The sequence below is a fragment of the Miscanthus floridulus genome, chromosome 6 (assembly GCF_019320115.1).
Source record: "Miscanthus floridulus cultivar M001 chromosome 6, ASM1932011v1, whole genome shotgun sequence".
Lineage (NCBI taxonomy): Eukaryota > Viridiplantae > Streptophyta > Magnoliopsida > Poales > Poaceae > Miscanthus > Miscanthus floridulus.
The window spans coordinates 79060692-79132780 of record NC_089585.1 but is presented as its reverse complement, the minus strand read 5'-3'; the positions used below and the strand labels follow the sequence as shown (position 1 = coordinate 79132780).

The 72089-nt window shown below is 46.4% G+C and overlaps 2 protein-coding genes across 3 annotated transcripts; one reads left to right on the top strand and one right to left on the bottom strand.

Annotated features, from left to right (window-relative positions):
- The first annotated feature begins 46735 nt into the window (after positions 1–46735).
- On the top strand, positions 46736–47401 carry LOC136460736 (pentatricopeptide repeat-containing protein At2g37320-like). Its single transcript, XM_066460321.1, has one exon. The coding sequence runs from the start codon at positions 46736–46738 to the stop codon at positions 47399–47401; it is 666 nt and encodes a 221-aa protein (XP_066316418.1).
- Positions 47402–48631: 1230 nt separating this feature from the next.
- LOC136456195 (single myb histone 1-like) lies at positions 48632–53780 on the bottom strand. 2 transcript variants are annotated; one of them, XM_066455976.1, is made up of 6 exons: positions 53250–53778; positions 52520–52749; positions 49872–49956; positions 49560–49643; positions 49134–49466; positions 48632–49057 (listed from the first exon to the last, which is right to left on the bottom strand). In XM_066455976.1, exons 1-6 carry the CDS (start codon positions 53397–53399, stop codon positions 49040–49042), a joined length of 900 nt encoding a protein of 299 aa, XP_066312073.1. In that variant the 5' UTR covers positions 53400–53778; the 3' UTR covers positions 48632–49039. The 2 variants fall into 2 exon arrangements, with proteins under 2 accessions (XP_066312073.1, XP_066312074.1); XM_066455977.1 differs by lacking the exon at positions 49560–49643 and having other exon boundaries at positions 53250–53780.
- Positions 53781–72089: the final 18309 nt, after the last annotated feature.

Genomic DNA, 72089 nt, shown 5'->3' with positions numbered 1-72089 from the left:
TGCCATGACTAGGAAGCAGGACCCCAGCAGTCCGATCTACTTCCAGTAAGGTTCCAGCTATGACCGGATGCGTCAGTTTGATCATGACCGGACATAGAACCCCAGCTGTCCGGTCATTTCTAGTAAGCCCCCACTCATGATCTGGACAGCGTCCAACCATGCCCGACCGAACTCACCCAGCAGTCCAGTCACTCACTGTCTCCTCCGTGCGCTGCCACATTAGCAGGACTAGGACGCACCTTGCCAGCATTTGGTCACAAAGTGACCCAGCAGTCCTATCGAAGACCTGACGCCAGCATCTTCACTGCTTCCTATGGTCCACTCTATGAAACCCTGTCTTTTCTGTACAAGGCACCGATGGCACCGTTGGACTAGTCCACACTCTATGGGTGGACACTCCGCTGGTGAAGTTTTTTACCCTTGCTCAAATGTGTTAACCACCTAAGTGTACCACCTTGAGCACTTGTGTGTTAGCATATTTTCACAAACATTTTCAAGGGTGTTAGCACTCCACTAGATCCTAAATGCATATGCAATGAGTTAGAGCATCTAGTGACACTTTGATAACCGCATTTCGATATGAGTTTCACCCCTCTTAATAGTACGACTATCAAACCTAAATATGATCACACTACTAAGTGTCTTGATCACCGAAACAAAATGGCTCCTACCACTTATACCTTTGCCTTGAGCCTTTTGTTTTTCTCTTTCTTCTTTTGAAGTCCAAGCACTGATCATCACCAGTGGAATCACCATTATCATGTCATGATCTTCATTTGCTTCATCGCTTGGAGTAGTGCTACCTATCTCATAATCACTTTGATAAACTACGTTAGTACTTAGGGTTTCATCAATTCACCAAAACTAAACTAGAGCTTTCACTGACCCCTTGCCGTTGCTGGGGTCAGGCGTCACTTAGAGATACAAAAGGGGCACAGAGAATGTCTACCGAATAGACACTCTCTTACCAGCCCCTGAGTGAGGCCCGACCCCTTGCCATTGCTAGAGTCAGGCGTCAGTTAGAGATCATGATAGTGAAACTAATAAGAGAAAACATGCATAAATTTAGGGTGACCCATCTCTCGGTAGCGGCTCGAGCCATCCTGATCGACTCAGGTGACCCACTAGCATAGGACTTACCTTGATGGCTTAAGTGATGGGTTCAGAGATCTCTTACCGGATATGTCTGAGTGGAATCCAGGTCCGTTGTTCATGACGAAGTCGGCATAACCCACATGGGGCATCCTACTGCTCCTTACCCATCTCTCGGTAGTGGCCTGAGCCATACGACCGACTTGGGTGACCTACTGGCACAAGACTTTCATGCAGAGATAGAGGATAGATCATCCTCCCAAGAAATTAGTTAGATAGATAAGCCAGGCGGTGAACTTGTATTAAGTGGATAAGCTCTTAAATTTTGTTATGGCCAAACAAATTGTTAGCCCTTCTCCCCTTTTTGTATAAAAAATGTTAGTGCGTTTTGACCCTATCGGTGTAGAAAGTGACCAACATGTAAATATTTGTAGTTTTGTTGTACGTTGTGATCAGATGTGGCCTAGCACTCAATGACATAGGGTTTATACTAGGTTCAAGCAACGTGCCCTACAGTCCAGTTTGAGTCAGGTTTGTGACTTTATTCCTGAGCCTAGGTGCTCAAAGTTTGTTATGGGGTTACAAACAGAAGGGAGAAAGATGGGGGATACAAGAGGTCCGGTCGGACTCTGGTCTGAAGGGCAAAGAGTGATGAGAGCTCCGCTATGTGCTAAGTGTTCGAGCGTGTGCTCTGTGTAACTTTAGAGTGCCCAAAGCTACAAAGGATGAATCGATGTAAATGAACTGAGGGATCTCTATTGGGAGAGAGTGCATTCCCTTTTATAGATGAAGGGGATGGCCTTACAAGAGAGAGAGAGAGAGAGAGTTTATGTATGCTAAGTCTTGCTGCCCACTGCCATCGGGTATAAGATGATTGTAGGCGCCCATAACTACTATTTAATGTCAGATGCATGTGGGAGGTTGTGTTGTCCCCTTCTGGTAGGGAAGACATCAGGTGCATGTCATATTATTGATGCCTAGAGGTACGTAGAGGGGTTTTACCATGTTCACCCGATATGGTAAATGTCGGCGCCCGCAACACTACTGATTCCCTAGAGGCATGTGGGGGAGCCTTACCATGTTTGTCTGGTATGGGAGTTGATGGCGCCCACAACACTATAGAGAAAATGATGGTGCCCACAACATTGCTTGGGTTCTGATATGCCAAGAAGGTTGCAGGGTACTAGTCCTAGCGGGTGTACAGGGTATGGTCCTCAGTATTGTTGTTGACTTTGAGCAGTCCTGCTTTACTTGTTCCACCCATTTTCTAGGTCCTTACCGAGTGGGCATCCTCAATTAGTTGGTCCCAGTCGGCTCAGACTGTGCTAGTTGGAGAGAGGCTATAAGTAGGGGTTCAGTTGTATCCCCGGTCAGAGACGTGGGTCGGAAGTCAAAAGTGGTGTTTGGCTAGGCCTTCTAGTTGGAAAGGCAGGGCCAGGGCTGGAAGCGAGCGTTGTTCCTCTTTGGCCAAGCCTTCCGTTCTGAGAGGTGGGCCAGAGTTAGAAGCGAGCAGTTTGTTCCACCTTAGCGAGGCCTTCCGGTCAGAGATTGGATCACCCTTCTAGCCTGTCGTTTAGGTATTTTGGGCTGGCCTAGAAGTTGCACGTTGCTTGCAATGTTATCTACTGGGTTGAGCCTTTGATGGGAAGCCAGTCCATGAGGGACCCTAGGTTTATGAACCCGACAGGAGCCCCCAAGCCCCTAGGTGATTCAAGTAGAATTGTCTAGGGGATATTTGTCTTGACGACAGGTGTACGTGAGCGCACCTACGGGTGTTGCCCTTGAGCCCCGGGGTGATTCGGGTAGAATCGTCTAGGGGGGTTTTGTGTTGTCAGTGGGGGAAGTTTTGTTTTGTCAGCGGGTGCGCACGAGTGCACCCATGGGTGTAGCCCCCGAGCCCCTAGGTGATTCAGACAAAATTGCCTAGGGGTTTTGTCTATGGTCAGTTTAGGGATCGAGTGAGATAGAGCTCATAGATCCTGGCATTAGGCGTAGCTAAGGGATCAGGCAAGATGGACTCATGGACCCGTCATGCATAGCTGAGGTAGTTTTAGGGATCGAGCGAGATAGAGCTCGTGGATCCTAACGTTGGGCGCAGCCGAGGGATCGGGCGAGGTGGACTCATGGACCCATCATGCGTAGCCGAGGTAGTTTTAGGGATCGAGCGGGATGGAGCTCGTGCATCCTAGCATTGGGCGCAGCTGAGGGATCAGGTGAGGTGGACTCACAGACCCATCGTGTGTAGCCGAGGTAGTTTTTAGGGATCGAGAGGGATAGAGTTCGTGGATCCTAGCGTCAGGCGTAGTCGAGGGATCAAGGGAGGTGGACTTACGGACCCATCATGCGTAGCCAAGGCAGTTTTAGGGATCAAGCGAGATGGAGCTCGTAGATCCTGGCATTGGGTGCAGCCAAGGGATTGGGCGAGGTGGACTCATGGACCCATCGTGCATAGCCAAGGCAGTTTTAGGGATCAGGTGGGATGGAGCTCGTGGATCCTAGCTTCAGGCGCAGCTAAGGGATCGGGCGAGGTGGACTCATGGACCCATCATGCGTAGCTAAGGAAGTTTTAGGGATTAGGCAGGGCGGAGCTCATGGATCCTGGTGTCGGGCATAGCTGAGGGATCAGGAGAGGTGGACTCACAGGACCTATCATGCATAGCCAAGGTAGTTTTAGGTGTCTTGAGCCCCTGAGCCCTGTTGGGCTTGATAGGGGTTGATTGAGTTTTGTGCGTTACCCTGTCCATGATTTCTTACAACCAGAGGGGCTGAGCTAAATTTGCTTGCCTCGTTGGCTTAGGCTCGAGTGACGTGCTCAGTGAGCTCACTAACGGGTATGATCGAGTGAAATCTGGGTCCGTTATTCATGATGGGGTCGGCATAGCCCTCATGTGACATTCCACTACTCCTTAACCTACAACCCGATAGATGCCTAGATCATTCTGGAGACCGACCCAAGTGGCCCGCTGGCCTCCCCTCGATGGAGATTCTTTGGGTTTGGTAGAGGTTTAGGATCGAATGAGAAGGTTGAGATGACCCTATCTGCTTCAGGGTAGACTAGGGCGAGGGCTGCTCGAGGCTCATCAGTGTTTTCTCCCCTAGCTCTGTTTGATGCGAGGTGGCCTTGAGCCCTTCATGGGCTGGCCTTCGAACTCTGATCGGTCGTTGCTCATGTTGAATGAGGCAACTATCGCTTCATGATAGAACACAAAGCGTTGTGATGCATTTAACCACATATGTGATGCCTTGGATGTATGGAATGAATGCGTGTATAGATGTATGAATGATTATATAAAGAAATAGTGGTGGTTGGTAATGTTACCTTGATGACTCGAGTGACTGGGGTTTGAGGAGCTCCAATCAGAAATGTCCAACCAGGATTCGTGCTCATCATTCAGTGATGGAGTCAGCATGGCCCACATGGGGCATCCATCTGCTCCTTACCTATCTCTTGGTGTTTGCCTAAGCCATTCGATCGACTCAAGAAGCCCGATGTTCTCTCTTGGGCAGATATCCCATGGTTGGGCCTTTCCAAGTCCCACCTGAGAAGGTAGAGGGCCACCTACATGTGGTGGCGCTTTGGTACTTACACCTGGTGTGCGGTAGTGGTGGGCCATACCCTAGGCCATGTCCTTGTCTGACCAGGCACTGTTCCATCGGGCAGGGTGCGTCCCATCAGCTAGGGCACATCTCAGTCATTTCCCATCCGCATTGAATGGGGAAGAGAGAGGGTTTCTCGCCTGAATCCTTTTGCCTTTCCTCAACTGCTCTGCCTCTTCTTTAAATAGGGGAAGGGAGAAGGAAAGGGGAACTCATAGACCCATTCATGATTCCGGAGCGTGATGTCGAGTTGGAGGTCCCCCAATGTAGATGAGATGATGTTGGCCGCCTTTGTTGAGAAGGGGCTGGTTCCACCGAAGGAGGTGGCACACTAGAGGGTGCCGTACTGTCACCGACTTTGTCACCATCTACAATGCTTTCATTGGGATGGAGCCGCATGTGGACTCCTTCTAGCAAGTCTTTTCTGAGTGAGCCTTGTCAGAGAGGAAGACACTCAAGACTACGCTGGTGGGAGGTTTCGCCCTTACAGCTGCTTAGGTTGGCTAGTTCATAAACTTTGATGAGGTATCTTTCAGCCATGGTGGCCATACCTCGGTGGGCAGCGTCCCTGCCTAGGAGTTGCCTCAACTACATGAGAAGGTCAAGAGCTCCATGGTCTTCTACTGAGCATCTATGGGTGCGACGCCCTTGAGGTACCCGTTGCGTTCAGCAAAGTCAAGGGAGCAGAACCGGGCAGGGTCCCTGAGGTACCTGTTGTGCTCGTCAAAGTCAAGGGAGCAGAACTAGGTAGGGCCCTTGCGGTGGTGGTTATGTCCAGCGACATGTGCCGTGCCCTCTCCTTTGGCATCAGCTGATGTCGCCGAGGGGCCACAGTAGTATTTGGAGTAGAAGTAGTTAGCAGATGTAATCATTAAGTTCACGGGGTAGCCTCGATGTGAACAGTTTTTGTATCAATGAATACATCAGTTATATTTTGTGATAAAATCACTATCCGTTCCTTGTTTTTTTTTATCATAGCATAGCTTTGTTTTTATCCTTTCTTTTTCACACCTGCCCGTTTGTTCCATAGGCTGCAACTTTTAAGAACCTGGGCATGGCCCACGAGGCTTAGCTGCTCATAATCGTAGGTCATGGTGGGGTGCACTCGGTTAGGAGTAAGATCAAAGTCACATAGGGTAATCAAAGGAATGGAATGCACCTCTGACGAACTTTGTTTGTAGAGTTCATCACCAAGCGCGACAAAGGTCTTGGCGCATCGAGTGATTAGTCAGGCTTCAATCCTTTCGGTTGGGAGAACCTCCTCGAGGAGGTAGGCAAGTAGCGATGGTCGCTAGTCGGTTTGATCGAGTGCCAACACGGTGATGTTAGCGGGTGATGTTGTCATGAAGGCACTAGGGTCGGAGTCCCCGGGCGCTGGCTTGGCATCAGGGTGTGTCTAGATCAGACCTTCCAAGACATGGACAAATGGCTCGTGGAGATCGTTGATGAAGATCCCGTTTGGAGATGGTTCCCGCCTGGCGGCCTATTTTGTGAGAAAATTGGCGGCATCATTGTCCTTTCGAGGGACATGATGTAGCTTAATCCCCTAGAATTTGTCCTTTCAGCTACCATGAGGGGGCTTTTGTAGGAGGACTCCTTCATAACTTGGTCAATGACTAATTCTGAGTCACTGTGGATGTAGAGTCACTTAGTGCCGAGCTCAATGGTGATATGTAGCCCGTTGATGAGGGCCTCGTATTCCATAGCGTTGTTTGAGGCCAAGAAATGGAGGTGGATGGCATAGCGGAGCTTACTCCTATCTATGGAGATTAGAACCACTCTAGCCCCCAAGCTAAGCGCCATTATGGACCCATCGAAGTACAATTGTCCAGTACTCGTGGGTGACGTCTAGGATTGGTAGCTGCACCTGCATCCATTCAGCGACAAAATCCGTGAGAGTCTAAGATTTAATGGTGGTATGGGAGATATACCTGATGTCATGGCCCATGAGTTTGAGTGCCCACTTGGAAATCCATCTTGCAGCATCATGGTTGTGGACGATGTCCTTGAGCGGGTATGAAGTGATGATCCGCGACTTCGTGGTCGGTGAAGTAGTGTAGGAGCTTTTGGGTCACCATCAACATGGCGTGTAGGAGTTTCTACACCTAGAGGTACTAGACCTTGGGGTCAGTGAGTACCTACCCTGATGAAGTATACGGGCCGCTGGACCTTACGATGGTGTCCCGGCTCCTCCCTTTCGACAACTAGGGCAACGCTCACCACATGGTTGCTTGACACGACATAGAGGAGGAGGGGTTCTCCCCGTTCGAGAGCGATGATGATTGGGGCCGACATTCAGTGACACTTTGAGGCTCTCTAGAGCCTACTATGCTTCCTCAGTCCAGACAAAGGCGTCTATCTTTTTTAGGAGCTTGTAGAGTGGCATCCCCTATTCACCGAGCCGGGAGATGAACCAGCTTAGGGCAGCCAGACAGCCGGTGAGCCTTTGTACGCCCTCGACATTGTGTATAGGGCCCATGTTGGAGATGGCCATGATCTTTTTAGGGTTGGCCTCAATGCCATGCTTGGACATAATGTATCCAAGCAGCTTCCTCTTTGGAACCCCAAAAACACATTTCTTTGGATTCAATCTGATGTTGAACCTTTGAAGGTTCATGAATGTTGTGGCCAAGTTTGCGATCAAGTCGTAAGCTTGAGCCATTTTGACCACTATGTCATCAACATAGATGGCAATTGTTGGTTTCAGCCTGCTCGGCTTGATTAGGCTGATTGAGCGGGTCAATTTGGTCGGTGAAGCATTGTTGCATGCACCTTTGGTAGGTGACGCTAGCGTTCTTCAGGACAAAAGACATGGTTACAAGCAGTACGAACCATATGGGGTGATGAACGAGGTTGCGAGCTGATCGGACACTTTCATCACGATTTGGTGATAGCCTAAGTAGGCATCTAGAAAGGATAGGATCTCACAACCTGAGGTGGAGTCGACTATTTGGTCTATGCACGGTAAAGGAAACTAATCCTTTGGACACGCCTTGTTGAGGCCAATATAATCAAAGCACATTCTCCATTTCCCTGGTCTTCTTTTTAACAAGAACAGGATTGACAAGCTAGTCGGAGTGGAATACCTCTCTGATGAATCTAGCTAGCTAGGAGTTTAGCGATCTCTTCGCCTATGGCCCTGCGCCTCTTGTTGTCGAAGCGACGCAGGTGTTACTTGGTGGGCTTCAAGCCCGGGATGAGGCGCAGCAGTGTGCTCGGCGACCTCCCATGGTATGCCCAGCATGTTAGAAGGCTTCCATGCAAAGACATCACGATTGGCGTGTAGGAAGTCAATGAGCTCGCATTCCTATTTGGCTAGGAGCTAGGGTCCCAATCCGCACCATCTTGGTTGGGTCAGTGGGGTCAATCCCCACCGCCTTGGTTTCCTTGAGTGGGTGGAAGGCCATCGAGGAGGTTGGTTTGTTGTAGTCTGGGACTGCTAAGGTCGATGACTCCCTATGCTACTAGGAGCTCGGTCGAGTTGATGACCATGGTGGTGAGCTCGAAATGCTTGCGGTCGCACATGAAGGTGTGCGAGAAGGCACTACTCACGATGATGATGTCATTCGGTCCTGGCATCTTTAGCTTGAGGTAGGTGTAGTTGGGGATTGCCATGAATTTGGTGTAGCATGGCCACCCCATGATGGCGTGGTAGGACCCTAGGAAGTCCACCACTTCAAAGGTGAGGACCTCCAAGTAGAAGTTGGCTCGGTTGCCAAACGTGATGGGTAGGTCGATCTGCCTGAGCGGGTATGCCTGCACTCCTAGGATCACCCCATGGAAGGGAGAGCCCACTGGGCAGAGTTCTAACCGGGGGAATGCGCATGGCAGTCGAGGGTGTTGACGTAGAGGATGTTGAGGCTACTGCCTCCGTCCATTAGCACCTTGGTGAGGCACTTCTTGCAGATGATGGGATCAACAACAAGCGGGTAGAATCCCGGTCCCACAACATGGGAGGGATGGTCCCTCTAATCGAAGGTGATTGTAGATTCTAACCAGCTAAGGAAGGAGGGGACGACCATCTCGGTGGTGCATGCCTCCTTGTAGCATACCTTGTGCTAGGCGCTTGGAGCAGATGGCATTGGATCCACCGAATATCATGATGCAGTCCCCAGTGGTCGGGGAAGCCATCCCCATCCTTGCCCACCATGCCCCTTTCTTGGCTACCGCCTCTTTGCTGTCTCCTTTCGGCCCACTGACATGTCGCAGGAAATGCTTGAGGAGCTCATAGTCCTTGTAGAGGTGTTTGATGGGGTAGGCTGTGGTTGGTGCATGGGCTATCCATGAGTTTGTTGAAGTGGTTAGGCAGGCCCTGCTAGGGCTGCTTGCCCATGTGATCAGCTACGACGACCAACATGGTGTCAGCCAGTCAGTGTTGATCCTTTTTGTTCTTCTTGACCCTCTACGTGGAGTGGCCCTTGTCTTGGTTCTCACACTTGGCCTTACCTTTGTCCTGGCCTCCATTGAAGACCTGCTATGACCACCTCCTTGTCGGAGGCATGGTTAGTGGCGACATTGAGTAGGTCATCGGGGTTGTATGGGGCTTCAAGCAGCCAAGCTTGTGGATCAGGGACTCACAAGTCAGTCTCGAAGAGGAATGTGCTGATGACATCCATGTCAATGACATCAGGGAGGGAGTTGCATCATTGGGAGAACCTACGGATGTAATCCCATAGGGACTCGTTGGGCTCCTGCTAGGTAGCTCTTAAGGTCCTTGGAGTTACCAGGGCAGACATACATCCCCTAGAAGTTTCCGATGAGGACCCTCTTGAGGTCTGCTGAGTCGCAGATGCTGTCATGCGGGAGGAATTCAAGCCACACCCGAACATGTTCCCCACATAGATGAGGAGATATTGAATGATGAAAAGGTCATCATACACCCCTCTAGCTCGGTAGGTGAGCTAGAAATCTTTGAGCCAAATATTAGGGTTTGTCTCCCCTGGTGTACTTGGTGATGTTGGTGGGTGGTTGGAAGCGTTGTGGGAACAGCGCTCTCCGGCTACGTAGGCCAAAGGCCCATGGTCCTGGGCCCTCTAGGCTAGGACTCTGGTCAGTCTAGCCAGTGACCATGCCTAGGGAGTGTTTCACTGCTCCCCTCGATGGTCCGATCAGGAGCCTGCATCGCTAGCCCTCACCTCTGCCTGAAGGACATCATCATCATACCAGGGCCTCATGCTGGTTGCTGATGACGCTGCCAGCGTCTTGGTGTGACTGAGCCGTTCACTGTACCGATGGTCTGTGTGGAGTAGGTGAGCGGATGGAGCGATCCATCTGGTGCGTCCCCACTCCCCTAGTGGGGAGAGAGGGCACTGAGTCAGAGTTGCGATGCGGAGCTTTCCTGCCTGTTGAACGGCGATGGCTTCTACTAGTGCCTAGAGGTTCTGGTAGACCGCTCGCTCCTAGGGGTCGATGGGCTCGAGAATGACTGTGCAGAAGCATTGCTGTAGTGGCGATGTTCTAGCTAGGTTGAGCGAACTATGGGGGGTCGTTCCCCTTGTTCATGATGTCACACTAGACCTGGCGGGCGTGACCCGGGGCGTTGCTCGCTGGGTCACATGCATGGGGTATGGGCGGTGGCTGGTTCTACCACCGTTGTTGTAGCTCCTTGGCGTGCTCTTGTGGGAGCGCTAGGGCCCCTGCACGGGGGTCAAGAGGGGTGTGAGTCTGCAAGGACTCTGCTACCACTAGAGGCTATCCTAGAGCATCCACCATAGCACACTCCTAGGATGGATAGTGGCTAGGTGCCACATCACCGATGCTAGAGCCGTCACTCTCAACCTCATCACCGAGGAGTTCATGGGAAGCAGTGGGAGCATAGCTCACCATTCCCATGAATTCAGATGTGAGAGGGGCGGTGCTAGTGTCCTTCGAAGCCCTCGAGCATACGTGTCCATGGGGGACACGAGGCCATAGGGGAACTGGTCGTGCGATGATTGCGGTGCGGATAATGCGGTCTCTCTAGATAATCAATGGGAGATATTAAATAGTGAGTAAATAATAATATGTGCATTACTCTCAGCGGGGTTTGAGCAAAGTGTTTGCTCAAATTGAAGTGCAGGTGCCTTGTCATTGAAGTTATCATGTGTCCCAAAGCCGATGGAGGTCACCCCTCCGACGGGCGCCAGAACGAGTGCCTCCTTATGGAGGTGTAGTATGCCAAGCCGGTCAGCGACGAAGTCTAGGCTTCCAAAGAGGAAGGCCTAGGATGGCTCAAAGATGGGTGGAACCCACATCCCAATAGGTGGGAGTACAGGAAACTCTAGCGAGCCAAAGCAAGTTGTATCGCTTGAGCTCGCCATGGCATAGATGGCAGAAAACTAGGCCATTTGATGACCAAAAGTGTTGAACGTATAGCGTCTTCCCCACGGACGGTGCCAACTATCGGTGTAAAAAGTGACCAATATGTAAATATTTGTAGTTTTGTTATACATTGTGATCGTATGTGGCCTAGCACTCAATGACACAGGGTTTATACTGGTTTAGGCAACATGCCCTACGTCTAGTTTGAGTCAGTTGGTGACTTTATTCCTGAGCTCAGGTGCTCAAAGTTTGCTATGGGGTTACAAATGGAAGGGAGAAAGATGGGGGGGGTACAAGAGGTCCGGTCAGACTCTGGTCTGAAGGGCCGAGAGTGACGGGAGCTCTACTATGTGCTAAGTGTTCGAGCGTGCGCTCTGTGTAACTTTAGAGTGTCCAAAGCTACAAAGGATGAATCGATGTAAATGAACTAAGGGATCTCTGTTGGGAGAGAGTGCATTCCCTTTTATAATGAAGTGGATGGCCTTACAAGAGAGAGAGTGTGTGTGTACATATGCTAAGTCTTGCTGCCCACGCCGTCGAGTACAAGATGATTGTAGGCGCCCATAACACTATTTAATGTCAGATGCATGTGGGAGGTTGCATCGTCTTCTTCTAGTAGGACAGACATCGGTGCCTGTCATACTGTTGATGCCCAGAGGTACGTATGAGGTTTTACCATGTTTGCCTAGTATGGTAAATGTCGGCGCCCGTAACACTGCTGATGCCTAGAGGCATGTGGGGGGAGCCTTACCATGTTTGTCCGGTATGGGAGTTGATGGCACCCACAACACTGTAGAGAAAATGTCGATGCCCACAACACTGCTTGGGTTCTGATATGCCAGGAAGGTTGAAGGGTACTGTCATGCTAGTGTATAGGGTACGGTCCTCGGTACTGCTATTGACTTTGACCATCCTGCTTTACTTGTTCCGCCTGTTTCCTGGTCCTTACCGAGCGGGCATCCCCAGTTAGTTGGTCCTAGTCAGCTCCAACTATGCCAGTTGGAGAGGGGTTGTAAGCAGGGGTTCGGTGTATCCCCGGTCAGAGACATGGGTCAGAGTCAAAAGTAGTGTTTGGACAATCCTTTTGGTTGGAAAGGTGGGCTAGAGCTGGAAGCGAGCGCTGTTCCTCTTTGGCCAGGCCTTCTGGTCAGAGAGGTGGGCTAGAGTCAGAAGTGAGCATTTGTTTTGCCTTAGTGAGGTGTTCTAGTCAAAGATTTGATCACCCTTCTGGCCTATCATTGAGGTATTTTGGGATGGCCCAGAAGTTGCATGTCGCTCGCAATGTTGTCCGCTAGGCCGAACCTTTGATGGGAAGCCGGTCTATGAGGGACCCTAGGTTTATGAACCCGACTAACCCTTTCCATTGTTAAGACTATGAAGCTCAGGGTGTCGGTGAACAAACTCTGATCACGCTGGTGAGCAAAAACGTTGTAGCCGCTAGGGCATAGGTTTCTTGCAGTCCGACCAATTTTACTCAGCGTTTGTTTCCGCAACCCTTGCTTCTAGGTCTTAACGTGAGAGAGGGTTAGGCACAGAGAATGTTTGCTAGGTGGATATATTCTTAAACACGTACCAACTCTTTTCGTAGTTAAGGCTAAAAAGCTTAGGGTGCGGAAAAAACTCTGATCACACTGATGAGCAAAAACGCCATAGCCGCTAGGGCGTAGGTTTCTTGCAGTCCGACCAGTTTTACTCAGTGTTTGTTTCTGCGACCCTCACTTCTAGGTCTTAACATGAGAAAGGGTTGGGCATAGAGAATGTGTCCTAGATAAATATGCTCTTATTGGCCCCTAAGTGAGGCCTGACCCCCTACCGTTGCTGGGATCAGGTGTCACTAAAGATCGAGGAGATTGATAGCAAAACTGATAAGAGAAAGTGTGCGTATATTAAGGGTAAAAGCAACATAGTTGTTCGATGTTCTAGGCATTGACTAAGACTTTGCCGTCGATGGTCTTGAGCTTGTATGTGCCTGGTCGAAGCACATCCATGACGATGTATGGTCCCTCCCACGATGGAGAGAGCTTATGGCGGTTCTTATTGCTCTGGATGAGACGGAGCACCAGGTCCCTGATGTTGAAGGCCTGACCCCGCACTCAATGGCTGTGGTATCAGCGCAACACTTATTGGTACTTGGTCGAGTGGAGGAGGGCAACGTCACATGCTTCATCTAGTTGGGCTCCTTCCTATGCTCCCCCTAGTTGGAGCTTTCGGACAAGAACCACTTCAAGCGGACGTAGTCCTTGTATAGGTGCTCGATAGGGAAAGCATAGTTTGGGCATGGCCCTTCGAGCAACTTCTTGAAGTGGTCCAGGGTACCCTCGATGGGCTTCCGACCCCCTTGTGGTCGGCGATGGCCACGAGCGAGCCCTCGCGCCACTGCTTGTTCTTCTTCTTGTTGGGACGGTTGGAGGCGCCTTCGCCGACGTCCTCGTCCCATTTTGCCTTGACTTTGAGGCGGTCAAAAATCACCCCAACTGCCTCCTCACCCAAGGCATGGCTGGTGGCTATGTCGAGGAGCTCCTTAGTGGTTCATGGGCCCTTACATCCTAGCTTATAAACTAGAGACTCGCAGGTGGTCCCAGACAGAAAAGCTCCTATGACGTCGGCGTCAGCGACGTTGGGCAGCTCATTGTACTACTGGGAGAAGCACTAGATGTACCCACGAAGAGTTTCCCTAGACTTCTATCGACAGTTTTTGAGATCTCAAGGGTTCCTAGGACACGCGAATGTGCCCTGTAAGTTTCCCATGAAGATCTCTTTCAAGTCCACCCAACTTTGGATTCTATTGGGCAGAAGGTGTTCCAACCATGTTTATGCTGAATCGACTAGGAACAATGGAAGGTTGCGGATAATGAAATCATCATTAGCCACCCCACCGGCTTGGCAAGCAAAGCAATATGCCTTGAGCCACAGTCTAGGGTTTATTTCCACAGAATATTTTAGGATGTTGGTTGGTGATTGGTACCATGGTGGGGAGGTGGCGTTGAGGATATGTCGGCCAAAGGCCTGAGGTCCTGGCAAGTTAGGGCTCGGGCTTTGGTCCTCGCCACTATCATAGCATTCACCATGATGTGGGTGGTAGCTACGGCTAGCCCCCTTCCTCACATCACCGTGGGTACACCTATGGGCGTCGAGGGTGTCACGCACGTCATGGTGGAGACTGAGATGCTCATGCACCGGGACTGTGGTGCGTGGCCTACAGCCTTGCTACACCTGGTGGACTGATACGTCCTTGTCGGGTCGCTCTAAGGGCGCGCGCTGGCTAGCATTGAGCTCACATTGTTAGGACAGGGAGCTCTTGGCCTACTGCACCGCCACACGCTCGAGTAGTGTGCGAATCTCATGATGGGCCCAATGATCCTCAGGCATCACGGGCCCTAGAAGCCCCCAGAGCAAGGCTACCATAGCAGCAATGTTTTGGCTTGCCTAGGTGAAGTGTGGGAGGGCTTCATCATCCTTGATGATCCTCCGGTTCATGTCACAAGCCATAGTGCATGCACGCCCTCCGTCTTCGTGGTGCTCGATCTCTTGCTAGAGCTCCACGCATTCCTGCTTGAGCTGGAGTTGTGCTTCCTCAAGCTAGAGTATTGCGTGTTTGGATCAGATGGTGTGCTTACAGGACATGAGGTTCATACTAGTTTAAGCAGAAAGTCTCTATGTCTAGTTTGTCGCTGCTACTCATGTTACTAGCACTGAAAGTTTATAGTAGGGGTTATAAACAACCGAGAAAGGGATAGGATCCCAAGTCTCTAGTGAAAGGAGTGAGTGGCGGATCTCGATGGGTCGATCGGATTAGATTGGATCGAATCCCCTTCATGGGGCGCCCTGCTTTCCCTTTTATAGGCTAAGGGAAAGCATGGGTTATAGCGGAGGAAAGGAGAAAAGCGAGAGAGAGAAAAGCTTCTAGGGTCGCTAGATCCTTCTTCTCCTTCATGCGGGTCCTGCCGATCCTATAGATGTCAACTGGGACAGCCCCATGTCGCGGCCCTGTCCGTCGTTGGCGCCATGCATAGGCGTCGTCTGCCGATTATGGCATTCCATCCTGTCCCAGTAGACATCATGGTGAACTTGACACGTTTGTCAGCGTTCGTACGAGGGTTAGGCAAAACAGCACTGTCGCATCCAATTTTGCATAGCAAAACCAAATACTCATATATGTGCGCCCAGGATGTCCAAACACACACATATATCACAAATTGCAATAGTATCAAAGTAAAGTACTTATTACATTGCATATCTCATCATAAAGTTAATACAAAGTTTGCACAATGGCAATATTATTACAATCACAGCGGAATAGCTAGCCCAAACTGCCACAGGGACTCCAACAGGTGAACGTCTCCCTAGTAGTCCTAGACATCCTTCGGGAACTCTTCATATCCATTATCTGTTACCCATCTAGGATTTTCATTGGATGTAAAGCAAGTGTAAGCTCACCATGCTTAGCAAGTATATCAAAAGGATCTATGAGGTTCAAAAGGCTTGACACTGTCTGACTGCAGTTCACAATTTTAGTTGATCAAATTTTAGCATCCTGAATCACTACTTTAATGAACAATCCCAATTCCCAAGTGATATCAAAGTATAGTCAAATTTATCTCAATTCCCAACCATCCACCATCCACAGTAACCACTAATCTTGAAGGATCTAGACCGCTCGTATCTGTGAGCACAACTGTTATAACTGGTCAAATATTTCTGCAGAAATTATACATCTTTACCCACCGAGCCGTGATTCCCAATGCCAGGCTTTGCAAGGCCCACTACACCTCAACCAAGGAAGTGTGGCAGGGTTTCACTATGAAACCCTTATCTAGTCACACTAATAAGTCATAGCTACTAAGGAGTGGCACACGTGGGCATCGCAGCACGGTACACACATCCTAGCAGAAAAAGGAAAGATACCCTCTTACCCTTACTAGAAGCTACAGACGAGCTAGTACAATCTAGTTAACAGGTTAAAGTCAGAGCCATATGACACTCGGGGTTGTACGGAACCTCCTGGGTTGCCGCTTTAGGATTAAGTCCTTATGGAGAGGCACTAGAGTACTCAACCCCATACTCTAGCCCCCTATCGGTTGCTACAAAGCTTCATATTATCATATTGCATAATGTCTTTAGTCATGTTTAGCTATTATTTTATGTTCAGCGCTGCAGCATCTATCCAAAATGCATACCCAAACCATAGGTAACAAGGATATGTGGTACAAGAATTCATCTAGGTAAAGTCCTTAAGGGTATATCAAATTAAACACATGCATGAATATGAATAGTAATTGTTCATAGGTACAAGGGGCCTTTGGTACACTTGCCTTCTTCAAAGTTGTCCTAGAAGTACTGCTGATCCTGCTGTGGGTCCTCACTCACCTCAAATGGCTCCACCTCTAATCGTGTTCCAAATCACCGATCAAGCATCATTCCAATCATTACATGCATACAAGATAGACTTCTATTAGAATAGTACACCAAATAGTAAAAACATAAGTTGAAAAGCTTGTAAATCTATTCTACGTATTGCTATGAACACGTGAGCGAAAGAATCACTCAAATCGGACTTAAAACGTAAAAGTTATACATGAAATAAGGTGTAATGGCATTCCTATAAATAAACTGAACTTATTTTTAATTAAAACAATTAAAAATATGAATATACACGGTTATAGGACTGCGGGTACTAATTCTGGAAAATACAGGGGCCTAAACAAATAAAAACTGGACTGATATACAATTATTTTGAATTAATCTACATTGTCGGTTGATTCTATGAAAACAGAAGGGCTTTAATGCAAAAAGGACATGGCTTGACTGCGGGTTGACCCTGGCGCTGACTGGTTGATGCGTGGCTCGCTAGGATTAGTGTGGTGCACCATGTGGCTCGGTGGACCTGCTGACGTGGCACTGTGGCTGGGTCTACGGGTCCATGGTGGACCGGTTATGATCCAACCGGTATGGTTGGATCTAGGCCGTCTAGTGCTGATCTGATGGCACAGGAGGCACGGATGAGACCTACGCCGCTGCACAAGAATGTTGGCGAGCACACCATGGCCATCAATGAGGCTACCACGGTGGTGAACCCCCAGTATGGTGGTTCCAGCCATTCCCGAGACAACCAAGCACACCTAAATGATCTATGAGATCTCGCAAACACGATGGAGGCACTACTAAGGCAACAAAACACGGCGGGGTGCTGAGCCCATGGTGGCGCCATGGCCGACGGGTCTAGAGGTCACCGATATGGCATTCTAGTGGGTCAAAAGATGAACAGGAAGCATGGGGAGGATCGGGATCTCACTACGAGTCAGTAGGAAGCAAGCTTGGTGTTTGGGATGGGCTCTAGAAGTGGGGTCGATGACGGCGGCGGCGACTGGAAAGACGACGATGGCGCGGGTGAGGATGAAACCAATCAAACCGTGACCAAAACCTCAAATTGATGGTACCTATGGGCGTGGGGGATTACAACAGAGCTCCGAGTGGTGACGTCGATGATGATTGAGGCGCGGGTGAGGATGGATTGCGGCGGTGATGACTAGAAAGCGAGAGCAGAGGATGGGAGAGGGAAGGGGTTGGTGCAGAGCTTTATAGGCCAGGTGGTGCATAGGAAAAGGAAGGGGAATAGGTGGGATTGGTCTCCTACCATGTGTGGGCAACAGTGGCTGCTTGCCCTGCATGGCCATGCCATCGGCGAGCGCCAAAGAAGGAAGGTGCACCGGTGAAGAGAAAGGAAAATGCTAGGGAAGAAGAAAGGAAAGGTGCTGACACATGGGGCCAATGTGAAGTGAGAAGGAGAGAGTGGACAGGCACGCTGCTTTGGGTGTGGGCGCGTGAGGCAGGCTGAGAGGAGCAGGCCGAGCTGGGCCGCGTGGTGCCGAAGCAGGCCGCATGTGGTGCGCGTGCGGGAGGAAGTGAGAAGGCAGCAGCAGGCCAGAGCGAGCAGGCCGGCACAGGAGAAAAAGAAAGGAGGGGAAGGGAGGGCTGCTGGGCCGCCAGCAGGCCAAATTTGGGAAGGGAAAAGAATAAGAGGGCTGAGCCAGATCTAGAGCTGGGCTAAAAATGAAGAAAGGTAAATTTTTCAAAATCAAATTCTTTTCCAAATCTATTTTTTTTATTCTAAGCCAAATTCAAATGGAATTTGAATTCAACTTCAAATCATCTAGCCCTACACTCAACCAAAAACAATATGCTTCGACATGAATGCAACAAACATGTTTCTAAACCTTATAGTTATTTTTATTAACCAATGTTTAATTATTTGGACTAAGTTAAAATACCTAGAAAATTTAATAAATGCTAAGAATTAATTGCTAATTTGTAGTAAAATTTTTTGGGTGTTACAAACCTACCCCCCTTAAGATGAATCTCATCCTCAAGATTTGGATGGTTTAAAGAGATTGGGATAGTCAGTTCTCAGATCTTTCTCTCTTTCCCAAGTTGCCTCATCCACAGAGTGTCTGTTCCACTGAACCTTGCACATTCTTATTATCTTGCTCCTTGTTATTCTCTCCGCTGTTTCTAAGATTCTCACTAGATATTCTTTATATGATAGATCCCCTCGGATATCTAGTTCTTCCAAAGGTAGTTGTTCCTCAAGTACTCTCAAACATTTCTTAAGTTGCGACACATGGAAGACATCATGAACACCTGAAAGCTGCTCCGGTAATTCTAGTTGGTAAGCAACTTCTCCTCTCCTTTTGATGATCTTGAATGGTCCCACATACCTAGGTGACAACTTTCCCTTGGTATGAAATCTCTTAACTCCTTTCATAGGTGAAACTTTGAGATAAACAAAGTCACCGATTTCAAACACCAAATCTCTTCTTCTCATGTCCACATAGCTTTTCTATCGAGATTGTGCAACCTTCAAGTTTTGCCTTATTGTTTGTACTTGTTTTTTCTGCCAGTTGCAAAACATCTGGTCCAAAGACTTGACTTTTCCCTATTTGATTCCAAAACAATGGGGTTCTGCACTTTCTGCCATACAATGCCTCAAACGGTGCCATCTTAAGACTCTTTTGGTAGCTATTATTATAGGAGAATTCGGCATAGGGCAAACTCTTATCCCAACTTGTCCCATACCGTAGAGCACAAGCCCTTAGCATATCCTCTAGGATCTTATTTGTTCTCTCGGTCTACCCATCTGTCTGTGGATGGTAAGCTGAGCTAAAGTTCAACTTTGTATCCATTGACTCATGCAATTTCTGCCAAAAATGTGATGTGAACTATGTACCCCAATCTAAAATAATCTTCTTTGGTACTCCGTGTAAACATACAATCCTTTCTATGTATAACTCTGCCAACTTTGCACCCGAATAAGTTATATTGACTGGAATGAAATGTGCCACTTTTGTCAGACGGTCTACAATTACCCAGATAAAGTCAAATCCTCTCTATGTACGGTGTAATCCAACTATGAAGTCCATTCCAACTTCTTCCTATTTCCACTCGGGTATCTTCATAGGCTGTAGTAAACCTACTGGCCTTTGATGTTCTGCCTTTACTCTTTGGCATGTGTCACATATGGCCACATGTTCAGCTATATCTCTCTTTAATCCATACCACCAGTATCTCTCTTTAAGATCAAGATACATTTTAGTACTCCCTGGGTGTATGGAATAGGCTGAGTCATGAGCTTCCCTCAAAATAGACTCCCTAATAGATTTCACTTCTCACACACAAATCCTTTTGCTAAACCATACTGTCCCTTGATCATCCATATGGAATCCTAGGGCTTTACCAATTACTATACGTTCAGTAATATCCTTGATCCTTTCATCATTCAGCTGTCCCTTACGAATCTCTCATTCTAGAATAGGTTCTACCTCTAACTCCATGGTGTTAGCCGCAATACCCAAATTCAGGTATTTGAACTCCTCACACAACTCTTTAGGTAGTTGAGTTGTATAGGCCATGTTCACATAACTCCAACTCAAGGCATCTGCTACAACATTAGCCTTTCCTAGGTGATAGTGTATATCCAAATCATAATCCTTAATTAACTCTAGCCATCTATGCTGCCATAGATTCAGATCTGACTGTGTGAATATATACTTCAAACTCTTATGATTCGTATAAATCTCACACTTATGACCTATCAGGTAATGCCTCCAAATCTTGAGAGCATGTACCATGGCTGCTAACTCCAGATCATGAGTCAGATAATTTAACTCATGTTTTCTCAGCTGTCTAGATGCATAGGCAACAACTCTACCCTCTTGCATAAGAATGCAGCCTAGACCTTACCGTGAGGCATCACAATAGATAGAGAAGCTTTTGGTAATGTTAGGTAAGATAAGCACTGGGACAGAAGTCAGTCTCTTCTTCTACTCTTCAAAACTATCCTAACATTGCTTAGTCCATACAAATTTGGCATTCTTCTCTAACAAAGCAGTCATGGGCTTGGCTAATTTAGAGAATCCCTCGATGAATCTCCTATAATACCCAGCCATACCAAGAAAACTCCGAATCTCACTAACATCCTTAGGTGGCTTCCAACTCAACACATCTCTAACCTTCTTAGGATCTACTACTACTCCTCCATTAGAGATTATGTGTTCAAGGAAAGATACTTCTTTTAGCCAGAACTCACATTTGCTAAACTTAGCATAAAGCTAATGTTCTCTAAGCTTCTGCAACACCAACCTCAAATGTTCTTCATGTTCTTCTTCATTCTTAGAGTACACTAATATGTCATCAATGAACACAATGACAAAGTTGTCAAGGTACTCTATGAACACTTTGTTCATCAGATACATGAAGTAAGCAGGTGCATTAGTCAGACCAAAGGACATGACTGTGAACTCATATAGTCCATATCGGATCACAAAAGCAGTTTTAGGGATGTCAGTGCGCCTTATTCTCAACTGATGGTATCCAGATGGAAGGTCAATCTTGGAAAACACACAAGTTCCTTTCAACTGGTCAAACAGGTCATCGATTCTAGGTAGTGGGTACTTGTTCTTAATTGTGACCTCATTAAGTGACCTATAATCTATGCATATTCTCTGTGTACCACCTTTCTTCTCTACAAACAGTACCGGTGCACCCCAAGGTGAAGAACTAGGTTGAACATAACCCTTTTCTAACAATTCCCTTAATTGTTTCTTAAGTTCTATTAATTCATTCACTCCCATTCTATAGGGTCTCTTAGCTATGGGTGCAGTTCTAGGTAAAAGTTCAATTATAAACTCGTTGTCTCGTTCAGGTGGCATACCTGGTAATTCCTCAGGGAAGACATCTAGGTACTCATTTACTATCCTTATATCCTCAAAGGTTGTGCCCTCCAACTGATTAACCCGGCATATTTCTATAGCTGACTGTGTTGCCACATACTCAACTTTCTCTTCAGATGGAGTGGTAAGATTCACGAAACTATTACCACAACTAATAACTACCTTATGCAATCTTAAGCAATCCATACCCAAGATGACATCAATACTAGATGAGTCTATGACTACAAGGTTTGCCTGAAATTCTACCCCCTTATGCTGAGACTAGCAGCTAAGCATATCCATTCTTCTTTCATTTCCCCTCCAGGTGAGCTTACTAACATATGTTTCTTCATAACACTTACTAGAATACCATGCTTCTTTATGAATGTATATGCTATGAAGGAATGCGAAGCACCAGAATCAAAAAGTACTGTAGCTGAGTTTGAGTTGACCAAAAACGTACCGATCACCACATCCGGTGCCTCCTGAGTTGTTTCAGCAGTCACATGATTCACCTTCCCCCGAACATAATTCTGCTGCGTGTTAGCCATCCTCTTGGGGCACCTATTGGAGTAATGTCCCAGCTCTCCATAATTGAAGCATTTATTATCATTAACTGCATTTGGCGCTTTTGGTGCGCCATTCTTCTATGGAGCATTGGGGGCATTGTTCCTCATAGGTACATTATTAGACTGCTGCTGGCACTGAGCTGGTGCTTTGTACTGCTGCTGCTATTGCTACTGTGCATGCTGGGGTTGCTGGTTGCGGTTGACTGGACCTAACTGACCTTGATAGCACTGTTGAGGTTGAGCTTGTTGAGGGTTGGCACGGAAACGAGAGTTGCTCCCAGATTGTTGTCCCTAAAACTTCCTCTTTTTGTTCTCCATCTAGTGGCGCTTGTTCTCGATCACCAAAGCCTTATCCACCAGTTGCTGGAAGCTAGCAAAAGTATGAGACAACAACTGGTACTGGAGACCATCATTTAAGCCCTCCATAAACATCTCCTGCCTCTTCTTATCCTCATCTACCTCAGTTGGTGCATACCGTGATAATTGTATGAACTTATCACAATATTCAGCAATAGTCATGCTCCCCTGCTTGAGAGCCAAGAACTCCTTCTTCTTTAGCTTCATCAGCCCCGCAGGCACGTGGTGAGAGCAGAAGGCACTACGGAACTCGGCCCAAGTGATGGGATTAGCTTCGGTACGGCCGAAGCGGAATGAGTCCCACCAATCCAGTGCAACTCCTTGCAACTGTCTGGAAGCATATAGAACCTTCTCCTTATCATCACACTGGGCAATCTCCAGTTGCCTCTCAATGGCACGTAGCCAGTCGTCAGCCTAGAGTGGGTCGATAGTGTGCTTGAATACAGGTGGGTGTTTTAGAAACTCTCCCCTCTTATCTCTGACATGAGGGGGTGCATTCCCATTCCCATGCCCCATGTTATGCATGTTCTGGGCCATTTGCTGAAGCAACTATGTCTACATCATCATCAGCTGCTCTATAGTGACTGGAGGAGGTGGTGGTAGGTCCTCACCTCCCTGGTTGTTCCTCCTGGTGTTCACCATCTGTAGATGCATTATATAAATCTCAGATGTCCAAGCATATAACCCTTAAAAGATAATGGTATAACAAGAGTAGGTGTCACAAGATCAAGACAAGAGATATATGCAGGGTATGCAAGAAGATAATTATTCTGAACTTTTCTGACGAGTTGGGCAACAGTAGTGCAGTAAAACGAGCATATCTCACTCTATGTTTGTCATATGATTGCGTATTTTACCTTTCTAGAAAACTTATGAAATTCTCTACAACTTTCATTTAGAACACCTTTTCTGATTCTGACGTTTACTTAGTCAAATACAGACGACAAGCAGTATTGTTCTAGAATTCTGACAGCACAGAAACCTCAACTTACAACAGCTGTATCTCACAATTTATAATAGGTATTGAGGTGATTTTAGAGCCAAAAGAAAGATGTTGAAGTCTACTTATTGTCATAAAATTTTCATGACCATTGGACAGCTAGAACATGAGATATGAACTGATAAAGACGGACTGCTCAGAATAATATAGAATGGACAACATGATAAAACTAAACCCAACTATTTATTCATAATATCCTTAAACCTTAACCTTAACTAAATGACCGTGGACATGCCCTCAAGTCATCACAATCATATCAGAGATCCAAATCAAGCATTGTTCATAATGATAAACATCTAACCATGCAAGTAACACTTGTTCAACCATTAAAAGAAAGAAACTAAACACCCTCTCACGCATCTACGCATGTTTATTACATATTTTTAAGACTTCCTCCAATGGGTACGGGTCGACATTGGTGCTGGTGTTAGGGTCTCCAAACTCTCCTCTATTCCTCAAGGGTGACTGAGCAGGTACACCTGGCGCTTCCACATCTGGACCTCCTTGCTGTTGCTTCAGTGTAGCGTTCTCACGGGCAAGCTGCAGATATGCCTTCCCCATGACATCGAGCTCGTCCAGGGCCTGATCCAAGTCAGTGTTGGTCTCAGCCAAGTACAACAAGGTAGGTCTCAGCCTCAGGTTTGCCTCTCCAAGTGGTGCAGCGATGTTGCATGCAGCTGGCCGCTTCGATGGCGGGGAAGATATCAATCGTCGTCCCAGGTGATATCATCGAAGTGGCGGTCACAGTTGACCACCAATGCCTGTTGAGCTACATCCCTGATGATGGCCGCACGTGTGAGCTATGCAGTGATGGCGTAGTGGACGTAGCGCACCTGAGTCCCCTCGCGGATGTACACTTTTGTCTCCCAAAAGCCGGTGTAGTTGGGGTGGGTCCAATGCTCCGTCCTATACTGAACAGTGCCTCCGGCGTGGTAGCGATGTACAAGTGCGAGAAGCTTGGGTGGTAGTAGGCATCACCCTCCAAGTCATAGTGGATCTCTACGATCCACCCCTGAGCCAACAATGCATTGTGATCATCATCACTATCATCACCTCCATTTCCACCGTCTCCTCCATCATCACCACCATCACCACCATTACCACCATTACCATCTCCACCATCATCACCTCCATCCGAATTAGAATCATCTGAGTCATCTCCATCATCAGGGTCACCAGCTCTCTCCTGGCCACCCTGTCCATTCTCCTCCATAGGATCCTCTTCTAATTTTTCATCCATTGGATCTTCCAACACGTCCTCCAGAGGTTCCCCCATGGGCACCTCCACAAGCGGTTCCTCTTCCAAGTTCCTCAGAGCTTCCACCAGATGTGCCGGGACACGCTTGCCCAATGTGAACCTGGTCCTCCTGGTGGGCATCACGATGGTCCTCTTGCGTGGGGTCTGCTTGGTGCGGGCCATCTATATGAATGAAAATGTTGAGTATTAGAATAAAGTAATTTTTAGCAACAGATAAAGAACAAAATATAAGCAAAAATTTTATAACAAATTAAAGGTAGTAAAATAAAGATAATGTGATCCTAGAAACGTCCATTTCTAACTAGGTTGATCGTCCTACAGTCAGTTATAGCTCCGATACCAATTTGTCGCACCCAATTTTGCATAGCAAAATCAAGTACTCATATATGTGCGCCTAGGATGTCCAAACACACACATATATCACAAATTGCAATAGTATCAAAGTAAAGTACTTATTACATCGCATATCTCATCATAAAGTTAATACAAAGTTTGCACAATGGCAATATTATTACAATCACAGCGGAATAGCTAGCCCAAACTGCCACAGGGACTCCAACAGGTGAACGTCTCCCTAGTAGTCCTGGATATCCTCCAGGAACTCTTCATATCCATTATCTGTTACCCATCTAGGATTTTCATTGGATGTAAAGCAAGTGTAAGCTCACCATGCTTAGCAAGTATATCAAAGGGATCTATGAGGCTCAAAAGGCTTGACACTATCTGACTGCAGTTCATAATTTTAGTTGATCAAATTTTAGCATCCTGAATCACTACTTTAATGAACAATCCCAATTCCCAAGTGATATCAAAGTATAGTCAAATTTATCTCAATTCCCAACCATCCACCATCCACAGTAACCACTAATCTTGAAGGATCCAGACCGCTCGTATCCGTGAGCACGACTATTATAACTGGTCAAATATTTCTATAGAAATTATACATCTTTACCCACCGAGCCATGATTTCCAATGTCGGGCTTTGCAAGGCCCACTACTCCACTACCAAGGAAGTGTGGTAGGGTTTCACTATGAAACCCTTAGCTAGTCACACTAACAAGTCGTAGCTACTAAGGAGTGGCACACCTGGGCATCACAGCACGGTACACACATCCTAGCATAAAAAGGAAAGATACCCTCTTACCCTTACTGGAAGCTACAGACGAGCTAGTACAATCTAGTTAATAGGTTAAGGCCCTGTTTGGTTGAGCTGTGGCTGTGGGAAAAAACTGTTGTGGGCTGTGAGCTGTGGGAAAGCTGCTGTGGGCTGTGAGCTGTAGAAAAGCTGAAAGCTGTTTGGTTAAACAAGTATAAAATATACCTTCTATCTTTATCTCTCTTGAAACAACTATGGAAGAGCTTTTTATTCCACCAATTTTGAAAAGCAGAAAGCCAAAAGCCAAAAGCAGGGTCAAACCAGCTTTCAAAAATGTACTACGAAAAAGCAACTGCTTCTGAAAAAGCAGCCTCCAAAAGCAGCCCCTTTGGTTTGGCTTTTGGCTTTTGGGGCCAAAAGCCAAAGCCAAAAGCCCAACCAAAAAGGGCCTAAAGTTAGAGCCATATGACACTCGGGGTTGTACGGAACCTCCTGGGTTGCCGCTTTAGGATTGTCCTTATGGAGAGGCACTAGAGTACTCAACCCCATACTCTAGCCCCTATCGGTTGCTACAAAGCTTCATATTATCATATTGCATAATGTCTTTAGTCATGTTTAGCTATTATTTTATGTTCAGCGCTGCAGCATCTATCCAAAATGCATATCCAAACCATAGATAACAAGGATATGTGGTACAAGAATTCATCTAGGTAAAGTCCTTAAAGGTATATCAAATTAAACACATGCATGAATATGAATAGTAATTGTTCATAGGTACAAGGGGCCTTTGGTACACTTGCCTTCTTCAAAGTTGTCCTAGAAGTACTGCTGATCCTGCTGTGGGTCCTCACTCACCTCAAATGGCTCCATCTCTAATCGTGTTCCAAATCACCGATCAAGCATCATTCCAATCATTACATGCATACAAGATAGACTTCTATTAGAACAGTACACCAAATAGTAAAACACATAAGTTGAAAAGCTTGTAAATCTATTCTACGTATTGCTACGAACACATGAGCGAAAGAATCACTCAAATCGGACTTAAAACACAAAAGTTATGCATGAAATAAGGTGTAATGGCATTCCTATAAATATGTTTCGGCATGAATGCAACAAACATGTTTCTAAACCTTATAGTTATTTTTATTAACCAATGTTTAATTATTTGGCCTAAGTTAAAATACCTAGAAAATTTAATAAATGCTAAGAATTAATTGCTAATTTGTAGTAAAAATTTTTGGGTGTTACAAGCACCTGCACACCTGACGCTGTTCTTTAAGTGAATCCTCAGGTATGGCCCTTCATGGCCATGGGTTACATCGAGTCGTGCCAGTCTCTTATCCGGTGTCAGAGTTATGACCCATGCCCATACGTTTGGACCTGGAGTGGTTGGCGGCGGTATGGGTCTCCGTCGGGCGAGACGAACCCACGGCCTTGGGGTAGGGCAAGGCGGAGCCCACCCCCGGAGGTCGGGCGAGGCGGGTCCCACGCACCTGGGGGTCGGGCGAGACGGAGGTCGTGGCCTCGGGGTCGGGTGAGGCAGAGTCCACATCCAAGGAGTCGAGCGAGACGGAGGTTGCAGCCTCGGGGTCGGGTGAGGCGGAGCCCGCCCCCAGAGGTCGAGTGAGACAGAAATCCTGGCCTCAGGGTCGGGCGAGGCGAAGCACGCTCCCAGAGGTCGGGCAAGACAAGGATCGCTGCCTCAGGGTCGGGCGAGGCGAGGCCCGCCCCCAGAGGTCGAGCGAGACAGAGATCGTGGCCTCAGGGTCGGGCGAGGCAGAACCCGCACACCTAGGGGTCGGTTTGGAGCTGTAGTCATGCTCTTAACTGCTCAGATGAATCAATGTTGGTGACCATTAACTCCTTCTCTTCGGGGACGCTAGTATTGGTCCCCGACAGAGGATGACAGCCATGAAACGCGGGCATAGGCAAGGAAGACGAGCGCACGGGCAAGAGGATGACGACGACTGCGGAGGAGATGGGAGGTTGCGCTAGTCGGGCGGGGGAGGGCCGACGGTGACGGCGGACCTCCCGATCCAGCCGATGGGGATCACGGACGGCCACGAAGGACGAGCGGAAGCAAGCAAGACAAGCGTAGTGAAATCATGGGCGGAAGACGAGCGTGGTGAAGTCAGGCGCGGTGGCTGGTGGATAAGGACGTGACTGGCGAATCGAGCTTTCTGTTTTTTTTAAAAAAAAAATAATGGAGAAGTCGTCCGTCTGGACGAAGGCCCTCACCGAAGCGCTGCCTGGCTACAATCGAATTCCATGTGCAGCATGAGTCGCTTCGCCAAACAAAGTTGCTCAACTCATTACAGAACTGTAGACTCATCGCTGCACTGGAACTCCCTGGTACTGACAGAGTGACAGAGCCTGGCCATTCTCTTGCCTCCCCAAATCTAGTGGTTGATGTCTGGGTGCCGCAGTGCCGGTGGGCATTGTATTGTATTCATCCACCGCCAATCCTCCATCACCATCAGCTCCGGTGCACCGGTGCCTCAGGCTCTGTGTGCGCGACGTGGGTTCAGGACGGCAGCGTGGTTCTACAGGGAGGAGGCTAGGAGAGGCAGCAGCGTTCCAACCTGCCTCGGGAGTCACGGAAAATGGCACCGCGGGCGCTCGCCAAGGCAGTCCAGGACCTGCCGCGCTTGTCTCGCCTCGCCCGTGGGACAATCGAGGTCACAGAGGCCAGCAGGGCTACGAGAGGGCCCTCGAGCTGTTCAAGGCAATGCCCGTGAAGAGCCAGGTGTCCTGGAACGCCGCGCTGGCCGCGCTCGTCGACGCTGGCCGCACCGACTGGGTACAGGGACGTCTGCTCTTGGAACATCATGATGGACGGATATTCCCGGCATAAGCTTGTCGACAGGTCACTTTATCTCTTCAGAAGTATGAGGAAAAAGGATGCCTCCACGTGGAACATCATAATATCCTTCCTGTGGGAGAATAGCCTCGGAGAAGATGCTTTCCACCTCTTCATCGATGTGGTCAGATCGGAATGCCATTGTGGTGGCAATGCCAAGGTTATAAACCCCTCAATATACACAACAGTTCTACACACCTGCTCGGTGCTGGCACTGCTTGCGTTTGGTAGGCAAGTGCATGTTGTTAGTTTGATCTCCATCAATTGGCCCAACAACCAATTGGGTCCTTGGATCAACGTCCTAATTGGGGGCGTCCAACCACTCTATGGTTGGTGGGCCCGCGTCGCACAGCACCATAAAAGCAAAGTTAGGGCCGGGGCACGAGGTACAAGGTTGACCTGACCCGCCGCAACCCGCCTACAGATAAACCCTAAAACTAACCGATCAAGAGAGACGGTGCTGCCAGCGACAGAAAGCCGCCACCGACTTCACCGTCGCCTCTGCATCGCCACCACCATGTCTATGCTTCCACGACACCGGCGTCCACGTTACTGTGGCGCCAAGGACCCAACTGTGCTAGGGCGAGGTACAGGAACAAGTTTCCCTATCTAAGTCAAGATCATTCCCTGATCTACGATTTAGAGGTACTATGATGCTATCAATGGTACCAGAGCCAGGTTCTAGTGTAAATCTAAATTAGGGCTAGCAATTTAGAAGAAGATGAGAAAGATCCAATTCGGATCGAGACTGAGGGTTCCTAACCCTAACCCTAGAAGGGGAAGAACAACAGAACAAAGAGGGCTCGATTCGGCCCAATTCGGATCGACCCAGACATGAACCCCAACCCTAACTCACGAAAAGCAGGCGGGAAAGATGAACAGTGGGTTCTGCCAAACCCTAACCGGCCAAATCCGAACCTTAACCCTAGAATCGACCCACTCCGGGAAGAGAGAAGGGGGTTTGGGAGATTAACTCACCAGATTAGATCCGAGAAGCACACCGCATGAATCCCCATGAATACATAACCCTAACCCTAACTGACAAGAGGACGGCGTGAAGAGAGGGACCAACCTAGACCTCGCCGCTGTCACTACCGCCACCGCGCGGGATGTTCACCGAGATCTCGCCGCGCCGCCGCGCGGTCTCCGACGTGCGGGCTCAGGATCCAAGGCACAACCGCAAGGCCGCTCGACAGCGGCACACTCCGCCTAGGGCGAGTGTGCGCGCTGCGCGAGGGGCCCCGCAGTCGTGCCACCTTCTCCCTTCTCTCCGGCCGCCATGCGCTGCCGTCGCGCCATCGTTTCTGTGGCGCTGAACTGAGATAGTGGAAGGGAGCGAAATGAAATTAGGGTTTAGCGAAGGGAGCCGGCCGACGCCGATTTTTACTCGCGTGAGATCGACACGGAGCCATCCATCGAGATCAATAGCTAGGAAACGTCGGGCCGAGTTTTGGCCCAGGCGGGCGCGAGCGGCATGCCACTTTCCTGGCCCAGGACCAAGTTATGGCCTAGGAGGGAGCCGCAGGCAAGTGCGTGAGCTAGGCCAGGCCGTCTCCGCGGCCGGGCCGAGTAAACAGTGAAGAATTGAGCTTTTTCCTTTTTCTTTTTCTAGTGAATTTAGTTTTTTCCTAGAAATTGATTATTGGCTCAAATAAAATTAGTTTTGAGGAGTTTATCCTATGGGTAAAATTCACGAATTAAGTTTTCGCTGCAAAGTTTAATGTTTATGATCTTCCAATTAAATTCGAACCAACGGGAGAATTTAATTTGAAGAGCAGTAATATTTAGTAAATTATGATTATGTTGATCCTCTAATTAAATTGGACCAATGGAAAATTTTAATTAGAGGTGTAGTCAATTTTTTGTTTAAGTAAGATTATGGTATTGTCATTTTCTAACTAACGTTGATGATGATAATATTATAATGAATTTAAGTTTGAAGTTTAAATCTCTAGAAAATTTTACACCAACGTAGTGAATTTTTTAGAGAGTTGATAAGGATCAAGAAATGCTTCTGAACTAAAAGAATGTATTTCATTATTAAGTTTCCGCTGCAATGATGTTGATTATCTTCTAATTAAATTCTAACCAACGGGAGAATTTAATTTTGAAGAGTAGTTATATGGATTTCAAGTTAATTTATAAGTTTTATGCATTAATTCTATTTTCTGTCCAACGGTGATGTAGAATTGATGTAGAAGCATATTATATGTTTTATTTTAACCGATGAGATCACTCGGCTTCATGCCAACGGGCTGCAATGCTGGGTATGTGAATGAAAAGGCTTAAGTCCATCTAGTTCAAGATAGTTTTTGTTAGTTTACTAATTTTCTGATTAAATTGGAACCAATGAGAAGATTTAATTGGAAAATGAAGTATAAGTGAAGTTTTAGTTGTCATGACTAAGTTTTCGTATAGATGTATCCCGCATGGAGAGAAGTTTTGGCATAATACTTATACTAGTCAATCCTACATGGCAGGAGAAGTTTTTTTGATGATTCACATGTTTTTGTATCCTGCATAGTGAGAGAAGTTTGGGTAGCTCTTATGCTGTCCTAGTATTGACCTTGGCACAATAGAAATGCATCGTCATGGTCAACACTAACCAAAAGATAAGAAAAAATGCAAGTGTGACTTGCAAAAGTACTGCTAATGAAAGACCTCGTTGAGTTCTTAAAGTGAATTAAGGAAAGTGTACTCCTAAATAGATCAAGAAATAACTTTGTTTACATGACACAATCATGTGAATGAAGTAAGTTAAAAGTGTCTCCTCGTTTACAGGCTTTCTGAATAGTTATCAAAATTATGATAGTAAAGTTCATGCCATATTTCGAGGGGGGGAATATCAAGTTTAATTAAGAAAGATACTATTTATTAAGAGTGAGATAAAGATTAATTAAGATGTATGCGACCGTCGGAGGAGTACAACGGTCATAATAATGATACCCCTAAGTAAAGAAATAGCTAAATTTTTGGACCTTTTAAAGTTCTGATAGGAATATAGCGTAATCAGCGTCAAAGATGTTAAAGTGGTGCTTAAAGCACCATACGAGAGTTTAACGGATTAAACCCAAAATAAGATATTTGAAGATACACTATCTTTAGAAAAGATGGGAAGATCTGGGGGAGCATGATATGTAGAGGTATGTAGAGACCTAAGACTTGAAGGGAAGAGGGACTGTGTGCCCACTGTAGTGACTCAAGAGCAACAAGTTTCTCAATACCTATTGATGTTGTATGACCAATACAACACCTGTTATTAGCTCTTTGAAGAAGATGAATAATAAGGATCTTGTTATACATGAGCCTGTAGAATCAATTGTCTCTTAGCAATAAAGAGCAACAACAGCCCCATATGAAAGTGCCAATAGCTGAGGCCCTAGAAGGTCTCAAAAAATTAATAAACCAATTTTCTGATGACTATGAAGTATATGTTAGTAAAGAAATTCAAATGGAGGATGATCCCACCTCATTTGAAGAAGTCATGAGAAGCGTTTACTTGTTTAAATGGCAAGAAGCTATCGAAGCTGAAATGAATTCGATGAATACCAACGATATTTGGGACTTAGAAGTAATTCCTAATGGAGCCAAAACAGTAGTCTGTTAATGGGTCTACAAGACAAAATGTGACTCCAAAGGGAATGTAGAAAGATATAAAGTTGAAATGTATTCAATGAGTACCAACGATGTTTGGGGCTTAGAAGTAATTCCTAATAGAGCCCAAATAGTAGGCTATTAATGGGTCTACAAGATAAATTGTGACTCCAAAGAGAATGTAGAAAGATATAAAGCACGACTTATAGCAATATGCTTTATGTAAAGAGAATGAAAAGATTACAATGAGAGTTTTCTCTCTAGTCTCATGCAAGGACTATTTTAGAATTATAATGGTGTTCATGGCACATTACGATTTAGAAATACATCAGATAGATGTAAATACGACATTCTTAAATGGGGATTTATATGAAAACGTTTACATGGCATAACTCAAAAGGTTTTTATCATGGAAGAAAAGAACGTATGGGATGTCGCCTGTATAAATCCATTTATGGGTCAAAAGTAAGTCTCTATATAGTAGTATTTGAAGTTGATAAAACAATGATAAGAAAGTTTGGGTTTTAAAGAAAATGAGAAGGACAATAGCGTTCATACGAAGTTTAAGAATGGAAAATTCATTTTCCATATCCTGTGAATAGATGACATTCTACTCACTTGTAGTGATGTTAATCTGTCATTGGAGAAGAAGTTTTGTCCCCAACTTTTAATATGAATGGTCTTGGTGAAGCGTTATTGGTTCTAGTAATCGAAATTCACCGAGATAGAAGAAAAATGGGGTATTAGGACTATCGCAAAGACATACTTAGAAAAGATTCTAAAGAAGTAAAGTATGTATGCGAGTAAACCTACGCCTGATCCTATAGTCAAGGGTAATAGATTTAGGAACTTTAAGTGTTCTAGGAACCGATATGAGATCGATCAAAAGAATATGGTTCCATATGCTTCAGCTGTAGGAAGCTTGATGTGTGTACAAGTACAAGTAAGAACTTACCCTGACGTAGTTTACGTTTTCGGGATATTTTGGCAGAAGTCCAGTTCAGATATGGATCACTGAAATGGAGTTGAAAATGTCTTGTAATTTTGCAAAGTATCATAGGCCTCATGCTGAATAAGAAAGAACAAGTACTCTCAAATAGTTGAGGGTACAAATGTTAAGTCTTGGCGAGATGTGTAGTAAAATATACAGTAGTTGCTAACACTCGCAGTTGGAGTATTATTGTGAAAAAGCTCCAAAGAAACAGTTATGGTGTCATCAGTGATGCATACCATAGTATATCTTATCATGAGGCTTAAGGAATAGGCAAAAGAAGGTTAAGGAAATTTGTACCCTGATTTAACAATGGTAGGCAACAACAATAACCATTTAAAGTAAGTTAACTCCTAAGACAATAAATCAAGTGTGCCGCGAAACATATTGACACTAAGGTATATGTTGTAAAGGAGAAAATTCAGAATCATTTTGAAAGCATTGAGCACATAAGTACCGAGCAAGTACTTGCGGTTCCGCTTACCAAAGGCTAACCACCCAGTGCGTTCAGAGAACACACAGTCGACGTGGGTTTATGTCGATGAAATATGGTCGGCAGTCTACCTAGGGGTATACCCAAGGTAGTAGATTATCGGTAGACAGATGCACAAGCTACAAACAAGATGGTGACGCAAGACAGACACAAGATTTTATCTAGGTTCGGCCATCGTAAAGGCGTAATACCTACGTTCTGCGTTTGATTGTATTACTGTATGTCAATGATAGATATTTTTTAGAGGGGTCCCCTGCCCGCCTTATATAATCCGGGGGCAGGGTTTACAGATCTAAAAACTAATCCTAGCCAGTTACAATTGCCATAGGTGGCCGGATAAGGATTCCTATTCTAACCGACCAGGATCTTGTTTGATCTCCAAATCTACCTTGATTCCTTGCGCGGGACTCCAAACAGATTGGCTGAGCCGCGCATCGTCTTTTAATGGGCTAGGCCCTCTGGTCTGGGCTGGCCCTGGCCTAGCCATAAGGGTATAGGGGTTAATACCCCCACAGCTAGTCCCCGAGCGCCATGTATTATGCTGCGACACGCCATTCGATCTCCTTCGACTAATGCAATCCGTCTTCATGTCATCTCCAACTGGTTGAAATATTGACCAATCGAATGTGCCAGTACTCTGGTTAGAACAGAGAGTAGTAGACCACGATTATAGTCGAAGATTTCGGTTGTCCGAAGAATACATGGTGCTCTAAAGAAAAAAGAAAAAGATTTCTTTCCTTATCAAGTGTGCCCACTTGTATTTCTAAAAAGAAATATAAGTGACCCTTGGACAATAGTAGTTCTAGCCAACAGTCAGAGCGTAGGGGTCAATAAAATAAACACATTCACCGCAAGGTGAAGTGTGCCCACTTAGTCCCTGAGCCTGGTAGTAGGTGACGTAAGCACATGGTGCTAGGGTCTAAAAAGAATTCCCAGTTAAATTGAGAATCCAATCGTCATACAAGCGATACAAGATGCACCGGCAGGTGCATCGTACCGATGTAGTCCCCGAGCTTGCTAGAAGGCGAGGTATGAGCCTTGTAGAAAGGTCTAAATAAATGCCTCTCAACTGTATGTGAGTATAAATCACATGTAGCCGAGGAGAGCGGCCTCCAAGCAATGTTCGAAGAGTGATCGGGGCAGTCCCCGAGCAAGATAGTAGTCTAGACAGTCCCCGAGTATGAGAGTAGTCAGAACAATCCCCAAACACGATAGTGGTCTAGGTAGTCCCCGAGCACGATGGTGGTCTAGGCAGTCCCCAAGCACGATGGTGGTCTGGACAGTCCCCGAGCACGATGTGGTCTGGGCAGTCCCCGAGCATGATGTGGTCTAGACAGTCCCCAAGCACGAGAAGTGCGGCAAAAAACCATATGCCACTTGTGCTATTATCTTTTGTATTTATGTAATTACTTGCCCTGTTAAGTCCAATCTAACATGTCTGGTCAAAAAAGTAGACGGTATAGCACGTCATACTACCTTCTTGTCTTTTCAAGCAAACAGTTGCGTGGCACCTGTAAGTAGGTGCGTCAGCGTGGGCCCCTCACACTAGTAACAAAGAGGCGCATACACTGATAACGAAGAGGCGCATACACTAATAATGAAGAGGCGCATATATTGGCATAGATCTTGAGGCTGTGAAAACAATCGTCTGCGGCGCGTGCGCACGTCTCCTAAGAATCTTGGGCAAACGAAAGAGGTGCATACACTGATATAGTATAGAATTAGAAGTTACTTTTTACTGAACCCCATTACCATTCGTAGCCGCAGCCTTCTTCTTCCTCTTGCCAACCCTAATACCCCTGAAATCACCACCAATCAATCCTCCATAGTTTCCTTGTTCATCAGCAAGGCCAGATCCATGGCAAAAAGTGATGCACAGAAGAAAGCAGGTGTCATGGCAAAGGAGTGGTGGAAATCAAGAAGCAATGAGCAGACCATTGAAGACCTCGTCGCCATGGGAGTACTCCACAACAAGGAGCTCGCAGGATGGCGTGCGCCGAGGGGCGAAGGGTACCCCGATCCACAACCAGGTGAGATCGTGGTGTTTGAAGACTTCTTTAAGCAGGGATTTGGGGTTCTGGTACATCCTTTCCTTCAGGGCCTCTGTCTGTACTATGAGATTAGGATTTGCAATCTGCATCCCAACTCGATTCTGCCTGTCTCCACCTTCATTCATCATTGTGAAGCATATGGCGGCTTCCAGCCCCCATTTTGACTTCTTTCGCCATCTTTTCTGTCTACGGAAGAAAGGAAGCGGCGGCTTGAAGATAGCCAGAGGTGTGTACCTCAACCTCTGTGACGGGACGAAGGCCCAGTACCTGCACTGCCCATGGAACACATCGCTTAACGACTGGTACAAGAAGTGGTTCTACATCCACGAAGAGCCAAACACGATCACACTGTGCGACGTGGGGTTCATTCTGGAGAAGAGGACCAGCTGGTCGGAGAAGCTTGAGCACCTAGAACAGATTCCAAAAATACTTGGGATGATCCCGTGGAAGAAACTAGACGGTCTGAGCGTGGTCGAGAGCTTCATCAGCCGAAGGATCCAGCCCTGCCAGAGGAGGGTACATCCCGGCTACTAGTACCAAGGTAGCGCAGACCCAACACGAACGAGGCAGGAGGCACTTGACAAGATCGAAGTCAAAGCCAGAATTAGAGAGCTATTTAACTTAGCTGATCCAAATTATGTTAGATTGAGCAACATCGAGCATGCTTTCAAGCTCGCTCGACCTCCCCCAAAGGTAACTCTTCTTGCCTTGTACCCATAGTCTCATATTGTAGTAGAAACTTATTGTGTGATCTCCTATTTTTTCCTAGATTAATGGTCAGGATAGAGCGATAGTGTTTGTGTCGCCACCCCCTAGTGTAGATTGGCCACAAGTTGCTGACCCGACCACCCAGACCAGCGTCGGGGGTGAGGATGTCGACTAGGCCGTGCTCGGAGTTGGAGAGGAGGCAGCGGCCAAAGCTGCTGGTAAGCGGCCGGCGGCCAGCAAGCGTCGTCAGGTGATCTTGACTTTGTCGGACGATGACACAGAGGATGTAGACATCTTTCGACTCATCCCTCGAAAGAGGAGGAGGCAACTGGAGTCGACGGAGCAAGGTGGCTCCTCTGAGCCGGTGGGACTCACATCGCCGACCACTGCAACGTGAAGGACAAGCGGCAGAGGGGTCGAGCACCAAGCCCTGGCGTCGGTGCTGGATGTAGAGGGAGACCAGGTGTCACCCGCACAGCATGTGGAGCAAGCACGGCCAAAGAGACGCGCCTTCGGCACATCATTTTGCGCTTCCAACATGTAAGTATTTGTAACCTTGATGTAAGCTTGCAATTTATATTGATTATGGTTGCCTTCTGAACTTATCTCGGATATACTAGTTCGGCGTCCACCGAAAATTCGGACCAACTAGCCGGGAGTGACGTGGCTCCACCAGCAATGTTAGAGAAGACTGCCCAGTAGCTGGCCATGGAGGAAACCACAGCAGAAGGTCCGCCATAACCTCAGCACACAAGCAGCCAGACAATAGTCCCTGAGCAGGTGGTTGAGGGAAGAGTCGAGCCAAGCACAAGTGCTCCGAGCACCAACCCTATTGAGGGCAACACCTCAGCACCAAGAGTAACGGAGCAGATCGAGGAGCAGCAGCCGGAGGTGATAGCATAGAGCACGTTTGTCGATGCTACGGCCCGTGGAAAGGCCATAGTGATCACAGAAGCTACCAACTCTGGACCAGCACCGATACCCAAAGAGGAGGCCGAAGAGGACAAAGTAGAGGAGGTCCTGGGCCATCCACAGGACAAGCGACAACATGTATATGTGTCGCGCTGGCGGAATGACCAATGGGTTGTTCATGAGGAAATCCCAGAGGCCGAAGAGACCAAGAAGGTTGAATGAGCGATGAAACGACTGGTGATGGAGGTCTAGGTATGTTTTGCTTCATCACCAAATCTTGCTGTGTAGTCAAACTTTCTTACTTAGCTTTTTGCACATAGGACTTAATGAAGACCGCAAGGTACCATAAGAAATGCTTTGACCAGATCAAGGGGATCACTGCAAGCAATAAAGAGCTGACGGCGGAAGTGGAACGCTTGCGCCACCAACTTGATGCCGCCAACCATGAGAGGACGGAGCAAGAGTCCTAGAACCAGAACCTGGTTGTCCAGCTCAGTAACAAAGAGCAGGAAAGAACAAGTAAGTAGTCACTTTATCACAACGAATGCATGACAAGTGTTGTTGCATTGTTGGTAGTAACAGCTGTAGTGCAAGCTTAGAAGCCGAAGTGGTCCGTCTCCGAGAGGAGAACAATCGTGCGGTCGTGGAGTGTGATCGCCTGAAGGAGGACAACAGAAAACTAGTGCACGACCAATCACAGCTCTGGGACCACACGACCAAGATGAAAGAGGAACTAAAAAGTAAGTTTTCCAAACCCCTTTGCTCACTTTTGTTGCCCGCTTTATCTTGTCATGGTATGACATTTTAATGGCTTGTGCGGTTTGTAGTTTTAAAAGTCAATGCCAAGAAGCATCTGGAAGCCGTGATAAAAGATCATGATGGCTGGAAGGCGCGGTGCCAAGAGATCTCCGAGGATCGGGACACATGGAAAACTCGGTGCCAGGAGGTGGCAACGGGCATTTTGCTGGTCCTCAACCTTATCGACCCAGCGCTTACAGAGGACGTGCCAAGGACGCCACAGCTCGGACTAGTTGATAGATGCCGAAAGGCATGGGGATGGTTCCAGGAGTTCATCAAGGAGGCGGGTGAGTACATAGGCGCACATGTGCTAAGCATGGTGCATGCTCACTACCCCTTGATCGATCTCAAGCGCCTAGAGGCTGGATACCCGAAGGAGGTAGATCTAGACAAGGCTGAGGAGCTTTGGATGACCCAGCTGGACTTGTCGGCAAAAATAATTAGTGACATTAACCTGTGTGGAGGCGGGACAGCACCTATATAGGGTATGCCATCAACAAGTCAGCTAGAAGCGTCGTCAGTTTTAAGCCAACCGGCAAAGCCTGCGGTCTCGACGAGGCAGGCATCGGTGGTGCCATCTTCTTCAGCTCGACCAGTACAAGAGTCCCCGAGACTCGAGCACAATGCTAGGCCTAGCGAGCAGCAGGTGCCGCGTGCCCTGACCAACCAATAGGATAGGCTATAGCTGTAGAAGATGTAGTTGTGTTATTGTAAACTTAGACCTTTTTAGGCAAGCTTGTAATAACATAACTGTATATCGGCATAAGCTTGTTTGTTTTGTGTAAAATGTATTTAAGCTTGGATCTCGTGTTGGTGTGTGAGAACATGTTAGCATTCTATTTAGTTGTACCAGTTTAGTCGACACGTCATCCTGATAGGTTTGTATGGCCCTAGTTTGTCCTATGGTCGGAGTGTGAGGTGTGTAGCCTGTGCACACGTAGATGCAGACAAGTCAAACCAGAGGGAACCTACCGATCACCTATAGCGTAGAGAGCATATCCCATGCACGCGTTGGGAGGAACCAGAGATAGGGCCTGCTCCGAAAACCCAGGAAGGAATGGTGGTCAGTTTTGACTGGTTGAGTTAGGATAACAATAGACTTCAAAGTGACACATTAGAGTGGTAGAAGAAATCATAATAGCTTTATTGAATTAAATCGAAAGTACAAGAGGAGTACATATCTTAGTAGTTAAGCATAGAAACACCTAAGCTTGTTGATGTGCCATGAATTGGGTACGTCCGTACCATCTAGGTGAGCTAACCTGTAAGACGTTGGTCGTGTAACTTCCTTGATCATGAAGGGCCCTTCCCATGGAGTTGCGAGTTTGTGGACACCAGCCTGCTTCGTCTTCCACTTCAGGACTAGGTCCCCAACCATGAAGAACCTCTCCTTAACATTCTTGTTATAGTACCTGCGCAAAACAGCAAGGTATTTGGCTGTACGCACGCAAGAATCGAGCCGCTTCTCTTCTGCACTATTTACTTCCAGCTCCCGCACTTCATTGGCCTTGTCTTCATCAAAGTTCTCTACCCGTGCTGATCTGAAGGCTATATCTGTTGGGAGCACTGCCTCAGCATCATAAACCATAAAGTATGGTGATACATCGGTATTGTGACTGGGCTAGGTTCTGAGGCCCCAGACCACGGCTGGTAACTCTTTGAGCCATCTTCCGGGAGCTTTGTCATTTTCTTTGTACATCCTCTTCTTAAGTGCATCCAAGATCATACCATTTGCCCACTCAACCTGTCCATTAGCTCTAGGGTGCGCCACCGAGATGTATTTTACTACTATGCTCCTTTCATCGCAGAAGTCCCAAAAAGCGTTCCCGGTGAACCGAGTACCCAGATCAATGATGATGCTGTTGGGTATGCCGAAGCGGTGGATGACCTAGTCGATGAACGTGACAACCTTTTCTGAAGATGCCTGTACCAGAGGCATGTACTCTATCCACTTAGAAAATTTGTCGATCAGCATAAAGACACATGTAAATTTTCTAGGAGCCAGTTTGAAGGGCTCGATCATATCCAGTCCCCAGCATGTGAAGGGCCAAGAGGCTGATATTGTTTGAATCTCATGTGCTGGTACGTGGATTCTCTTGGCAAAGAACTGACAACCCTCATAATGGTGGACTAGCTTCTCTGCATCGGCTATAGCTGACGGCCAATAGAACCCTGCTCGGAAAGCCTTGCCAACAAGCGTTCTTGAGGCCATGTGGTTGCCATAGGAACCGGAGTGGATTTGGTCTAGGAGATGTTTGCCATCCTCCTAGGTTATACATTTCATCAAGATTTCCTCCTTTGTGTTCTTTTGCCATAATTTGCCTTCAACGAGCAGATACTGCTTACTGCGACGCATCAGGCGTTTGTTTTCTGTCCAATCAGTGTAACCATTACCATCTGTTAGATACTTGATGAAAGGTACTCTCTAGTCAGGCTCCTTAGTGGTCGGAGGTGGTTCGATGGTGTTTGATGCCGGAACCATAGCCACCAAAATCTGGTCTGGAGGCTTGTCAACTGTGGGATCTTCCTCTTTGATGGAAGGCGTGAGCAGGTCTTGAATGAATACGCCATGTGGGACTGTAGCTCGGGATGATCCTAACTTTGACAGCGCATCTGCTGCTTGATTTTTGTCTTGGACCACATGTGTGTACTCGATGCCATAGAACTTGCTTTCTAGCTTTCTAATCGATTTGCAGTATGCATCCATCTTTTTGCTAGTCGTATCCCAGTCCTTATTGAGTTGGTTGATGACTAGGGCTGAGTCTCCGTAGACATAGAGACGTTTGACGCCGAGCTCGACCGCAATGCACAGACCATGCAGGCATGCTTCGTACTCGGCAGCGTTATTAGATGCCGAGAAATAAATCCTAAGGATGTATCAGAGCTGCTCCTTGGATGGTGACACGAAAAGGACTCCTGCTCCTGCGCCATCAATGTTGAGAGAGCCGTCGAAGTACATCTTCCAATACTCATCGGGCCCCTGAGAGGTAGGTGTGCTTAAGTCTGTCCACTCGATGATGAAATCAACAAGTACCTGAGACTTGATTGTAGTACGGCTTGCAAATTCCAAGGAGAAAGGGCATAGCTCCATTACCCATTTGACAATGCGCCCATTCGCATCCTTGTTGTGAATGATGTCTCCCAGAGGATACTCGGTCATGACCACCACCCGATATCTGTCGAAGTAATATTTCAACTTTTGGGATGTTATCAATATGGCGTAGATCAGTTTCTGGACCTGTGGGTACCTGGTCTTGGATTCATTGAGTACCTCACTGATGAAATAAATTGGTCGCTATACCTTGTAGACATGGCCGGGCTCGTCGCACTCGACCACCATGGCAGTGGAGACCACTCGATTAGTTGCCGCAATGTAAAGTAGGAGAGTTTCATCTTCTCTGGGAGCAGTGAGGACCGGAGGTGATGTAAGGTATTGTTTTAGCTGTGTGAAGGCAGCATCTGCTTCCTCCGATTACTCAAACTTCTCGGATGCTTTAAGCAGCTTAAAAAATGGTAATCCTTTTTTGCCTAATCTTGATATGAAACGACTGAGGGCAGCCATGCATCCGGTAAGCTTCTGAACATCCTTCACCTTTTTGGGCGGCTTCATGTCCAAGACAGCTTTGACTTTCTCTGGGTTAGGGCGTATGCTGTCGTGACTGACGACGTTGCCAAGTAGTATACCAGAAGGAACACCAAAGATGCACTTCTTTGGGTTTAATTTCTATTGGAATGTATTAAGGGCTGCAAAGGTGCGTTCGAGGTTGTCAACAAGGGTACATGCTTCCTTGGTTTTGACAACTACATCATCAACATAAGCCTCGACAAGGTCGTCTTTTATCTCATCTTTGAGGTAGGCCTGTATGGCGCGTTGGTAGGTAGCCCCGGCGTTCTTGAGTCCGAACGATATGGTTGTGTAGCAGTAAGCGCCGAAAGGCGTGATGAAGGATGTCTTGATCTAGTCGTCCTTTTTTAGAGCGATCTGGTGATAACCAGAGTAGCAATCGAGAAAGGAAAGCAGCTCGCAACCGGCGGTTGAATCTACGACCTCGTCTATGTGAGGTAAGCTGAAGGGGTCTTTAGGGTAGTGTTTGTTGAGATCAGTGTAATCAACGCACATTCTCCATTCATTATTCTTTTTGCGTACAAGAACCGGGTTGGCTAACCACTCCGGATGATACACCTCTTTGATAAATCCGGCTGCCAAAAGCCATGTAACTTCTACACTAATCACCTCCTTCTTGTCGCGAGCGAACCGTCGTAGCTTCTGCTTGATAGGTTTGGCCTTGCCGTTGACATTCAAGGAGTGCTCGATCAAGTTCCGAGGTACACCGAGCATGTCAGCAGCTTTCCATGCGAACACACTCACGTCGCTTCTCAAGAACCTGACGAGCGCGTCTTCCTATTTAGGATCCAGGTTGGCCCTGATAAGGGCCATTTTGCTGGGATCACCATCGACCAGCTGGATCGCCTTGTGCTCCTTGGACTTGATGTTCTTGCGTGGAGCCTCGAGCTCTGGGATCTCTAGGTAGTCGGCTGAGGTCTTCTTGGCGTCGAGCATGGTCTCAGCCATGCAAATAGAGAGGTCATGAGCCTCTGCTATTTTGAAGCTGTCGTCCTCATAGGTATAAGCTATGTATACGTTGCCCCTAGGAGTTAGAACCCCTTTCTCGGTAGGCATCTTGAGCACCAAATACCTGTAGTGAGGTATGGCCATGAATTTGGTGAGCGATGGTCGACCAAGGATAGCATGGTAGGTGCCATCGAAGTCAGCGACCACAAAGTTGACGTAGTCGGTGCGGAAGTGGTCCGGGGTACCAAACTGCACAGGTAGCGTGATCTGCCCGAGAGGTGTAGAGCTCTGTCTAGGGAGGACACCCTAGAACTGTGCCTCGTATGGTTTGAGATCTGCCTGGGTTATCTTTAGGGCTGACAGACTGTTCTTAAATAGTATATCGATAGAACTGCCACTGTCAATCAGCACTCTGTCAAACTAAACCTTGTTGATATAAGGATTGAGGACCAGGAGAAAATGTCCTGGCTTAGGTATTGTAGCCCATTGATCCTTTCTACTGAAGGAGATCTCACGGTGAGACCAAGGAGGGAGCCGCGGATCGGCGATGAGGTTGTCGGTGTTGGCCACGTACAAGCAGGCGTGGGCGAGCAGCTTGCGTTCTCGTTTAGTCTCGATGGACACTTTGCCTCCAATGATGGTGTGGACACGATCGGTTGGCTTGACGTACTTGTGACAGGGATCTACGTCTTCATCATCATTGTCTTCGTTGTGCTGTTCCCCTGCGTCCTTAGGCTTGTCGGACGTATCTAGAGCCTGTTGACGCGTGTAGATAGACTTGAGAACGTGGCAATTCTCCATGGTATGGTTTGACTTGGGGTGGAGCTGGCAGGGTCCTTTCAATGCTTTGGCGTAGTCTTCTTCGTAGTTGCGACGTCCGCCACCTTTCTTAACGGTGTTGACCTCACCGTCGTCTTCTCGAGCACGCTTGCCCCTATAATCGTCACGGCGATTACGCCACTGATTACGCTGGTCGCGGTGGTCGCAGGGGTCATTGTGCTGGTTGCGGCGATCAAAATTGTCGTTCCAACCACGGTTGTCGTGGTAGTCATCGCGGTGTGGGGGTGGTCAGAGCGTGGAACCCTTGCTGCTTCTTCGATGATTATCTTTTTGGCATCGTTGGCATCCGCATATTTCTTGGCAGTGGCTAGGAGCGCTGTGACTGATTCAGGTCTCTTGCGAAGGAGCTTGTCCCGTAGGGCATCGTGGAAGCGGAGACCAGTGATGAAAGCCTCGATTGCCTCATTGTCGGAGATTGACGGGACCTTGATGCGCATCTCCGAGAAACGCCGGATGTACTCGCATAGTGGCTCATCTTTCCGGTCTCGAATCCGCTGTAGATCATATTTGTTGCCGGGTTGCTCGTAAGTAGCAATGAAGTTGTCGATGAAAGCTTGCTTGAGCTCTTGCCAAGAATCAAAGTAGTTCGCCGGCAAGCTGACCAGCCATTGGTGACCTGCATGGCTGACAGCGACTGGGAAGTAGTTAGACATGACGTGCTCGTTAGCCATGGCTGATCTGCACGTAGTTTCATAGAGCATGACTCATAATTCGGGGTTCTCCTTGCCATCGTACTTCTAAAGTTTTTCGAGCTTGAAGTTCTTGGGCCATATGACTTGGCGAAGGTGCGGAGTAAACTGCTTCAACCCCAGAGGGCCATGGGCAGTATCATATTCCATACGGCGATAGCTTTTGTGGGATGCACGATCGTTGGCTCTTTGGTTGATGCGATCATGCAGATCGTGTTCTCCAAGGTAATGGCGGAGATCGTTATTGCCATCACGGTGATCTCAGTTGCCACCCTGATTAACCCTGCGACCGTGGTTATCATAGCGATTATCGCGGTTGTCCCGGCGGTTGTCATCCTAGAAGTCGCGGCAGTTGTCATCCCGACGACGGTTGTCGTCCCGACCATCATCGTGGCCACTGTTTCCGCCTTGACGGTTGTCTGATGGGTTGTTGTTGCGCGAGCCACGTTGGTTGAGTGGCTGTGAGCGACTTGAGTACTGGCGGCTGTGGCTTGATTCGACTGAGACGGATGGAGCCCGGGCTTGATTTACAATCTCTGCGGTCTGGGCCATAGCAGCCGTCAGGTAAACTTGTATATCATCACGAACTGCCTATGTTTCTAGGGTATTGGGTAGTCATTGCATTGTCGCCATAGCAACAACTACGTTGGCGCTTGGAGTCCTGAAGACCTGCTTGTCCCCCACCCTGTCAAAGGCATTGTTAAGGTCGTGTGGCTAGACCCTTATGCGTCGGGCCTCCTCTTCTGCCTCGGCTTCAATTTGTCAGCGATTAAACCGGTCAATATTGCGTGCTTCGCGTGCTAGCCTTTCTTGTTCTGTTTCGCCGACTACCGGTGGTTCGTCATTACTGACAACATTGATCAAGTCTCCTCACCTTGGTGGGAAGGATGGGAATCGTGGGAATCCTGGGGCGTGGTCTGGGATATCCAGATCGTATTCAATGCCTTCATCGTCATGATGCTGGAGCTTGGTGTTAACGGAGGCATTAGATGCGATGCCGGACGAGGAGCTTGAGCCACCCTCTTGAACTGTGTGGACCGATCCTTCTTGATAATCCTCAATTCGGACCATGTTGACGAAGTTGCACAGGCCGTAGGGCTGGACCTGGTGGTTCTCCATCGAGGATTCATACTCGGAGAGCCGGAGACCCATCGCAGGGGCTGGCTGGCAACGAACGGAGCGCCCTTCAGGTGTAGATGTGACCACGAGATCCGTACTGAGTCGTGCAGGACGACTGGCCCGAGCTGGTCGGGTAGATCTATTGTGGGTCATAGTTACATGCTCATTAGGTTGACTTTGAATCGAACTTACCAGAGCCAGGGTTTCGGCAAGTTTGGTGCCGATCCGATCGATGGAGTCGAGCAAGTTGGTGTTGTCGATCTGCCTCCTTTTGTAGCGAGGAAGCGGACGACGGGTTGTCGGAGTGGCTGAAGACGATGCTGGCATGGTCGGAGCCGTAGCCGATGCAGGTGAAGCAGTGGTCAGCGCAGATTGAACCCACACCTCCTCCGGGGTCATGGCGATGAAGTCGTCGGAGCCAGTGGTCCAGGTGATCTGGCCGATGGTGAACGTGAGGCCGTTCGGGGTAGCCATGGAACCGAAGATGATGACCATCTTGTTCGCCTGGAGAGCAGTACGCATACCCCCTACCTGGCGCGCCACTGTCGATGAAATATGGTCGGCAGTCTACCTAGGGGTATGCCCAAGGTAGTAGATTATCGGTAGACAGATGCGCAAGCTACAAACAAGATGGTGACGCAAGACAGACACAAGATTTTATCCAGGTTCGGCCGCCGTAAAGGCGTAATACCTACGTCCTGCGTCTGATTGTATTGTTGTATGTCAATAATAGATGTTTTTAGAGAGGTCCCCTGCCCGTCTTATATAATCCGGGGGGCAGGGTTTACAGATCTAGAAACTAATCCTAACCAGTTACAATTGCCATAGGTGGCCGGATAAGGATTCCTATTCTAACCGACCAGGATCTTGCTTGATCTCCAAATCTGCCTTGATTCCTTACGCAGGACTCCGAACAGATTGGCTGGGCCGCGCGTCGTCTTCTAACGGGCCAGGCCCTCTGGTCTGGGCCGGCCCTAGCCTAGCCGTAAGGGTATAGGGGTTAATACCCCCACAGTTTATGGGAAAGCTTATGATTTCTGGATATTAAGGGCCTAGTTGAGTATCTGTTTCAAAACAGAGAGGTGCGTTGTAGCTGTTTAATCTAATGACAACAGACCGTGACGATGAGGCACGCTCTATGCATTAATCTGTGATGGAATGTGAACAAGATAAAGTAAGTAAGTTAAGTTTAAGGAATAATGTGAGATCAAGGGGGAGAATGTTAGTTTGATCTCTACCAATTGGTCCAACGGTCAATTGGGCTCTTGGATCAACGTCCTGATCGGAGGCGTCCAGCCACTCTATGGTTGGTGGGTCCCCGTCGCACAGCACTATAAAAGAGAAGTTAGGACCGGGGCACGAGGTACAAGGTTGACCTAAGCTGCCGCAACCCGCCTACAGAGAAACCCTAACGCTAACCGATCAAGAGAGACGGCGCTGCCAGCGACGAAAAGCCGCCACCGACGTCACCATCGCCTTTGCATCGCCACCACCACGTCTACGCTTCCACGACACCGGCGTCCATGTTACTGTGGCGCCATACACCCAACTGTGCTAAAACGAGGTACATAAACAAGTTTCCCTATCTAAGTCAAGATCATTCCCAGATCTAAGATTTAGAGGTACTGTGATGCTATCACATGCACGCACCGTAAAGGACGGGTTCAGTCGGAGTAACGTCTTCGTCAGCAATTCTCTGATCAGCATGTACAGCAGCTGCGGCGCGACGCTTGATCTCGAGCGGGTGTTTGAAGAAATGATGGTCAGGGACGTCGTATCATGGAACTCAGTGATGCAGGGGCTTGGTCAGAACAGCCTTGGGAGGCAAGCTCTGGCGGTTGCAGAGCGCGCACTGGAGCTCAGGATGTACAATGGCAACACCTTCATCGCCATCCTGACGTCCTGCAGCCACTCGGGGCTGGTTGCCGAGGGGTTGAGCTACTTCGATGCAATGGCCAAGAAGCATGGCGTGGAACCAACACTGGACCACTACATCAGTGTCATCGATCTCCTCGGCCGTGCTGGGAGGCTTGAAGAGGCGTACGACCTGCTCCGGAAGATGCCGTTCGCGTCGAACGCGTTGGCGTGGCGTACTCTTCTGCATTCTTGCTTGGCCCAGAAGAACAGCGCCATGGGAAGCATCGCGGTGCAGGAGCTGAGAGCCCTGCAGCCCGATGGTGGCGCCGGGAACTATGAGAGACTGGTTCGGGGCTGCGGAGGCAGCACGGCTGATGAAGCTCAGGCTGGAAGCGAGAAGAGTGCTGATCACACGCCTGGGTGCAGCTGGGTCACCTGAGTTTCTGAACATCAAGGGCCGAAGCTGCATCTGTAGCTTCACCTGTGGCCTGCCAAGAATCAGCAGCAAGGCTTGCTATTTGCAAAGTCTTGTGCGAGTCGTGATGAATGACCTGGAATCATGAATCGAGTCCACGGCATCAAGAGATATAGCCATGCTGAGTGAACGGCTGAACGCAGAAGATTAACTGTCGAAGCATCATTGGAAGATGTGATCTGGAGAACACGGGCAGTGCATGACTGCAAGGGCTAATGTTAATCAATTTTATGTATGCCAGAAGAAGTCCAGAACAGTGATTCTGGAAACTGACATGTTGAGTGAACACAATTTTGTACAATTTTAGACCATGTAGATTTACACAGAATGGCCTCTTAAAGTTGAAGGAATGAACTGCAGCTGCAGCAATATTTGGGTGTCAAGCATTCAAGCTGAATAGAATAAGTAAATTACGTGCGTCGTAGCATAGGAGGTGTTAATCTAAAGCTTTTATTATTAAATGTTTTTATAGATGCATTTCAGATAAGAATTATATCACCGTCAAAATATGCACTTCACAATGTGCGCCTCCCTGATTTCTTTTGCATTAGACTTCTAAAACCCACTAAGATTGTGATATTGTGAAATTTCCTTTGAAACAAATATAAACATATGATTTTTAATGTTTCCATTTTATCTTATTAACATACATTAACAATAGAATTGTTAAAAGTTTGGCCACACACGTCTTAATAAACGAATCAAATTTACATCCAGTTGATCAAACTTACATCCAGTCACAAGTTAACTGAACCAGAACCAAACGTACTAGGTGTAACGAGTTGATTACAGAAGAATATATAGCTATCAGAAACGAGACATGATTTGTGCTGAGCTGACGTACAGGAGAATATATAACCATCAGAAACGAGACATGATTTGTGCTGAGCTGACGTACAGAAGAATATATAACTATCAGAAACGAGACATCATTTGTGCTGAACCGTTTTGCTGGCACTGTTCGCTTACACCGCCATTTAGTCCTGTAAACGTTACACAATGTCTTTCTATGTCCTTTTAATCAGCCGTTTAATCCCCGTCTAGTTCAGCCTGAATAAATAGTTAGACCATCTAATCCGTTTAACGGTTTAACCGTTTAGGCTAACATTGGCTGGTATCCCGAGCCGAGGTTGTAAATCTTACATGCTTTCTTAAAAGCGTAGGTAATCACGAAAAAACAAAGCAGCACACATATAACCTTAAACGCTGTCATCAGATAATCATATCTAGAAACATACTATCACAGCAATTTGCATTAACTAAGGCAGCTTTCTGACATTTTCTTTTCACTACAGTTGTTCTATTAGACGGCATCACTTCACTTCAACTAATTAAGGGAAAGGGCTAGAGTTTAATTACAAAGCAACACAATGGGGGGAAAACAAAAAAAATAAATCAAGACTACTTTCCCGTTCATTCTTGTTATCATATTGTCGAATGTCGATTGGCTGCACAGCACAGGACCAGCAGCAAGATGTTGAAAACCCCTCCCGTTGATGCGTCATGATCTATAAGGCTATACAAGAAACTCATCTATCCAGAAAATCTTTGCAGCAGAACACCAGTGTGCTGCTGGCCAAAACCATGTGACGGCATGAAGGATCAGCAAGCTCGAAGCATCTGCATCCATCGAAGTGTTATCAGTTGTAGAGTTTATGTACCAGCTATATACTAACAAAGGATGGGTTCACTATACCATGGAAGCAGCATTCCTGCTTCTCATCGATAGAGTGACAGCATCGAGAAAAGCCTTTGCAGCTTCAGCATCATTTTCTGCAGCCTCTGCAACTCTTGCTGCTTCCTCAGCTTCTGCTATTGCTACTTCTGCCTCGGCAACTGCCTTGGCAGCAAAGGCAGCTGCCTCCTCCTTGGTCATGCCTTTCATCTTCTCCAGTTCAGCAACCACTTGAGGCTTAGTTAGCCGTTTAGCGTTATTATTTTCTGTGTCCATCCCTTTAGCAGAGGATACCTTAGTGCTTATTCCACCCGAGGGAGGTGAACTTGGTGCAATTCTGAACTTTTGGTTTACCTACAATTATGATTCAAATAGTATGTAGCTTGAAGTCTGGCCCCACTTTTATATTTCTAAAAAGACGACCCAGGGAAGGAGGGAGGGAGAGACCTTGATTAATTTTCCGGAATTAACCAATGACTTCAATTTTGTAGATAGCAGGCGTTCAAAATTAGCAGGTGGCCAGTATTGGTCCTAAACATATAGTCAATTTAAGTTAAATCCGTCCGCAAAAGAAAAGGTAATAAAGGTTTGCTCAAGTTAGCAAAAAATCAGCAGAGATGCTTCATACAAAAGGATGAGACAATTCCCATTACAGAAAGCAGTCACCAGAAAATAAATAGCAGGACAGCTGATGTAAGTAAGTTAAAACAAAACACAAAATAAAACAAGTAAGCACACTATAAATTGATATCCACAAACCTCAATATATGCAGCAATGGCTGCCTTATTGGACCCAGAAGGCTCGTTAAGCTTCCTTATAGCTTCTAATATGAGATCATCGAGCCTGGAAAAATGACAGACATACATAAAATACACTGGATGACCAAGCATCAAGAAAGCAGTATGCTGAATAAAACAAAGAGTTGGACAGTAACAATTGAAGTAAAATGAAAAGAGTAATGTGGACTCCAACTGCTGAACAGATATGCTATCACAAGTAAATAAACAAAATAATAATGATATGTAATTATGTACTAATAAACATGTTACACAAAAGTAACAACATTCATAGCAAGACAACCTCTGTAAGGAATTGAACATTAGGAAGAGCACAGCATGCGTGGAACTCAGAGGATGTGTGTGTCAACTGTATATATTCACAAACAGTTTCCTTTTTAGTTTACTTGAAAATTTTGCTCCAGAATCCAGATGTATTGCACACCATAGGAACAAATTATGACACTACCAGAACATCTCAATATAGCACAGACCATAGAGGAGGCGAAAATGCTAAAACTGTTATGCAGTATCAGAAGATGAATAACAAATGTGGATACATCCAATAATGTCCCAAAGTTGGCTTTACTGAACGTAATCAACTGACATGTGTTGCAGACTACAAATAGCAAGGAAGATAGATATATATGTTCGTCACTTAATCTTTGTTACCATAATGTCTAAACCATAATCACAGGGGTCAGGGTCGGGCGCTTTCTGCAACCCCAGGACATCATCCCAAATCAAGGGTCGGGTCAAGCAAGGTCAACCTCTGGGTCACCAATCCACTGTGGCAGGAGTACACTGTACACCACAGATCCAAAGGGCTGTAATGAGGTACAGGGGAGAGGAGAGGAGGGTTTATGTTGCTGAGACATGGGAGAGAGCTAGCATTGAACATGACTACCAACAATCGTGGACATGACCGCACGACTTGGGGAGCAGCAACATCTGAAGCAAGACTAAGCCTTCGCCAATGAAACTGGGAGCACAAAAGAGAAGAGGACATTGTAGGCAATCAATTTCACTACCACCTGGTGCGAGATGTTGGCTAGCCGTGGTTGATTCGTGACTAGTGGCATTAGGTTGCCTGAGCAGAGAGAAAGCGAGGAACAAGAAAGGGAGGCTGCGTGATTGAGCATGACTGTCACACTGTTACATTAGGTGGGTAGTGTGTTGGACTTGTATTCTTTGTATTGATTTTCTGTAACTATTTGTGCATGGAATATCATGGCTCATCGACCCCAAATCCAATTATCGACCCAGATTGATTGGATTCCAATGTTCCGAACTACCACCTTCGACCCATGTTTTTAGATACCGACAACCCTGAACCCTCGCCCCTCTGCCCCAATCAGATTTTCTGTGACTGGTTCAAATATAGAGAGCATGTCCAACTTGTAAGTACAGTCAGGTCAACATTTATTAATCTGTTTTCTTTGCGAGAATGATTTAATGACTGTGTGCGCATAGCCCACCATTGTCACACTGGCCATAAGGGTTTAACATGTGCATGTGCATAGTCTTCTGTTTCTATTATGATCACCATATAATTTTATTTCTTCTCATGCATGGTTACCATCAATTCAGCAGCAAGGTCCCTCCATTCAGTTTTAGCGAGCACATTTATTTGGGAACAAAGACAAACAAGCTTGCTAATCTGACTGAAGTGACCCAAGTAACTCCACATTACTAATATGTGCATACATGAACACGACAAAGAGTCATTCACACTGGTTGCATGTATACATGCTCGCCGTAGCTATTACTTCTCTGTTGCTTTGGTACAAATAAATTGAGTTGGAGAAAAAAACAATTCATTGCTATGTGCATTAAGTTAACTAGCGTTTTGATGTATAGGAAGCATTGGGAACTGTGCGCCTTTTATATTTGAACATCATTGAAAAAACATGCCTTCTAAAATAAAAGGGAGGGAGTAACAATTTATATTTCATTTCCTAAAAAATCGACATATGAACTTTAATAACTAAACACATGATGAGAGAGGTCAAACTGAGCATCAAAGGAAATGTATGCATGCTTATAATATGATAGAAAATAGGCAAGCATTTGATTTGCTACAAGATCACTGCTTATATGTTTATTTTAGGTTTGTCCTTTAATGTGCTTGTAAGTTGGAACTGTTCATGTAAACAAAATCACGAACCCCAACTCAAAATACAACTGTAAACAAATTCCTGCGCTAGATGTTGTCGAGACAGTGTTCAGATACCTTAATAAAAGGGCGGGCGTACCCAGTGCAGAGAGCTCCCGCTCTGTGCGGGGTCTGGAGAAGGGTGTCAGTGGCAAGCCTTACCCTCGCCTGTGCAATGCGAGGAGACCGCGACTCGAAACCGGGACCTTCCGGTCACAGGCGGTAAGACTCTACCGCTTGCACCAGAATATGGTTTAAAAAGAATTTTCATTACGGTCAACTTCTGAACTTTAATGTCTAACCAGGCAGGACTAGAATCAGAACTCCAAATCAATTTATATCGATAATTTCTATCTAGTCCCACGTATCCACATAAAACACCTTCACCAAAAAGGAAGATGGCTAACTGAAAAGGTAGGTTACTCGTAAAGACAATAAGTAGCTTTGATAAAATATTTGCACCGAGTCTACTGACCTAGCAACTGACTTATCTGGACTTTCCTCAATTGCCAAAGGCTCCAAAGCCATTGCTAACGGTTCCGCTTCAATGACTGCGTCATGAGCGATGTCCATATCCTTGCCATCTACGTCCATCAGCTCAGCAGTAAGCTTAGGCACCACGCGCCTGCCTTTCTTCAAGGCCATCCTTGCCTTTTCTCTAGACCCGTAACCTCCTGCGGTGACGCTTAAGTTGCGCCACTTGTCCTGCACAAATAGACCATACCGAAGATTCATTTGTACTCGTCGATACAGACATTCAAAATGAACTTGGAGACTTAAATACAGATGGTGTCCAACAAAACAAATCGTAGTTATGGTGAACAAGATCTCGACATGGAAGTGACCTCCCAAGGACAAATAGTTATAGTGAACAAGATCTTCACATGGAAGTGACCTCCCAATGGAATGAAAAAACGGTGTAAAAGCTTTGAGGGCATCATGATGCTATGGCTAGAAGTTCCTGACATCCCAGATTACACTCGAGCAGCACCCTCAAACTCTATTCAATCCCTACTACCAACCACCTAAAATCCCGATCTAGAACCAAATAAGGAACACGCCAAGCTGTTCGGGCCGTCCAAAACCGCAATTTTCTCTCATTCAATTTAATAACCTACTAAAAAGACTGGAGATTTCTTCCATGCTACCCCCTAGCTGATCGCCAAAAACCCACCGCCCACCCTCCCATGAGATCCGAGCTTCACCTTGAGGTCAACATTGGAGCGGAGGCGCAGGAGCTCGCTGAAGTCCGAGTCCCGGAGGATGGTGCGCCACTTGCCGGGCCCGTGCTTGGCGACGCCGGCCTTGAGCGCGGCCTCTTCCTCCGGCGTCCAGCGCTGCTTCGGCGCCCCCATCCGCAGCAAATCGGAGGATCCAACCGCGTCAGGCGTGCGTGCGTGCGTGCGCGCGTGGGAGTTTGTTGATCGGGGGCGCACGCAGGGAGGTGGTTCGGTTCGATTTCGATCCGGCCCGGAATTCCGCGCGGAATTCCGGTGCAGGGTCCGGGGGCGGCGGGCGTGTCAGGGGGCGATCGGGGACAGGGGAATCGTAAGAGGGGCGGCGACGAGGGTTCTAGGGCAGCGTAGTCGCACGAGATGGAGAGCAAGCCATTAGGCTTGTTTTGTTGTAGAAGAGGTGGCGGAGGACTGGAGGTTACGGAGGCAAGGGGATTAATTGCCAGAGGCCCAACCAGGGGTCGACGGTGGCTTCGGCTTCGCGTTGGCGTTGGTGGCGTTGGAAGCAAGCCAGCCCTCTCTTCTTTATCGTCGTCATCAGATGTAGTAATAAATAAATAAAAAGGACGCCCACATGATGCAGAGAGCTCCCGCTTAAATAAATATATAAAAAATAAATTCGGGGATGAATTGCCGACATCGCGCTCCATTTGGTTTCTAGCTGCACTTATTTAAGGGATTTTGAAAATCCGGGAAAAAGGAATTCTAATAGCTTTATTAAAATTTGAGATTCCAAAAATATGTGAATTAAAATCTCTATAAAATCTAGACCCTTTGAATAGGAATTTAGGATCATGGGATTTTCTCTATTCAGATTCTCAAAATCCATAGGACCCAAATGGGGCCTTAAGTAGGGGGTCTCTCACTCTCTCTTGAGTCTGAGTCTAAGTCCGTTAGATACTACTTAGGGCCTGATTGGCCGCACTCCTCTCGGCTCCAGCTCCATTCTATAGTGGTCGAGGAGCCGGTACCAGAGGAGCCAAAAATAGTGGCTCCTCTTAGCTCCTAGTTCATTTGGATAAGTAAGACTGAAACAGCTTCGATTAACAGTGCACGAGCATAACACAGTGCACGAGTTGAAGGAACCAGAGCCCTAGGAGCTCTTCCAAACGGCCCCTCAATACTCACAATCGACATAAACATGTGGTGCAATGGGTGACATAGGTGCTGTTTGTGGAACGTGGACAACTCAAGATAGGATTGGTTTCCGCCAAGTTTGCTCATTTTCAGCATTCTTGCCACCGCACGTATTTACCCCCTCTGTCTAAAAATAGTAATTTAGTCAAAGTAAAATATCTTAAATTTAACTAACTGTAAATAAAAAAAATAATATTTATAATATAAAATAAGTATTATTAGATTTGGCACGTGATGTGTTTTTATACTATATATATTTATTTCAGGTTACAAACATTAATATTTTTATCTATATTAGTAGTCAAACTTTAGACACATCAACCAAAAATACGACTGGAATTGCACTTCTATGGACAGAGGTAGTACCTTCTTCGGAACGCTTGCTGCAACAGCCTACGTGCATCTACTATTCTCAGCAGAAGAAACACAAGCAACCACAACTGTTTTAGAATCACGGCCGAGCAGGGCCATTGAATTCTACCGCCTCTGTCTACAAAGTTGCATTCTTAGTTAACTTGTCTAAAGTTTTACTAAAATATAAAAATAAAAATATTGATGTTTATGACAGCAAATAAATATATAGTATGAAAATATATATCATAACAAATCTGATAAATACTTATATGATATTATAAATGTTAATATTTTTTTAATAGTCAAACTTAAAATACTTTAATTTGGTACTATCCTAGAATTGCATTTAACTCGTGTATCACATAAAAGTGCTCAATATTATGTACGGAGTAGTGCAAAACATCTATGCGCTTCAAAAGAACATTCCTCTCTAAAGAATCCGCAACTAATTCGTGTACGCTCGATGTCATTGTTTCATGGGCGCATCTTCACTCCGCAACTAACCCACGTCATAGGTTCACTGTTCACAATCGCCAGTATCCTTCATTGAATCCTCGCAAATTTTTGTTGCCTCGCTATGCACTGCCATGTCCTTTTCCCTCAAAAGATATAGTGAAACGGAAATACTGTGGGTACGACGTCCGTTCACCTGGATGCTTGCGTTTGGTGGGCCTCTACCCGCCCGAACAGCCTAACACCGTCACTCACCCACCTGCCGCACCCATCTCATGTTGCTTAAAAAAACTCCAATGTCACTTTTCTCCAGAATCGCCACCATGCTCGCACCCATTCTCGAACCCTCTTGAATCGCCGTCGTGCTCCACTGTGGCGCTCTCCACCGTGCCAGGCCGACCACCATCCTTCCTCCTCACCACTGAAACGTCCTAATATGGCTAGAGGGGGGTGAATAGCCTATTTAAAAATCTATAAGATCACTAGAACAATTTGATTAGTATGACAAATGGTGTAATGTAATTTTGCTCTAGCTCTACTAAGGTTGCAAGCCACCTATCTAAATAATTCTAGTTGCTATAATCACTAGGCACACACAAGAGCTAAGATGCTGCTCACTAAGAGCTCTCAAACTTGCTACACTAAAGAGCTCCACTAGATAAACTTAAGCTACAAAGCAAGCTCTCAATTCTAGCTACACTAAAGAGCTTACTACAACTAGTTTGTGAAAATGTAAATGAGTGAGTAAGGTGATTATACCGCCGTGTAGAGGAGTGAACCAATTACAAGATGAATACCAATTCAATCACCGGGAGAATACCAAGGGGCAAGAGACAACCGATTTTTCTTCCGAGGTTCACGTGTTTGTCAGCATGCTAATCCCCATTGTGTCAACCAACACTTGGTGGTTTGACGGTTAAGAGGTGTTGCACGAACCTCGTCCACACAATTTGACACCATAAGAACCTACCCACAAGTGAGGTAACTCAATGACACAAGCAATCCACTAGAGTTACATTTCAGCTCTCCACCAGGGAAGGCACAAGACCCCTCACAAGCAACCGATCGAGGCTAGAGACAATCACCAACTCCGCTCAACGATCCTCCAATCGCCGGGCCGTCTAGGTGTCGGCAAACACCAAGAGTAACAAGCTCACAACCAGCCCAAATCACCCAACTGTGCCATAAGATGATGCAACTCAATGCAATGCACTAGAGGCTCTCCAAACTCACTCAAGATGATGAAATCAAGTGATCACGTGAGTGGAGTGTGTTGCTCAGCTTCCAAAGAGTGTGCACAAGTGTATGAGGTGCCAAGAGAGTGGCCAAGGCCGGCCACACCCTCTATTTATAGACACTCAAGTAAATAGAGCCGTTATACCCCTTGGAGTTGTTTCTGTGAGGTCATCGGACAGGGTGGTGACTGGCACCAGATATGGCGGTGACTTGGCCAACGGTCGAATTTTAAGGGTCACAAACTAGCCGTTGGGACACCGGACAAGGTGGCGGTGACCACCCAGCCGTGCCCCAGAAAATCGAGTCTTTGGAAAAAGGGGTAGTGCACCGCAGCACCAATGGCGGTGACCATGGCGATGCATCGCCATACACATGGCGGTGTACACCGGACACGCCGGTGACCATGCCTCTAACTTGCTACTCTCAACCACCTCCAGGTGGGCACCGCCCTTGGGGTGGCGGTGCTAGCCCTAGCACCAGCACTTCTCTGCCTCTGCCAAGGCGGTGCACCACCACACCCATGGCGGTGACCACCCCGAGGCAAACAGCTCTGTTAGCAGCATTTTTTATTCTTGATTCAATCCACAAGCAGTCTAACACTCCTTCACAAGCGTTGCTAACCCTCAAGATGTTTCCCCGAAACATATTAGAGTCAAGTTAGCATTTCTCAAATTATTTTCCATAAATATTTTTGCTTGCTCTACGGCCGAATTGTCTAGTTAAGAACCCCTCTTAATAGTATGGCCATCTATCCTAAATGTGCTCACACTCTCCAAAGTGTCTTGATCACCGAAATAAAACCCCTATTTATACCTTTGTCATGATCTCCATAGGGTTTTGTTTTTCTCTTTCTTCTTTTTCAAGTTAAGCACTTGATCATTATTACATGTGGTCATCCTCATCATTTCATGTGATCAACATCACCATTTGAGTGCCACCATGCTCCTCACTTGGATTGCACCAACCTAGCTCATATCATAGCTCATGACAAAGGTTAGTGCTAGGTTTCATCAATTATCCAAAACCAAACTAGGGCTTTCAATCTCTCCCTATTTGGTAATTGGTGACAACCTATTTACAAAGATATTCAATTAAATCTTTTTGGATTCATGTTACTTGGCCAAGCATATTACCATGTGTAAAAATTATGGACAAGTTTCATCAACCCAAATTGGTAGTATTAGCTCCCCCTACATATGTGCTAAGAGTTTGGATTTGAAAGCTTGCACATATGCATGGATTTGGAAGTTTGGGAGAGTAATAGCTACCAAATAATGCTAAGGTGTAAAGAATGAACCTTTGAAGCGTGATACCAATCGGTGTTGCCAATATACATCATCCTTAGTACCATTAGTAACTAGACATTCACAAAAACTAGAAAACCCCATGAGCAAACATATGTAAGCAAACATATGTAAATGCACACACCACACAAGTATGGATAGGAAATTTAAAAACTTGTGCCATGCAAGCAAACATATGTAAATGCACATACAAATGCAACATACAAGTTTATGAGCTTGCTCCCCTTACTTGTATGTTTCAAAATTTAATTGATCCCCTTACAAAGTCATTTCATTTGTTTGCTCCCCCTATCTTACTATCTTTGTGAATTTGTCTCCCCCTTTGTCAACAATTAGCACAAAAGGTGAGCTTAAATTTTAGATAGGTTGGGGTGAAACCATGTGAAGTGAGTATCATTTTCCTAATTTTGGTTCAATCTAGATCACTTACAAAAGATATTTAACTCAGTTTGATCCAAGGGCAAGCTTCTTCACACCTCCAAATAAGGGTTATCATGCACCATGTTGAGTTAAACACTTATAGCTCATTTTTTAGATCAAACACTAGGTTCACAAGCCCATAAACATGTCATATGCTACCACTAGATCATTTCAAGCATAGAAGCAATAGTGGTACCATACGAGCATCAAATTTATTTGATTTCCATGAATGATCCTAACATATGTGAGGAATGACTAGATGCACCAAACACGTCCTTAGCAATAGATGAATGACATATCAATCAACTTTACCTTGCTTTGCTCGAAGGAGAGGCATGTCATATATGAGGGTGCATCAACACATATTTGAGAAATCAAGTATGTTCAATTCATTCTTTAGCTTGCAAAACCTCTTCTCATCAAGTGGCTCGGTGAAGATATCAGCAAGTTGATCATCGGTGCCCACACTCTCAATGCAAATGTCCCCTTTTGTTGGTGAACTCTTATAAAATGATGGCGGACATCTATATGCTTTGTTCTTGAATGTTGAATCGGATTGTTAGTGAGCTTCACGACACTCTCATTGTCACAAAGTAGCAGCACTTGTTTGAATTTGATTCTAAAGTCACTCAAAGTTGCCTTCATCCAAAGTAATTGAGCACAACTACCGGCCGAAATGTACTCCGCTTCAGCGGTTGAAAGTGCTATACTATTTTGCTTCTTTGATGACCAAGATACAAGTGATCTTTCCAATAGTTGACATTGAAAGGATCAAGATGCCCAAGAGGGGGGTGAATTAGACTAATTCTAAAAATCTTTGCAATAAATAAACCCTACACTTAGCCCACTTCACCCCTTGTGCCTAGAGAGTGATTCTATTGATCTACCGCACAAAAGTTTAGCACCCTAAGTTCCAGTCCTACTCTAGCATGGCAATTCTAAGAATATAAAGACAAGAATTGAATTGCTCAAATGTAAATGCTTAAAGTAAAGAGAGGAGAAGGAATACGACGATGTTTTGCCGAGGTATCGGAGAGTCATCACTCCCCACTAGTCCTCGTTGGAGCACCCGCGTAAGGGTGTAGCTCCCCCTTGATCCGCGTAAGGATCAAGTGCTCTCTACAGGTTGATTCTTCGACACTTCGCCGTGGTGAATCACCCACAACCACTCACAACTTGAGTTGGGTCATCCACAAGCTCTACCAGATGATCACCAAACTCCCAATCACCACCAAGTCGTCTAGGTGATGGTGATCACCAAGAGTAACAAGCAAGAACTCTCACTTGATCACAACAAGCCTAATGAGAAGGATGGATGCACACTTGCTACTCTCTTTTCAGTAATGAGGCCTTAATCTTGGATTCCCAAATCTCAATCACCTCACTAGGCTCTTGCTCTTCTAAGCACTCTCAAGGGTATTTCTCAGCTGTTGAAATGGGCAAGAGTACTCCCTTGAATGAATAGAGAAAGTATTTATACTCCCTCATTCAAAACGAACCGTTATGCGCTTGAGTCAGCACTCTATGGGGTGACCAGGCGCTCCAGTCAGTTCTCCCCACCATAGAGCCATTAAGTTGTGACCAGACTATGACCTATGTCTAGTCAGCACTGACCGAACATGTCTGGTCATGAAAACTGCTCTCTGGACCCTTACTGATGTTGACCGGACTCTGGCACCCAGCGTTTGGACACATTGCTATTCAGCGTCCCGTCAGTAACCGAAACCTGACCAGCGTCCGGTCAGCACTAACCGGATGCGTTCGATTAGGATTCTCCCTCTCTAGAACCTTACTAGAGTTGACCAGACTCTGGCACCTAGCGTCCGGTCACATTTCTCTCATCATCCGGTCGCATCTAGATGACTTCACTTGATCAAATGAACTGACCGGACTCTACTGCTAGCGTCCGATCACACCGGGACCAGCGTCCAGTCAACATTTGACCGTCCATTCACTTCCAACTTGAAATCATATATGAATGAAGTTTGCTCCAATTGATCTTAGGGCTACTTTTGAGCTACCTAGTGCTAGATTTGACAAGTGTGCACCACACCTAACCCACTAAACTCACCTAGGTCAAGCTACTAGTTCATACCCCCCTTAATAGTATGGCCAAAGGAAAAACAAAGTCCTAAACTACTCTAAGTGTCTCTTCAACACCGAACAACACTTAAAACTAGTCCATCCTTTGAAAACCAAAATGATTTTCATCGTAGGGGCATGACAACCATGATTGCCCAATCAATTGCCATTACCATGACCTAACTTAATTGCCTCTACAAAACACACATTAGTCATAGTAATCTTGTATTGTCATTAATCACCGAAATCCAACTAGGGGCCTAGATGCTTTCAATCTTCCCCTTTTTGGTGATTGATGACAATACAACCTCGAGTATGTAAAAGAGATGAGGTTTTCAACATGCTTGGTTCATATAAACTTTTGACAATAAGAACAAAAGAGTTAGGCAAGCTTATATGACCTAAGCCAACATGATGTACTCAATAGATATGAAATAAGCATGAGTACAAGAAATAAAGCTCATTTGAATCGGAGTAAAGACGTGGAAGCAAAGCAAATGAGCATAACCAAGTGACATGACATATAAATAATTCAAAGTAAAGAGCACATATGTCACATATCACATAAATATCACGATCATACTTATGTAGTTCAATGCATGAAAGTAAACATGAATGCATAATAATGTATCACACATAAAAAACCAAATGTAATAAATAAGCTCCCCCTAGATATATCGCTCCCCCTAAGTCTATCATACTTGATCCCTCTCCCCCTTTGGCGTCAAGCACCAAAACCTAAGGGTCTGTCGATGGGGCAGTGGTGGACGAGTCGGGCACTGAGGTGCGATGAGCGATCTAGAACTAGGTAGCATCATCCTCTGATCTGGAGCTCTGAACTATCTGACCCTCTGTTGTTGGAAGTGACGCTGAAGAGGTCTAGGTCTGCTCTAGAACTAGTGCAACCTGTGACTCTGCAGGTATGACTATAGCAGGTGGCTTTGATGATGCAACTGATGATAGGAGCATCTCTATAGTCCCAGCAACTAGAGCAATGGTGGAAGGTCCAGGGACACATAGCTCTAGCGATGTAGGCTGCCCTATCAACTCACTGAAAGTAGCACCAAGGCTCCTAGAAACTAGGGTATCTATCACAAGCATCAACGAATTCTAAGCCGGTGTGAAGCCCGTATGTAGAGGTGTGAAGGAAAGACCCTGGGCTGGCACTGGCGAAGCAAACCACTAGGACACCTGCTCTGTAGGTGAAGTGAACATGGTAGCTGGTTGTCCCTAACTATGAAGCCAACTGGGCTAAAAACCTAGAGTCACTATAGTTGTGGCAGGCTGGCTGAGCTAAGGTGTAAGCTATGGAGGTGGAGCCCCAATGGCAGTAACGACATGCTGCATGAAACCAAGTAACTGCTGTTGGATGAGGAGCTGCTGCTGCTGCATGGCCTACTGCTGCTGCTAGATAGCCTGCTGCTATCGCTGGAACTCGTCCTGTCTGGCCTAAACCTGTGCAAGGGTAGCTGCTGTCTCCTAGGCCTGGCGAGCCTAATTCTACCTCATCCGCTCAAGAATAGCAAGTAGAGCGGGGTCGTGCCTGTGGAGCTAAGTTGGAGCCACTGGCCTCACCGTCATGTCATCGTGGAGGCATCTTAGGAATAGCCTAATAATCATCATCTGAGCTGTCACTAGGATCACTCTCAACCAAACCCTCCTACTATGCATCTAGCTGCTCCTCCTCTATCGTTGCAATGCCCCTGATAATCTCATCCTGCTGGTGAAAGGGTCAAGATGGCGACTAGAGGGGGGTGAATAGTCCTTTTTAAAATTAATTGTGTCGGCTAACCGAAACAAGTGCGGAATTAAGAACTATCGGTCTAGCTAAGACTACACCCCTCTATCTATATTCTCTAGCACCTTCCAAAGATACTAATTAAGCAACAAAGGTGTCAGGCTAGCTAGAGCTTACCTAACCAATTCTAGAAGCAAGGTCACACAAACCTATGCCACTAGTACTTTAAGCAACAAGGGAGCTCCTACACATGCTAGTAAGCAAAAATACAAAGCCACCTAAGCTCACTAGCAATGCTCAATAACAAGGCAACCAATACCAAATTAGAGAGCGCAATTACTTAGCTACACAAACTAAGCAATGTGACTAACAAGGTTACACAAACCAAATTAGCCATGTAAGGGAGCTACTTCTATGCTACACAAGCAAGAAGATAACTAGCAAGCTACACAAGCTAACTAATTACAAAAGCAACAACACAAGCTCAATGTATATGAAAGTAATCGCAGGCTTGTGTAACGAGGATGCAAACCAATGAGAATAACAAGGTTGACACGATGATTTTTCTCCCGAGGTTCACGTGTTTGCCAACACGCTAGTCCCTGTTGTGTCGACCGCTCACTTGGTGGTTCGGCGGCTAATTGGCATCACCCGCCAAGCCCACACGTCGGGTGCCGCAAGAACCTACCTCGAAGGAGAGGGTAGCTCAATGACACGCTTTACTAAAGTTGCTCTTCACAACTCCCGTGGGGCGAGCACAATGCCCCTCACAAGCTCTTCTCTAGAGCGCCGCACAAACTTCTTGCGGGCTTTGATAGAGACCACCACCAAGCCGTCTAGGAGGTGGCAACCTCCAAGAGTAACAAGCACCACCGCCTTGCAACTCAATCACCTAGTGCCACTCGATACAACCTCACAATGCAATCGCACTAGAATCGCTCACTCACATAATCGGATGATCACTATCAAGTATGTGTGAGATGGAGGGCTCCTAAGCACTCTCAAGCATGGACACAAAGTCCCCCAAGGTGCTCAGCTTCCAAGCTCCTGGCCAAAGGCCAACCACGGCTTCTATTTATAACCCCATGGGCTAAACTAGCCGTTACCCCTTCACTGGGCATTTTTCGGGTCGACCGGACGTAGCACCGGACGCTACACCGGACGCACCGATCGTGAATACCGGACACATACTGGGCGTGTCCGGTAGCTGCCTGACCACCACATGTCCTACCGTTGCCTTCAATAGCTCTCTGACAAGATGACTGGACGCTCAACCGCTGTGTCCGGTCGAGTCTAGTAAGCCACTAGGGCCGACCAGATGCGACTGTTAGAAGCTAACCGGACGTTGAGCCTCAGCATCCGATCAAGTACAGTAAGCACCCACCGACGACCGGACACGTCCGGTCACACCGGACCAGACACTTCCAGCGTCCGATCGACTGCTCTGCCGAACACTGCCTTTTCTAATTCACACCGGACGCGTCCGGTGTGGCGACCAGATGCATCCGATCGCTAAGTATGCCGCCAAATACCGGACGTGTCCGGTCACCATACCAGACGCGTTCGGTCACACTATAACTAGCGTGACTCACTCATTTTCATCACCAACTTCTTCTCCTTTGCAAATGTGCCAACACCACCAAGTATACACCATCATGTGTATGTGTGTTAGCATTTTCACAATCATTTTTCAAAGGATTAGCCACTCAACTTGCCACGCCACTCGATCCTAGCGACGATGCAAAGTTAGATCACTCGAGTGGCACTAGATGACCGATATGCAAACAAGTTTTCCCCTCTTGATAGTATGGCTATCTATCCTAAACCCGGTCATAAACTTCTCTACACACCTATGACCGGTGAAATGAAATGCCCTAAGTTATACCTTTGCCTTGCGCATTCCATTCCTTCTCCTTCAATGTTGATGCAACACATGCACCAACACGATCAATAATGATATGATCCACTTCATATCATCACATGATCATATTAGTTCATCGATCTTAACTTCACTTGCTCTTCACCATTGCCATCGTCCATTGGCGCCAAGTCTTGCTCAAGCTTCACCGTCATGTGGTCCATCACTCCAAAGCCTTCGACTTGCCCTTCACGCTTGCAACTGGTCCATCAAGCCAAGTCTTGTTTTGATCTTCTCCACCTTGATCACATGACTCAATGTCATGTCTCATGTGCATTTAAGCTCCTTCATCATCACATGTGTGAGCTTTGCAACATCTCCAAGCCATTTTCACCTTCATGGCATATGTTGCTCACACACATGTACCTGTGGACTAATCACCTGTGTATCTCACATAAACATAATTAGTCCACCTAGGTTGTCACTCAATTACTAAAACCACACAAGGACCTTTCAGCTGGGCTGTAGACTCTGGCACCTCTAGGCAACGGCTCGGCTGGCTAGGTGTCCTTACTCTGCTGTGACAGAGCATTTGAGTCATGTTATAAGCTAAAAACTCTATAGTAGCACTAGAATACTCTGCCAACATCTTAGGAGGTCTCACTGTAACTGCCTTGTGAATCAGAAAAGTGATCCAGTGAGCATACATCAGCTGCCTATGACCTCTGAATCCCTCTACAAGTGTATCCTCCATCTTAGAAAGAATGACATCCCATATATCAAACACTATCTGCTGGATCAGGGAGTTCAGTAGCCACAACTAAATATGAGTCAATCCCTCACGATATCCCATCCTCGGTAGCAGGGTCCTCCTCATGATAGCATCAAGTAGTCTCACTGTAGGAGTAAGGTCTCTGGGTGTCCTACTCGACCCCTCGCCGAATGGCTCTATGAAGCAAGGTCGGATGAGATCTATGGGAGGCACAAGACCATCGTGAGGGCATCTAGGAGGCTCTGTGTGACCATAGCAAACCTCGTGAAGGCGAATGGGTGACTCTAACCTGAGGATCTCTCTGACCTTGAAGCTCATCAGCCTATAGTCACGGCCTCTGAATGCAAAGTGTATGAACCTATGAGCTAGGTCAATCCAAAGTGTAGCGTAGAACTCATGGACCTAAGATGGAACATATCTACATATCCATTCAAGTAAGTCTGTCAACCCTAGCAAGTAAGAGAGATGAGGGCGGATCTGCTCTCCAGCTGCTACTACAATGGCCTCAATGGAACAAACCCTCTGTGATATGAAAGCCACACCACTATTCAGATAAGCATTGTAGAAGTCCTCCTACAGTGGTGTATAGAATCCCTCTAAAGCACTCTCATCCCTTCTCGGTGGAAACCAGTCCTCGAACTGTACAAACCTGAGCTGCTACACCTGCTTGGCCATGGTGGCCCTCAAATCTAGGTGAGTCACTGAAGGCGGACCCTATGGTCTAGGAGGTAGACGAGAAGCCCTCCTCTATGTCTCTATCCTCGGTGTCACCTGGGTATGAGTACGACCAGAGCAGTGTAACTATGGCTGAGGTGCCTGCTCTATCTCCTCGATCTGCTTTGCCTCCTGAGTCTACTCTGTCTGCTCTACTAGTTGAGCCTGCTGCTGTGGCTCCCCCTAAGGCTAACTCTCCTCCAAAACGACATGCCATCCCTCAAGCATGACAGTCCCAGCTAGACTACCATGACGACACTCTACCACCTCGATGGTGACCCTCTATGCTGGTGAGAGCTAATCTGCAATGACAACACCACTCCAAGCACCTCATCTCTATGCACACTCTACGGTGGCTACTACTACTGCTACTCTTGCTGTATCAGCATCTGCAAACTTCTGCTTCTTTGATATAGTCTTCTTTGTCCCCTTGCCTTTCACCTCAGCAGACAGGCAAGGTGGAGGCCTCGGATCCTCATCACCAGGACCACCTCTGACATTCTTGACATGTTCCATTGCTAGAGCTAAAAAGAACAACTACCACTGACAAGAATCAACTACCAACTATCACTTCTGAGGCTTGGCCTCGATCCGTACTCGTGGGCTTGGCCCCGAGTTAACTGTCAACTGCCAAAGTAACCTCAAACACATCGACTCGCTGCATGATAGAATAGATCGGATATATAAATAATTACAATATACATCTAGAGATATGAAACCCTAAGAAGCAAGCATTAGATATGAAATTAGAATCGAGGGTTTGCTACCTGATGAATCGGTGTCCGAAGAGAAGAGGAACGGATCACGGGCACCACAGGAATCGACAATTAGAGTTAGGGTTATGATTCAATGCGGCTCTAGATGGGGCTAGCGATGACAGTGTAGGTCACGAGCATACGCTATAGAGATGTGGCCAAACCACAGTGGAGCTAGGGGATGGGAGCATGCAGTGGCTCAGGCGCAGTCAAGCAGCGCTGCTGCGGTGGGCACGATGGCGCGGAGTGTGGCGGTGTGATGTCATGATGGAGCGGCGATGAGATGGCATGGAGCGGTGGTGGAGTAGCGGCTAGGGCACGCGCGTGAGGAACAAGCGTGGTGGTAGAGGCTGGCTAGGTCATGGGCTCATGGTGATGGATGGAAGACGGAGGCAAAGTCGGCATGGGATTATGTTTACACTAGAATTTGGAAGGAGGATCTCAAGAGCTAGAGAACTCCCAAAATCATGTCCGCAAGGAATCGATTGTGTGCGGATCGGAACCAGCTGACTCGGATGCAGCGCTAGAATCAGCTTTCTTCAGATAGTGCCAGCAGATAACGACAGAGGCTATGATCGGTGCTGGGACGAGACATGCTGGACTCTATAAAAAGGGAAAGATTAGAGTCCAAGTTATCTTAAATTAGGAATGTTTTCATTATGCCAAAGATTGTATTGAGTCGTACTCGAGCAAGGTTCGTTTTTAGGCTCTAGGTATAAATACCAGACCCCGGCTATTGTAAAAGACACCAATCAATCAAATACAAAGTCAATTACTTTTTTCAGCTCTGGCCACCCCTTAGGAGTAGGAGTAGAGTAGATCTCGGCGAGTTCTTCAGCGAGTATGGCTGCATCGATCCGGTCGACCTCCACTGCTTGTCTGTAAGTACCATCATGGTTTATACCTCTGTTTGTATGGCTGTATCGATCCGGTCGACCCCCACTGCGACTCTGGTATAGACTAGTTATCGATTCTTGTCTAATTCAAGTATGGCCTATGTGATTCTGCCTCACACCCCACTGCTTGAATTAGATCAAGGTGAAGTTATCGACTCTACCTTAGTATGGCAGTCTTTGGTAGATTCATTAAGTTACCGATATTGCTTATTGCTTTCATTGTTTATCTAATTATAGCAATATCACTCTGTCCGATTGAGATTGATCTGGATTGGCCTTATATCTTGTTTAACTCATCATTTGCTAATCTAAAACTGATCTAATCTACATTTTAAGCGATGAGTTATGTTTTTCATCGATTGTTTTGTGTCAATCGTAATCGTGCATATTGTGCGGTTAAGGCAAGTCTGATCTTGAGTAGATCCATTAGTTAATGAAAACCGTTCCATAGCCCATCATCATAGCCTATGGGATTCTGCCTCTCACCCCACTGTTGGCATCGTGGAGTGGGGATCGTTAGTTAGTAGATCTATTTCTAAGAAGGCATGGCTTTAACTGTGCGCTATGCTTGAATTGGTTGTTTAGTCGATATCGAATGCTTTCATGAATAGCTCACATCATGAGATCATTGAAGTAGAGATAAGTTGAAAGATGTGTTAGCCCCATGATCTTGTTATTGTATTATGGCCTGTATGATTCTGTCTCATGCCCCACTAATATTAGTAATGAGTTAGGGTTGTCGAGTCTATTATTGTTTCTATGGCCTGCATGATTCTGTCTCATGCCCCACTGGTCATGGCGATAGATGAGATCTAACATGTTCATTAGATTCATCTTTATTAAATGGTTAAGAGGTGTTGAATTATTTCTTTAAATAAAAGGAGTTCGGTTACTTGTAATCATTGGCTCAGTATAAACCAATCATCATTGATATCTTATTGCCATTGATTAATATTTGCTTAAATAACATTTATCCTGAATGATAACCGATCCTACTTATACAACCCCATGAGCTTTAATCAATTCATTATTGTGAATATGCTGGAATCGGCTATTTAGTCGATTTTCTCTCATATCGGCTCTCAGAGCCGCACATTCGGGACTGTCTGGCAACACCAACACGTTCCGCCCTTAATTACTGATAAGCTTTCTCTCCTTGTTAATTGCAGGGTCAAATTGACTGGCATGTCTTAGGAGGATTATGCAGGATCGACCACCCTTGTGCTGAAGCCAGGCGGATCTGCTCCATCGAGCGGACCCTTTCGGCTTGCTGCATGTGGCCTCGGCACGGAGGCAAAAATTCTGTGTCGACACATATTTCTGGCACACCCGGTGGGACCCCACAATTGTCATGGTGGCTCACAACAATGATAACATCCTTATGGTACACTATGAAGACCTACCTGATGAGGATAAGGATACCATTGGCAAGGCTATAGAAGAATTTTAGAAGAAGTGTTTGTTGTCCTACACCAAAACACGTGATAGCACAATTATTCAGAAATTTCCACTATCAAGAGTTCTACTACACGGGCAGACAGATACAGTTGAAGCTGAAGACAGGCATTTCTTTATAGAAGCCATAGACAAATCTATTCGTGATGCCATATCAAGCCGCAATGAAGCTTTCGTTGACGCATTTGACAACACCATGAAAGAGGCGATTCATGGGATTCCAGTTGGTCAAGTTGGATCGACTTATTACAACATTCCAGATCCGTTGACTCAAGGGACTAATCAAGTTGGTACCAGTCATCAAGAAGCAGTACCAGCCAGTAATGGCGATGTCCAGACACTTCAAGGTTCATCTAAACAAACTGTAGGCACTGCTACGAATCAGGTACAGTACAATCCTGGACCGTCAATACAGCATGTACAACAGCCAACGGGGCAAAGTCAAAACTAGATGATCAATTTTGGCACATCAGGCCACATACTATCGTCGGCTCAAAAAATAGCACCATCAATTCAAAAGATCCGTAGAGATGTAGATCCTTATGTCTATAATCAGAGACTTCAAGCAGCAAACCAGTAAAGGACCCAATAGATTGAGATTCCACAAGGCTATCACTATGGCATGGATTATAACACCCTCCATGTGATGCCAAATCTAGGATATCAAGGCACGTGAGATTTCAATCCACAGATGGGTCAGCAAGTACCGAGAAATCCAAATCTACAAGCTGATGAGTTGCTGCTGAAGGTGACCGAGATGATGAAGAATCAGTTCGATTTGAAGCTGAAGGGGCTGACCTTTTCGTACAAACATCCATATCCAGAATGGTATGATTTGGTCGCTCTTCCCACAAATTATAGGCTCCCAGAGTTTGCCAAGTTCACTGGTCAAGATAGTACAAGCACAATAGAACATGTCAGTCGGTATCTTATATAGTTGGGTGAAGCATCAGTTGAGGATGCCCATCGGGTTCGTTTCTTCTCCTTATCCATGTCAGGGCCAGCCTTCACTTGGTTCTTGTTACTACCAGTCAACTCCATTGCCAATTGAGCTAAACTGAAGAAGAAGTTTCATACATATTTTTACACTGGGACTGGAGAAAAGAAGATCACTGATCTGACGACCATGAGACAGAGGACTAATGAATCGGGCACTGAGTTTCTTTAGAGATTCCGAGAGACTAGGAATTTGTGCTTCTCATTGAGTTTGGCTGATGATCAGCTAGCTGCTCTAGCTGTCCAAGGAATGCTGCCAATGTGGAAGGAAAAGCTGCTAGGACAAGAATTTGACAACTTGGGTCAATTGGCTCAACGAGTAGCAGCGCTCAATAGCCAATTCTAGAGTATGCGTAGAGACACCCAATTCTAAAAGAGTACCACCATAGCCAAAGCTTATGATTCATACTCAGCAGATGATGTCTATGAAGATGAAGAGGAGGAGGTTGTTGCAGCTGATTGGAATTGGAGCAAGAAGACAATAATAGTGCCAAATCCTTGGGGAAGAAGAGTCGATGAGAGCTATGACTTTGATGTCATAAAATTAGACAAGCTCTTTGACTTTTTACTTGAGAAGGGCCAGATCAAATTGCCAGACAATCATGTTATGTTGCCCCCTGAACAGTTGAAGAATAAGAAGTTCTGCAAGTTCCATAATGCTACTTCTCATTCCACTAATGAGTGTAGAATTTTTCGGCAGCATATACAGAGGGCTGTTCAGCAAGGGAGACTCAAGTTTGATACGCCTTGGAAGATGAAAGTTGATGATAATCCTTTCCCAGGAGATCAAAATATGGTTGATGTTGGGATATTCAAAGGAAAAACTAAGGTCCTAACATCAGCCAAATCAAGAAAAGATGGAACAGTCGATCCCAAGATGCAAATATCGGCTGATGAATACAGAGAGGTTAAAAATGCCGTGATTAGCAGAAGAGCCGATACGAGCAGGAGGGAACATCAAAGGATGGAGAGACGAGGCCGCGAGTCACATCTCAAATTCTGTTGAATAAGTGGTGGCGGTAGAAGGAAAAAGATCATTAGCAATGGTTAGAGGATCAAGAATACCAGCATCAACTGGAAGAAGAGAGGTATGAAAGGAAGCAAGCTGAATCGCACTGGAATTATCCTTTCTTCAGACACTGCTGGAACAAAGGTTTGAAATTACCTACCAGACATGACTGTCTGGAATGTAGTAATCAATATTGGGAGTTTAGACAATCTCAAATCAATCGCCAGTCTATCCATGCCTAGAATGAATATCATCATAATAACATGGATCGGCGCTTAAAAAATAAAAGTATTCATGATCGGTTGGGAAGAGAGTTGTTGACCAAGACTGGGCTGATCATGAAGAAGGAAACAATCAGAGGGGAACATGTTTGGTAGGAAGGCCAATGGTGCCCCGAAGGTTTAACAAGAAGCCAGAAGAGAAGAGTGCAACGCCTAAGGAATAAGGAGATGGAACAGGCTCAGCCATCCGGTAAAATTCAAGTGTGGCATACCAAGCAAATAGCTGATAAGAAACAACCATTGGCTAATATCCAAATGACTTTTCTGTTGCCATCAGAATTCAGAGCTTCGGCGGATCAGGAAGTTTACTCAGACTTCGATGAATCAGAATATGAAGAGATGGTTGCTAAGTTGATGGTTACACACCAAGCGATATTTGATAAACCAGTCAAACATCGGCACTTGAAGGCTTTATACATGAAAGGTTTTGTTGATGGGAAGCCGATGAACAAAATGTTAGTGAACAGAGGTGCTTCTGTCAATCTTATGCCTTACACTACTTTCATAAGCTTGGCAAGGGACCAGGAGATTTGCTTGAGACCGACATGATGCTTAGAGACTTCAGAGGGAATACATCTAAAACCCGGGGGGCAATAAACGTTGAGTTAACAATCAGGAGTAAAACTCTGCTCACCACATTCTTTGTCATCGATGGAAAAGGCTCATATAGTTACTCCTTGGTCGTGACTGGATTCACGCAAACTGTTGCGTGCCATCAAGCATGCATCAATGTTGATTCAATGGCATGGGGATGATGTCGAGGTGGTTCGTGCTAATGAGTCTATGAGCATCGCAACAGCCGATCCAGTGTTTTGGGAATTAGGAGATTTCAAATGCCTTTCTAGCAAAACATGGGAAGGAGGCTTCATTAGGATTAATAATGAAGGCCAACAGCCGGTTCAAGCAATCAGCTCTAAAAGTTTGTTTTAATCAGTAATCATAACGTCGCGTCAGCCATTGAGTTAAGGGAAAATAAACATTGAGTCTTGGAAATGGGTTTAGGCCGACGTATGTGCATGCTGAATTAAAGTGTAAGTGTGATTTAGAGTTAATGGATTTCTTAAGAGAAGTTTTGTTTCACTTAATAGGATGCTTGACTCGGATTGATCGATCGTTGATCTTTGGAATGAAAAATGCATGAAGAGATGTTATTCTGATATCTGAAATTTGATAGCCGATTCATTCTTCGGGTCCAATAGCCGATACTAGGAAGGTATCAACCTTTAGTTCAAAAATGAAAAATCTTCGAAGACAATAAAAACCAATATGATATGTATCGCCTATAGAGCCAAAACAAAAGCAAAAACGATCATACATAAGGACCTACATTGAAGCATGTTCATGGAGGAA

What these genes read in the sequence shown, in the direction of transcription:
- LOC136460736 (XM_066460321.1), top strand. Translation starts at nt 46,736, where the DNA reads ATGCTATCACATGCACGCACCGTAAAGGACGGGTTCAGTCGGAGTAAC.
- LOC136456195 (XM_066455976.1), bottom strand. Translation starts at nt 53,399, where the DNA reads ATGGGGGCGCCGAAGCAGCGCTGGACGCCGGAGGAAGAGGCCGCGCTC. An exon ending in CCAGATAAGTCAGTTGCTAG is followed by an intron (nt 49,957 to 52,519) that starts GTCAGTAGACTC and finishes TCATTTTTCCAG; the next exon opens with GCTCGATGATCTCATATTAG. An exon ending in CCATTGCTGCATATATTGAG is followed by an intron (nt 49,644 to 49,871) that starts GTTTGTGGATAT and finishes CTATATGTTTAG; the next exon opens with GACCAATACTGGCCACCTGC.